The sequence below is a fragment of the Balaenoptera musculus genome, chromosome 5 (genome assembly GCF_009873245.2).
Source record: "Balaenoptera musculus isolate JJ_BM4_2016_0621 chromosome 5, mBalMus1.pri.v3, whole genome shotgun sequence".
Taxonomy (NCBI): domain Eukaryota; kingdom Metazoa; phylum Chordata; class Mammalia; order Artiodactyla; family Balaenopteridae; genus Balaenoptera; species Balaenoptera musculus.
Window position 1 is genome coordinate 50060019 of NC_045789.1, and position 71746 is coordinate 50131764.

Sequence of the window (71746 nt, forward strand, 5' to 3'; positions counted from 1 at the left end):
GGCACAGCCCTGACGCCTGGCTGGAGCACCAAGAGTCTTTCATCCACACGGCTCAGAATATAAGGGAGAAAAAATGGAACGAACGAAAGAAGATAAAATAAAATAAAATAAAATAAAATAAAGTTATTAAAATAAAAAATAATTATTAAGGAAAAATTTTTTTAAAGTAGAAAAAACCCCCAAAAATGGACAGACAGAACCCTAGGACAAATGGTAAAAGAAAAGCTATACAGACAAAGTCACACACAGAAGCATACACATACACACTCACAAAAAGAGAAAAGGGGGAAAAAAGTATATATATCTTTGCTCCCAAAGTCCACCTCCTCAATTTGGGATGATTCGGTGTCTATTCAGGTATTCCGCAGATGCAGGGTACATCAAGTTGACTGTGGAGCTTTAATCCACTGCTTATGAGGCTGCTGGGAGAGATTTCCCTTTCTCTTCTTTGCTTGCACAGCTCCCGGGGTTCAGCTTTGCATTTGGACCCGCCTCTGCATGTAGGTCGCCTGAGGGCATCTGTTCTTCCCCCAGACAGGACGGGGTTAAAGGAGCAGCTGCTTCGGGGGCTCTGGATCACGCAGGCCTGGGGGAGGGAGGGGTACGGATGCAGGGTGAGCATGCGCGGCAGAGGTCGGCGTGACGTTGCACCAGCCTGAGGCGCACCGTGCGTTCTCCCGGGGAAGTTGTCCCTGGATCACGGGACCCTGGCAGTGGCGGGCTGCACAGGCTCCTGGGAGGGGCGGTGTGGAGAGTGACCTGTGCTCGCACACAGGCTTCTTGGTGGCGGCAGCAGCAGCCTTAGCGTCTCCTGCCCGTCTCTGGGTTCCGCGCTGATAGCCGCGGCTCGCGCCCATCTCTGGAGCTCCTTTAAGCTGCGCTCTTAATCCCCTCCCCTCGCGCACCAGGAAACAGAGGAAAGAAAAAGACTCTTGCCTCTTTGGCAGCTCCAGACTTTTTCCTGGACTCCCTCCCGGCTAGCCATGGCGCACTAGCCCCCTTCAGGCTGTGTTCACGCCGCCAACCCCAGTCCTCTCCCTGCGATCCGACCGAAGCCCGAGCCTCAGCTCCCAGCCCCTGCCCTCCCCGGTGGGTGAGCAGACAAGCCTCTCAGGCTGGTGAGTATTGCTCGGTGCCGATCCTCTGTGCGGGAGTCTCTCTGCTTTGTCCTCCGCACCCCTGTTGCTGCGCTCTCCTCCATGGCTCTGAAGCTCCCCCCCTCCGCCACCCGCCGTCTCCGCCCGCGAAGGGGCTTCCTAGTGTGTGGAAACCTTTCCTCCTTCACAGCTCCCTCCCACTGGTGCAGGTCCCGTCCCTATTCTTTTGCCTCTGTTTTTTCTTTTTTCTTTTGCCCTACCCAAGTACGTGGGGAGTTTTGTGCCTTTTGGGAGGTCTGAGGTCTTCTGCCAGTGTTCAGTAGGTGTTCTGTAGGAGTTGTTCCACATGTAGATGTATTTCTGATGTATTTGTGGGGAGGAAGGTGATCTCCGCGTCTTACTCTTCTGCCATCTTGAAGCTCCTCCCGCACATACCCTTTGACTCAGAAATTCCTGTTCTCTGAATTTATCCTATAGATTAACTTGTATAACATGTACACACACATAATACATAAACGTTCACTGCAACATGATTTACCATATTAAAAACACACCTATATATCCATCAGAATGGACGGGTAAACTAACAATGGTACATACCTGTAATAAAACATTCTGTCTCCACTGACTAAATAAGTAAATAGATACACTGAAATGAAACAATGCTTCCAATTTTGTCATCAGATATGCTGGTGCATGCAGAGAACATTTCTGGGAATATATACCCACCAAAATTGCTAAAAACAATACTTCTAGGGATAGAAGCCAGACAACTCAAAAAAATTAATTTTTTCCCTTACAAAAAAACTATTTAACCCTTACACTGCTTGAATTTTTACCATGTACATGTTTTCTTTCAGTAAATGTAACACATGTACCTATTTGCTGATGTGTAAGTTTTGGCCCATGGATAAGGAATAGCAAATTGAATAAAATGATGTTATGGTAGGAGTGTGGATATTTTTTTTTGACCAAATGGCCCCAGGAGTATCATGATTTGAATGACTCCAAGAGAACTGGGTCAGACCTGTGTCCATTTAATGTGTTTTGAGGCAAATATTAAGAATAATAGATAATTTTCATAAAGCACCTGATTAATGGTCTTCCTTAATTACTGATCTGCCTTATAGATTAGGGATCCTTCCCACCTGGTGAGATTTGCATTTTAGAACAATCTCTTTGCACTGAATAAGACTGATAGGGACAGGGACAGCCTGGAGTCATGGAGACCAGTTAGGAGGCTATTTTAGGGATACAGGTGAAAATTTGAGATAGCCAGAACTAAGGCAGTTCCAGAGGAAAGAGAGAGGAGGGCTAAGTGAGTGTTAGAAATGGTGCAGAAATGGCAGTATCTAGAGCCTGGCTAGATGTGAGGCAGAGAAAGAAGGTCAGTATATGATGAACCTCAGTCCCTGGCTTAGGCAGCTGGATGAACTATAGTGTAATAAAATGGAAAAACAGGAAAACAGCAGATTTGGGGATGATAATGAATACATCTTCTTCTCCTTGAGCTTCTTCACCTATGGGGTTGGGCACAGTCATGGGTAAATGTGTTTCAGGGTGCAGGGTGGTGGTGAGAGATGGGGGGACAATTCATTTCAGTAGTAGCAATGATTGAGTCTCAAGGAGAGAGAAAAATCTCTATGTGAATGATGAGTTCTGGAAGGAGACTTGGCTAAATTAAAGTGATAACATATTTTTGTTGGCACCAAGAAGAAAATGCCAAAGACAGGCATTGGTCCAGACCAAGATTATAGTATCTGATGATCCAGTGAAGGGAGGCTGGTAGAGCTGGCAAGGAGTAGCAGTCAGGATGTCTTAGACGGCCTGATGAATTACATGTCATGGGAAAGAAATGCACCTCACCCAGAAATACACAGAGGGTCTCTTTCTGAAGGTTTTTTGTCTCAGCATCCCACAGAATCTGGGTGTAACCAGGGTGGAACCAGCCCTGCTAGGTTAAACGGAAGTAATGGTGGTAATTGGGGATAAAAATCAGGATTCCTGGCTTCATGCCTTAGCTCTGCCACTAGCTGGTTTTTTCATCCTTGGCACGTCATTTAAGTTTGTACTGATTTAAAAGCTTCCTCGGTAAAATGAAGTAAAATGTAAAGTGATTGTAATTTTGACTGCTTATATAGACAAGGAGCACCAGCCTTGAGGAGTATGAGGGGGAATCCTGCAGGAAGTTATATACAAACTACGATCATTCTTCAGATTTTAGTTCCTTTAACGTTAGGTCAGATGAAGGGTAAGGAGGCAGGACAAGGGAAACTGGCCCAAGTAGAGGGAAGAGTATGAATAAAAGCTTTAAGCCAAGAAATGGAATATTACCTTCAGAAAGACTATGAGTAATTTGATATGACTTCTGGAGCATAAATAAGTGAAAGGCATTCACTTCTTTGGTCCTTTTAATCACCCTCTAAAGTAGATATAAATGTTGACATTTTATGGAAGAAGAAACTGAAATTTAGAACAGTTTCTTGCCTAAAATCACATAACTTGTAAATGGTAGAACTAGTAGGGTCTGTCTGCTCCAAATCCTGTTTTAACTATTAATTTTTACCACTTCTCCACATTAACATATTAAGATGGATGGGGTTGGGGGGAGCAGTAATGAAGTCATACTTTTCTCAATAATCCAGCATTACATTTTGAAAGACGCTTTGAACCTAAAGAAAAAAAAAATCATAGTGAAAACAATGTAGAATGTGTGAGTCACGAGGTAGATAGGGTTTGAACCACAAACATTAGGAAGCAAAAAAATTCTATTAATATTTGTCAAATGAATACATGAATCATTAACCCTGTATTCTTCTTAGTAGTTCACCAAACCCTGTAGAAACCATCTCACCTTTAGGCATAATGAACACAAGCCAAATTTGGTGACCTTGATTCTTCACTGCAAATGTGCAGAAAAAAACACAGCAATTTGATACTCTTCTACAATTAATTTATCCAGAACAATTCCATTTTAGAAAATCATGTAGTTCCAGAGACCCACCACAGATTCGACTTTCCTTGAGTCTTCCTTCCAGAGCACTTGAGACATTGTAGGTCATGCTTACTTATTCTAAGGTCTTTTCTTTGTGTTCCAGATCTTGCAGGTTCACTACGAGGTAGTTGGGTGTGAATGTTACTCTTCTATCTTGCTTAGAATCTATTGGGCTCTCTGAATATGGTGGTTTCATCTGTCCTAGAAAATTCTCAGTCATTATCCTTTCAAATATTACTTTTTACCCATTCTCCCTCATCTCACAGTCTGGAATCCCTTTCAGAAATAAGTTAGATATTCTCATACTATGCTTGAAGTCTCTTAACCTCATTTTTGTATATTCTATATTTTTCTCTCTCTGTTGTGTCCTAGATGCATATAAAATAATTGTCTCTCTAGCTGATGCTAATCTACTGTTTAAGCTATCCAATGAGATTTTACTGCATGTAATCATATTTTTATTTCTAGAAGTTCCTTTCTTTTAAATCTGCTATTCCTCTCCCTATTATCTATTTGTCCCTGCCTGCCCTCCCCACCCCCGAATCTGCTTGGTTTCCTAGTATTTTATTATTTTCTTATGTTCCAATGCCTTCTTTGATGTCTAATGATTTGAAACATACTTATTCATTATGGTCTCACTTGTTGATTTTAACACTTTCAATTTTAGGGATGTTCTATATAGTGGGTCTTAACTCGTGTTTAGTGTGGATGGTTCCTCCAGAGTTTTATAAATTTGGACTTTAGACTCACCTGCAGCATGGCTTTACCTTTGAGATTCCTTTGGGGTCCATGTTGAAGATATATCTTACTAGGGCCGTTTGACTTTCATTTCTGCCTGATATTGATCAGGGCCTCCTTCTATGCTACCTGAGTGTTCCCAGCCCATACAAGGTATAGTGCCAGACTCTGGAAAATCTGCATATGGAGGGTATATTCCAGGCTGCCAGTTATCAACCACTTACTATGTACTCTTTATCATTATACCTCTGCCAATTTGGTTAGCTTCTAGGACCTCATTGAAGCCTCATTTATTATCGGGAGAGAGAGGGAGAGCATCAATTAGTTATTTAAATTAATTCTGTAGTTTTCAACTGCATTTCACAGGACAGCAAAGCTCTACCCCTTTGAGGGTCATTGCATTAGGACCAGATCATAATAAAAATTATAATGATAATAACATAATAATAATTCCTTAGTAAATTACCAATACAAGGATAGATATAAAACATCACACATAACAGTGAAAACTTGAAAGTATTCCCAAGACAAGGGTGCCTGCTATCACCACAGCCATCTCAGCAAAACTAGAAAGAGTCATAAGGTCTCCAAAGGAGAAAACTAAACTGCCATTATTCCCAAATGATGTGACTACATGAATAAAGGTTTGATGGTTACAAAATCAATACAAAATTTTATGTCTAAATGCTAATAACAACTGAAATGTGAAATTTTATAAGGCTACCCTTTACAATAGGATCAAAAATAAGTAGCATTACGGATCAGTGAGAAAATGATGATATTTTAATAAGTAGTGCTGACACACTCGATGAACCATATAGAAAAATAAAATAAAATTGGATAATTCCCTCACATCATATGCAAAAATCAATTCCAGGTGGATTAAAGTCTTAAATACAAAGGAAAAATCTGTAAAAAAACTTTAGAAGACAATACAGAAGAATATTTTAGGAACTCTGTGAAGTTTTTTTGAAATAAGACACTAAAAGTGCTAACCAGAAGAGAGAATACTGTTAATCTCAAGTACATTAAAAATATAAATTTATATTAATTGAAAAGACACCACAGAAAGAATGAAAATATGAACCACATATTGGAAAATGAACTTTGCTATCCATAAATATGATGAGGGTTTAATATCCAGAATGTGTAAAGAACACCTGCGAGGCTATAGGGAAAATATAGTATTCACATAGGAAAAGCAAAGAAAATTAATAGAAATTCACAAAAGAGGGAACCAAAATGCTCATAAATATATGAAAAATATTCATCCTCATTAATAATAGAAAAATGGAAATTAAAAGAACAATTAAAAGCACCATTACATACCCTGCAGGTTAACAATACCAGGTGTTGGCCAGTATATGAAGCAACAGATGATTTCATGTAGGAAGGAATGTCAGCTGGCACAATTACTTTGTAATGCAGTGTGGCATTTACCTAGTAAGGTTGAAGATGTGCAAACCCTAAACCAAGCAGGTAATTCCTAGGGAAACTCTCATATACCTGACGCAGGAGACATACAAAAAATGTTGATAATGTAAAAAATCTGTGTACCGATGGTGGATTAGATAAATAAATTGTATTTATTGATTTAGTATTCCTATAATAAAATACAAAGTATCACTTAAATTGAATGAACTACAGCTAAACACATCAAAATTCATGTATTGCAGAATAAAATGTTGAATAATAGAAGAAAGTCACAAAAGAATACATTTAGCAAGATTCCATTGACCTGGAGTTCAAAAGCAGGCTGTCTTAGTCCATTCCTATAGTTGCTATAGCATAAATACCATAGACTGGGTGGCTTAAACAACAAAGACTTACTTTGCACAGTTCTGGAGACTGGGAAATCCAAGATCAGAGTGCTGGCACATTTGGCGTCTGGTGAGGACTCACTTTCTGGTTTATACGGCCATTTTCTTGCTGTGTCCTCACATGGTAGAAGTGTGAGAGAGCTCTCTGGGGTCTCTTTTATAAGAGCACAAATTCCATTGATGAGGGCTCTACTTAATCAGCTCCCAAAGGCCCCAACACAATGGGGATTAGGATTTCAACATATAAATTTAGCGGGGAGGAATACATTTAGTCCGTAACACAGGCAAAATAAGTAATAATTATTTTAAGCTTCATAGGTAATAAAACTTTTTTTAAAAATCAAGAAACAACACAGTTCAAAATAGTACTTACTTCTTGGAGGGGGGTGAACATATGATTTGGGAGGTGTATTAGTTTGTCAGGGTGGCCATAACAATATACCATAGACTGGGTGGCTTAAACAGCAGAAATTTATTGTCTTATGATTATGGAGGCTGGAAGTTCAAGATCAAATGTTGGCAGACCTGGTTTCTTCTGAGGCCTCTTGCCTTGGCTCACAGATGGCCTCCTTCTCACTGTGTCCTCACAGGACATTTTCTCTGTGCGTGCACATTCTTGGTGTCTCTCCCTCTTCTTAGAAGGACACCAGTCATACTGGATTAGGGCCAACATTATGACCTCATTCAACCTTAATTATGTTTTTAAAGGTCTTACCTCAAAACAGTCACATTCTAAGGTATTGAAAGTTAGGACTTCAACATATGAATTTAGGCAGAACAATTCAGCCCATAATAAAAATTTCACATGTGGGAGGCCCTGATATACTGATTATATTCTAGATTTTTGCCTGGGCAGCAAATGAGTGGGTTTTTATTCTATTACTGATCTTTGAACTGTTTGTATATGTATTCATACACTCTTGTATGTGTGCTAGGTGGAATCCTAAGAAGGCTCACCAAGTTTCCCTCCCTAATCCCCAGGAGTGTGAACATGATGAGATATTACACTCATGGTTATGTCACATTACATGGCAAAAGGGATTTTGCAGATGTAATTAAGGTTACTACTCAGTTAACTAAATTAAACCAAAGAGTAGTTATCCAGGTGGGCCTAGAGTAACTGCGTGGTTCCTAAAGGTTCTCTGCGGGCAGCAGAAGGGGAAATCAGAGAGATTTAAAGCATGAGATCCATTCAATGCAAGGAATATACAAAAGCAACCTCTAGGAACTGAGAGTAACCCTGAGCCAACAACGAGTAAGAAAAGGATACCTCAATCCTACAATGGCAAAGAACTGAATTTAGCCAACAACATAAATACTCTTGAGAATGGATTCATCTCCAGAGCTTCCGATGAAACTTCAGCCCAGCTGACACCTGGACTTTTGTCTTTGAAACCCTAAGCAGTTCTCACTATAATAATAATAATAATAATAATAATAATAATAATAATAATAATAGTGATGTGATAGAGGTGTTAACTAATACCATGGTGGTAATCATATTGCAAAATATAAATGTATCAAACAAACATGTTGGGCTTCCCTGGTGGCGCAGTGGTTGAGAATCTGCCTGCCAATGCAGGGGACACGGGTTCGAGCCCTGGTCTGGGAAGATCCCACGTGCCGCGGAGCAACTGGGCCCGTGAGCCACAATTGCTGAGCCTGCGCGTCTGGAGCCTGTGCTCCGCAACAAGAGAGGCCGCGATAGTGAGAAGCCCGCGCACCGTGATGAAGAGTTGCCCCCACTTGTCGCAACTAGAGAAAGCCCTCGCACGGAAACGAAGACCCAACACAGCCATAAATAAATAAATAAATAAAATTTAAAAAAAACAAAAAACAAACAAAAAAAAACCTGTGTGGTTTGATTTCCACATATTAAAAAAACAACAAACAAACATGTTGTACACCTTAAACTTATACAATGTTATATGTATGTCTCAATTAAAAAAAGAAAGCAGATAATCTAGTCAAGCCACCTGGACTGCTGACCTATAGAACTGTGAGATAATAAATAGGTTTATTTTGAGCCACTAAATTGCAGAAATTTGTTACTTAGCAATGAACAGCTAAAACAGTATGTATAATATAGTTCACAACAAGCTGTTTCAATAAAATGCAGAAGGGTTCTCCACAGCCTCTAAGCTCTGTATTTGTAGGCTGTTGCTTCAGAAAGTTGTCAAGTCAGCCTCTAGTGCCACTGGGCCGTATTGAACTTATTTTGTATCCAAGTATGTAACAGAGAGATTTCCAGACAATCAAGGATTATCCATGTTTCCTTACTGAGGACCATATATCTTTGTTTACTGTATGTGTTCATTGAATTCAAGGTTTAATCAGAACAATTCATTTCTTAACCATGTTCCCATTTGAGAACATTTTCTTTTTTGGAAAGAGTAAAGTATGTTTTCAGAAATGAGAGCATAAACGCTGGGCAGCTGTCTTCCCACGCTCTGCGGGGTTAATGCTCAGCAGTTCCTGTATTCTCAGTCTAGCACATTTTGTAAGAAAATGGCAGCATTGAAAAGCTCAGTACTGCAAAAGACCTGAATAGACATTTTTCCAAAGAAAATATATAAATGGTCAACAGATACATGAAAAGATGCTCAACATTACTAGTCATTAGGGAAATGCGAATCAAAACTGCAATGAGATATCACCTCACACCTATTAGAATGGCCATCATCAAAAAGATAAGAGCTAACAAATGCTAGTGAGCATGTGGAGAAAAGGGAACTCTTGTGCACTTCTTGTGGGATTGTAAATTGGTGTGGCCACTATGGAAAACAGTATATGAAGGACCCTCAAAAAATTAAAAATAGAGCCTCCATATGATCCAGCAATTTCTCTTCTGGGAATATATGCAAAGGAAATGAAAACACTAACTCAGAAGGACGCTTCATGTTCACAGAAGCATTATTTACAATAGCCAAGACATGGAAACAACCTAAGTGTCCAGACAGGGATGATATATACACACATATATATACGCAGTGGAATATTATTCAGCCATAAATAATGGAGAAATCCTGCCATTTATGACAACAGGGATGGACCTTAAGGGCATTACACTAAATGAAATAAGTCCGAGAAAGACAAATACTGTATGATTTCACTCATATATAAAATCTAAACAAAACAATAGAAAAAAATCACATTTGTGGTTACCAGAGGCAAGGAATTGGGGAAGGGGGAATTAGACGAAAGTGGTCAAAACACACAAACTTCCAGTTTTAAGGTAAATAAATACTGTGTCTATAATGTACAACATAATGACTAGAGTTAACACTGATTATTTTATATATATTTTATATATATATTTTATATATAAAGTTATTAAGAGAGTAGATCTTAAGAGTGCGCATCACAATGAAAAACATTTTTTTCTTTTTTTAATTGTATCTATGAGATGAGGGATGCTAACTAAACTTATTCAGTAATTATTTCACAAAATATGTAATTCAAACCATTATGCAGTACACCTTAACCTTATACAGTGATGTATGCCAATTATATTTCAATAAAACTGGGGGGAAAGTTAAACAAAAAAAAACAGTCCTAGAGGCTTCCATTCTCCCCCCACATCTTCACTACTTACATGATTTCTTTCCTATTGCACTAAGCACCTTCAGGTATCACCTGGACTTTTGCAATGAACTTGGGAGAAATAAAGTCAGATTGTGTCTGAATACACTGGCATCACAACTCTTGGCTCTCACAGGGATCAGCTGTGTGAGAAAAGAAGAGTGAAACACTAGGAACAAAGACAGCCATGAGGCTTAATTCTTTACTTGAAATATGAAATCAATGCAGCAGGACACTCAATTCACCAAATACTGTCAGAAATATTTAGGGAGACAATCACACAAGTCTAATTGTCTACTATTATTATGATCAATGAACCTTACTGAGCATCTACTATGTTTGATCAACAATTTATTGCTTAAAAGTATGTATGGTCAATAAGATAACTTGTTTAATGGTAAAATCAACTTGATTGCCTTCTATAAAACATTTTAAACATCAAGGTTTTATGTGAATTCTATCAGTTGAAGGTAGCAATTTCTATCTGCCTAAATTTCTAAACTCCCTAAATGTATTTTCACTAATGTTGTTGCTATTATCTCTAATAAGAGATAAGGACCTTATGGTCAGATATTTCTAGGAAGTTCAACAGACTTTTACAATTTAATTCAACAAGAAATTCTTTGATATTCCATAAGCTAAATCTATGTTCTGCTTGGGTTTTAATTTTATCGTTTCTACATTTTGCATTCATACCAGATTCAATCTCATTAGATCTGGAAACTTTTATGAATTTTTCCAGTGCCTAGGAGGAAAAGATAAAAGCCATAGTTGCCTTACCAGAGATGCCCAGGACCAGGACAGCCAGCCAGCATGAGGAGTATTTGTGAGCTCTCAGTAGCCATATCTATGCTTGATCTTGATCCTAGTCTGAACGGTGAAATCAATACTGCAGCCCTCTTTTATGTGCTCTCTGTAACCCTGGGTAACTTTTGTTGTTCTTGCACTCTTTTTCCACTGAAAAATAAAAGGAGCAGCTTACCAAGTGGCATGCTTGTCACTTACAAGCCAATAAGGAAGCTGGGTTTGTTTTTCAAGCTTTGTTTTAATTGGGGGCATTGGGGCATGATGAGATGAATTTGTTGAACAGAGAAATTAACCCATTATTCCCTGAGGGTGAAACTGTATAATTGTGAAGGGTTCAGTGCCAGCTGCAGTTAGTAATTTACAGAATGGAATAAAAAAAAAAATGTCTATACATCTTTTCAAAGGTCATATTTGTACAACGTAGGAAATGAAGATGCTTTTCCTCAGCAAGTATTTGCTTTTGGCTTTTGTGCCTATTTGCATAATACCACTCAAGGTTATAATAGAATCTTCCAAGCTCTAACTACACTTACAATATAGGTAACCTGTAAAGATACGGAATGAATTTCAGATTACAACAACACTTGTCCTGTCAAGAACAGCAAACTACAGCTTACTACTGGTTTGAAGGTAGCAGCTTCAGTTTGCTTGAAGCTGAGTTAACTAAAAGTGGATTATGAGCTTCAGTTTTTTTCCTTAAGCAGTTTTATAAGTGACCTTAATTATCCTATACTGACCACATTTTTTTTTTTTTTTTTTTTTTTTTGGCATTAACAAACCAAACACCAAAGCATTTGTTTCAGTTTCCTGGGGCTGCCATAACAAAATAACACAGACTGGGGGGCTTAAACAACAGAAATTTTTTGTCTCACAGTTCTGGAGTCTAGAAGTCCAAAATCAAGGTGTTGGCCAGGTGGTTCTATTTTAGATCTATGAGGGCAGGAGCTGTTCCAAGTATGTCTTTTCTTGGCTTGTAGATGGTCATCTTCATCTTCACATGCTGTTCTCCCTGTGCACACATCCAACTCCAAATTTCCCCTTTTTGTAAGGACACCAGTCATATTGGATAACCCACCCCAATGACCTGACTTTAGTTTGATTACCTCTGTAAAGACACTATCCCTAAATGAGGTACTGGGGGTTAGAATTTTAACCTATGAATCTGGGGGATGGGAGTGGGGGGGACACAGTCCAACCCATAACAACATTTATCTGAAGAATCAGTGATTACTGAGGGCTGATATAGTCTAAGGTAAACTTATTCTAAATGATGTCTTCTCTTTTGCCAATTCTTACTGAACATCCATTACATGCCAGGGCCTTTGCTGGACACTAAGTATTTAAAGAATAAAAATTGAGTTTCTGCTCTTGAGAAGTTCATAGTCTGTGTGGAGAGGCAGACATGTAAGCAGATTAAACTAGATGGTGATCTGTGTTATAATATATAGGCACCCTGGAGACAGAGGAGGGAGGACCTCCCCTGCAGAGCCAGGAAAGACTTTACAGGGGAGGCAACACTGGAGTTGTTAAAGATGAAAGAAGCTCATATTAACAAAAGGCTGACAAACATTTAAGACAGAGAAATGCACAAAGAGGCATAGCTTCGTGAAGGGCTGCTATGGTCTGAATGTTTGTATCTCCCCCAAAATTCACATGTTGGAATCCTAACCCCTAATGTGATGGTGTTAGGAGGTGGGGGTCTTTGGGAGGTGATTAGGTTATAAGTGTGGGGCCCTCATGAATGGGATTAGTGCCCTCATAAAAGAGACCCCATAGGGCTGTCTCATCCCTTCTGTCATGTGAGGATGCAACCCAGAAGAGGGACTTCACCCAACCATACTGGCTACCTGACCTTGGACTTCCAGGCTCAAGAACTGTGTGAAATAACTATCTTTTGTTCATAAGCCACCCAGTCTGTGATATTTTGTTGGAGCAGCCCAGATGGACTAAGACAACAGTCTTGGCATATTAAGAAAGTGGGAAAAAATTATTTCAATCTTAAAATGAGATAAGTAACAATAACTTGACAGCATTCAATTGACTCATCAGATCTTGGCCTTTATACAAACCAAAATGCTGAAAATAAGTTAGAAACACTATTCAGACACAACCTTAATTTCTCTGAGTCTCATTTTTCTTCCGTACCAAGTAGAGATCACAAAATACTATGTTATCAACATGTTTAGATATTATGATGATAATAAGGAAGGATACAAAGATAAAATAACCAAATATTGAAAGATTCAAAATAATTCAGTTTTCCAAAACTTAAAAAATAGGCTCAGGACATCATGATAGTTATTAACGAGTTTGCTAAAGAAAATAGAGCTCTGGAAATTGACATTGAACTTCTGTTGGGTCTCTTTGATCAACACTAAGTCACATATGGTCAGGGAAAGGATGTCCAGAGATGTTTAGGCTGAGCAATTCTCAGACCTCTTATGAGGTGGGGAGATACTTGAGGTCTGACTTGTTAGAGTGGAGAGGTCTTGTGAGCACTCAGGGCATTCAGTAGAGACAGAGAAGAGGCATGACTTAGCAGTACAGTTAAGTGAACCCTAAAGCAAAGAACTCTCTCTAGACCACCCTGATAAAGCTTAAAAACAAGCCTCAAAAAGATCAAGCTGATACTCCAATAACTTAACTGCTCGCCAGAACAAAGACTAAGACTCCAAAAGAAGAAAACAAAATCTTGATGCTCCACAATAGAATATTCAATTTTCCTGCACCCAATCAAAAATTACTACACAGCCTGAGAAGTAGAAAATCATAACCCATAGCCAGGAGGAAAATTCAGGCAACAGAAATAGACTCAGAAATGGCAGAATTATAGAAATAGACAAGGATTTTAAAACAGCTATTATAAATATGCTAAAGCATTTAAAAGAAAATATGAACATAATGAAGAGAGAAGTGGAAAGTGTATATATGTAGTGTAACTTCTAGAAATGTCCAACTAGAAAATAGAATATACATCCGCTAACTCCTGACCTTCAGTGAGAATTGTCTCATGACAGGCCGTCCCACATGTGAGCTGAGCAAACTCCTCTGCAATTCCTGCCTCTATACCCCCAAATGGAGAAAGCTCGCAGGAAAAGAAGCAGGAGAGAGGAGCCTGACTTGAGAAGCCACTAGCATATATAGATGTTGCCCACTGCAACTTCGGAACTCATCAGTAAGCACAGGGGATATGAGTGGGGCACCAACAGTGAAGACAGGATGAACCCCTCCCCTTGTTATTGGTATGAGTAGACAGAGAAAGGAGAAATAGCAGCATCTGTGATTCTGAATTGCCCCCATTGTGCTATTGCAGGTCTGCCACCTCTGCCATCTCCCAGTGTTTCTCCAGTTACTTCTGGAAATCCCAAGAGGACATCTCAATATGACTCACAAAGAAGGACTCACAATGACAAAATGGGGTAAGTCATATTTTCTCCTCTCCAGCTCTAGCTCATTTAGTAACATTGCTCAGGAAATCTCAGTCACTGTTGCCATTGCTGTTTCCCACTGATGATCTCTCAAAGTTGTGATGTGACACATAATATTCTTTTCCTACTTACTTCATCCTATGACCACTACTTCACATGCCTTTTCATTTCCTGCCATAACATGTCCAACGGGAACTGCCTTGTACAAGGAAAGTCTCAGGGAAATTTGGTGTGAAAACTACACTACATATCCACCTGGTCCAGGACTGAGGCTGAGACAACACCCATGGAGTTGGCCTGAGGACCAATGGCAGATTCCTGGAGCCACTGATAACATTTAAATCCCTGCACAACTTCATAAAGGGTATTCTGCTATTACCTTTACTGTATAGAAGGGAAAACAAAGTTAGGTCAAGGAACTTGCCCAAGATCACTCAGTCCACAACTGATAGAGCTGTAATTTACTCCAAAGTAAATCTGATTCTTTGAAACATTTGCCTTTAATCACCATGTGAATAGAAACATCTTTCTCCTTTTTAAGCTGCATGTTCTGTATTGACAAGAGCTAAGTGGCCAGTATAGCAAACTCCGGGTTTGAGGGTAAGGACTGGTCTTAAGTGTGAGGTCTTAACTGAACCCTTTGGGTCCCACTTGTAAACATTTTCCCACGTCCTCTGACTTGGGGTTAGTGAGTGAATGCTAGCATTTATGGAGCGTCTAGATAGTTTACATTTATTTACTCTGTAATTCACAAAGTTTCTTCCTTCTCATCTCGATCATAATCAATACATTGGAATTATGAAGAGATTATCATTTTTAACTTTTTTAACTGTGAAATAAAGCACACAGAGGTTGTTTTTTGCTACTTAGAGCCCTTATTTACCCAGCTACTTGGAGCAAGCCTGAACTTGATCTCAAGTATTCAGGATGCCAGCCTCACCTTGTTGCCTCTGCTGAAGGCCTTTACCTAGGGCTTAGGATTTCCTGAATGAGTCCTGAATCAGAGATAACACACACCCCACACATCCACAAACATTGTTCCTTTTCAGGTTTGGAGTGTGGTTTCTTTTAAATAAGAATCAGGACTAAATTAACTTGGGTTTTTTCCATAAAATAAATAATAAAATTAATGATATGATGTGCAAGTAGATTCAATCACATCCTTAATTATGTTACATGTAAATATTAACATAGAGTCTTTGAAAACCAAGCAACACATAAAGGGATCTTTCTTCACGTGACGTAACAACTTTGTTTCAGTCTTGGAAACTTGGTGTACTGCAGTTATCCTGGGACAATGTTGAAGATCAAATTCTAGGGGGCTTTCTCAGGCTAAACAATACATCAAGTTCCCTAAAATTGCACCAGGAAGGGTGGGAACTAACACATTCAAATCTTAAAACCATTCTACTGTATTTGATAAACTGGCATAAAGGGTTGGGATAAACTTAAACTCACTTGTAGATACTTATAAATGAAGGTTACAAAATTGAACTGAAATATCAATTAGATCTTTTTATGGATTAACTAATCAGCCACTCACTTTTTCTATTGATGACACAAATTATTTGACTTTTGAAGAAAAAGTCGTCTTTATCACCATTTCACCATCAGTTTCATTAAAATGTTAACAATTCTTTGAAAAATCCTTTAGCAAAAGCAATGAAATGAGAGTTCTTGTTAAGATAGCTACAAGAATGAAAATGTTAATCAGGCTCCCTGACTTCAGACTATACTACAAAGCTACAGTAATCAAGACAGTTTGGTACTGGCACAAAAACAGAAATATAGATCAATGGAACAGGATAGAAAGCCCAGAGATAAACCCACACACATATAGTCACCTTATCTTTGACAAAGGAGGCAAGAATATACAATGGAGAAAAGACAGCCTCTTCAATAAGTGGTGCTGGGAAAACTGGACAGCTACATGTAAAAGAATGAAATTAGAACACTCCCTAACACCATACACAAAAAATAAACTCAAAATGGATTAAAGACCTAAATGGAAGGCCAGACACTATAAAACTCTTAGAGGAAAACATAGGCAGAACACTCTATGACATACATCACAGCAAGATCCTTTTTGACCCACCTCCTAGAGAAATGGAAATAAAAACAAAAATAAACAAATGGGACCTAATGAAACTTAAAAGCTTTTGCACAGCAAAGGAAACCATAAACAAGACAAAAAGACAACCCTCAGAATGGGAGAAAATATTTGCAAATGAAGCAACTGACAGGATTAATCTCCAAAATATACAAGCAGCTCATGAAGCTCAATATCAAAAAAACAAACAACCCAATCCAAAAATGGGCAGAAGACCTAAACAGACATTTCTCCAAAGAAGATATACAGATTGCCAACAAACACATGAAAGGATGCTCAACATCACTAATCATTAGAGAAATGCAAATCAAAACTACAACGAGGTATCACCTCACACCCGTCAGAATGGCCATCATCAAAAAATCTACAAACAATAAATGCTGGAGAGGGTGTGGAGAAAAGGGAACCCTATTGCACTGTTGGTGGGAATGTAAATTGATACAGCCACTATGGAGAACAGTATGGAGGGTCCTCAAAAATCTAAAAATAGAACTACCATAGGACCCAGCAATCCCACTACTGGGCACATACCCTGAGAAAACCATAATTCAAAAAGAGTCATGTACCACAATGTTCATTGCAGCTCTATTTACAATAGCCAGGACATGGAAGCAACCTGAGTGTCCATCGACAGATGAATGGATAAAGAAGATATGGCCCATATATACAATGGAATATTACTCAGCCATAAAATGAAATGAAATTGAGTTATTTGTAGTGAGGTGGATGGACCTAGAGTCTGTCATACAGAGTGAAGTAAGTCAGAGAGAGAAAAACAAATACCGTATGCTAACACATATATATGGAATCTAAAAAAAAAAAAAAACCAAAGGTTCTGAAGAACCTAGGAGCAGGACAGGAATAAAGATGCAGCTGTAGAGAATGGACGGGGAGGGGGAATGGTAAGCTGGGACGAAGTGAGAGAGTGGCATTGACATATATACACTACCAAATGCAAATGTAAAATAGATAGCTAGTGGAAAGCAGCTGCATAACACAGGGAGATCAGCTCGGTGCTCTGTCACCACCTAGAGGGGTGGGATAGGGAAGGTGGGAGGGAGATGCAAGAGGGAGGGGATATGGGGATATATGTATACGTATAGCTGATTCACTTTGTTATATAGCAGAAACTAACACAACAATGTAAAGCAATTATACTCCAATAAAGATGTTAAAAAAAAACTAAAAAGCCAAAAAAAAAATAATGAAAGAATTTTTTAAAGAGGTAGACTTGAGTAACAAGGTAGCAAGGAGCTCCTTATAAAAAACAGCAATATATTACCATAGTGACTCTCACAGGATGGGGAGGGGCCGGTGCACAGTTTGGAAAAGTACATTCTTGAGTAGGTGAGAGCCAAGGGGAGTGACAGCTATCACCAGATGAAATTAAGTATAACTTATAGTTTGATTTATCTGCGTAGCAAATGAATGCCCAGGAGGAGAAAAAGAAGTTGAGAAACACTGATGTAAATCATCAGATTATCTAGTAAAGACAGACCTTTTTTCCTCAAAAAAATGAAACAAAACTTGTTTAGTTTGAAATACTTTATTTTCGTGTTCTTTGTAAATCAATAAATATTTAAACTTCTCTTTTGTAAGATATAGAAAAGCACTGCATAATTAACACTAACAAGGCATTATGCCTTACAAGAAAGACATAAAATGTCCAAAGGATATTTAGAACATTGTAGTTCTTAAAGCGGCAACATGAGAAATGCTGACCACATATTTTGAAATCATTTCAATAAATAATAACGAACATTCTTTTAAACATTTACAAAACTAGATGTACACATACATCCCCCCCCATGCTGACAATGACCTCACTATTTGTTTGGATGCCCCAGTTTCTGTCACAGGGGCTAGCATGCTGTGGGCTCCTCAGAAATATTAGTTTAATGACTGGAGAATATTTGCAACCCTTCTACTTCAAACTAGGTAAGAATCAGGACTAAATTAACTTGGGTTTTTTTCATAAAATAAATAATAAAATTAATGACACAGTGTGCGAGTAGAGTCAATCACATCCTTAATTATGTTACATGTAAATATTAACAGAGTCTTTGAAAACCAAGCAACACATAAATAAATAAAAAGTAAATAAATAAGTGGGAGAACCCTCCTAAGAGATGTTGAAACATATTAAGCCCGATCCAGGTGGCCGCAGGAGCTGGCGATTCCTCTTTTTCCTCTTTGATCCCTGTAAGGGCAGGGCCTACTTCAGGAACAGCCATCCAGGAGCTTCCTCCTTCCCCCTGGTCAGCTGGAGCTGTCCCTGTAAGGAGAAAAGGTCTTCCTTACTAGCTGCTCCAGAAAGCCGACTGCACAGCACTCTTCTCCTGTCCTGCTCCTTGGTTTCCAGAGATTTCTGAGTCCAGTCTTTCCAGCCTGGCACCAAGTGACTACTGCCTGTAACCCACTATGCTGTGTGGCAGAGGCCTCTAGGCTCTTGGAGACTCTTATTTAGGAATGAGGGTGGGGCCTGTGCTCTCCTCCGTATTATTGGCTATACGGGCGACAAACGGCCAGGATTACTCTCTCTACCTGTCCCACTCGGCCTAACTTAAGCCACAGAGCAAACCGATTTGGTAGCTACTATTGTTTTCCCTGTTTTACTAAGTCTTAGATAAACCAAATAATTGTCCTTGAGTCACATGGCTAATAGGTGCTGGAACCCAGATTTGTACCCAGTACTGTGTCACTGCAAAGTCCCAGCTCTTCGCCACTAAGCTTTAGTGCCTATGTTGCAGAAAACCAGGGTTCTGCTTTTCAGGTGTGAGGTCCAGAAAGAACTGGGAGAAAAAAATGCCTGTGTTTTTTAAACAGGTGGAAAGCTTTTTAGCATAACTGTCCATGTTAATGAAAGCAGCTTAACCCACATTCATTTGAATGGGGAGTCAGGGGCCAGGATGGAAGGCACTGAAAATATCCTTCTGGCAACAGAGCAGATTAATGATCTTAATGGCAAATTTAATTGTGGAATAATGGTTTTTCAGTCCCTCAGCTAAATCCTGGGTTTCTCTGATATAATTTTCAGGAGGCAAATGCCTGACTCTAGTCACACGTGTGAATAAAAACCATAACTCACTTGTTTAGCATCTTATTGATGATTTTTTTAACCATGGGAGCTTCAGGGTTGAGACAAACTTCCTGAACAGTCTTGAGAGTGGCTCTGCAGAGAGAAGGGAGAATCCACGTGAGGTCGGGCGGGGGGTCGGGGTGGGAGCGTCGGGACGGCGGGGGTGACAAGCACAGCAACAGCGGCGGCACTTACACGACTTCCGTTTGGCCGCAGTGGGGTCCCGGGGGCGTCACCTTCACGCTCTGGATGTTCTTGAAGTGAATCCCCTGCAAGGTCTGCAGGCACCGGCAGCGCAGTTCGGTGACCACAGGCGCCCCTGCGGGGAGGGAGAGACTCGGTTAGGGGGCTGTCCCGGGATGGGCACCCACCCGCCCCCGTCCCGCCCTGGGGATGCCGGGCGCCGGGTCGCACCTGCTGCGCGCCGGCCGGTGGCCACCAGGAGCAGGAACAGCAGCGCGGCGCGGAGGAGCCGGGCAGTGGCGGGGGTCGCGGCGCGGGCCATGGCGTTCAGCTTGGAGGGTCGCTGCGTGCGGCGGGAAGGCAGGCTGGAGGGCTGGCGGAGCGGACTCTGTGGCTCCCCGAGCCGGGCGAAGCCCTTTTATCCCGATCGGACAGGAGCCGGCAGCCCAGGACCAGGGAAATTCCCCGACGCACGCGTCGTTCCCGGTCCGGAAGGAAGGCGCGGCCCCGCGTGCCTCCCGCGTAATCCGCGCCTTCGGGGAGGGGGTGGGGTGTCGTCTCTGCGCCGAAATCCCCGCAAGGGGAGTGAGTCGCTGCCACGCCGGGGCTACCGCCTGCGAGGGCGGCCGTGGGCGCCTCGCCATCCCCTGGTCTCCGGGCGGAGAGCGGGGAAAGCGCTGGGGGCGGATTCGGGAGACCCTCACAGGGGTGGAGAGACAGTTTTAGGGAGACTTCTGTTTCTTTAGTTATCAGACCTGGGAGAATTAAAGAGGAGTAAGCGGGTAGATTTTGCTTAGCTGTCTATCCTCTAATTCTATATATTCTGTCTCTCTAAATTTCGATTTTGCTTATTTCGTACCTGTGGACTGATTGCTCTCTATCAAAAATACAGCCGACATCTCGGAATCCAGAGAAGAATGTTCAGTTTATTCCTCATGTTATATATTCTCAAATCACACTTAGAATATCTTGGTTATGGTTTCCATTTGGTGGGAACTGGGATCAGTGTCAAAAGTTGAATCCGGGGTTAATTTCAGTGAAAGCTGAGGGCTGTAACACGACCTAGTTTTTTGTGTCCTGCTCAAATTCCTTCTCTCAGCAATGTTGGAATTCCAAAATTCCCTGCAGATCTCCTTTTCCACGTATGGAGGATTGAGTTGATCTAAGAATATGGAACTGGTGGTCACGCTGAAGCTGCGGGCGGGCTAGTCGGGGTCACCTCTTCTGGTTCTGTCCTTGGACAAAATAGCACATGGACACCAGGGAGTGGGTACCTGCCGCATAGCACGCTTACTCTGGATGTGCGCGGATGAAACATGAAACGTCGAATCACACATAAAACACCGTTCCATTCACTGAAGGAGGACCTTCAGTGTTGGTCTTCCTTTTTCTTGACACAGTGACATGCCTCTCTTTTCTGACCAGGAATTTCAGTCTCTTCACCTATGTCTTTACTATTTTTTCATCAGAAGTTTTAGAGCTCTTGCATTGACTCAACATTAAATCTAGAGGATTGGATTCAGACTTCTTGGAGACGTGGAGTATGATGAGAGTGGGAAGAGGAGAAAGAAATGGCCTCTGGCCCGGGGATGGGTGTCTAGGGCCCGGGCTCTGGGCAGCTCAGCTCAGTGAGTGAGAACTTGGATCCCGAAGCCAGACACCCGGCCTGCAGCGAAGCCGCTTGCATTTAGTTGCCACCTATTACCTGCACATTGTTAAATGTTTCTTTGCCTACCCCAGGGTGGTTATGAGAAATGAGTCAACGTGTGTGAGAGCCGGCAAGGATTAAATGCCTTATAAATGTTTATTAAATGAATAAAATAGAAATAGCTTTTTCCAACAGGGCTTAAGCAGAAACTCTACCTGTTGTGAATCCTTCTATATCCAAAAAAAAAAAAAAAAAAAAAAAAAGTTAATGGAAATGTTCACTCCCCAATTTTTCTCTTTATATTTAAAAAATTTCTGCATCAGGCTTTCTGAAAGGAAGGCACAGCTACACTCTACTAGGAGATGCACTTACGTTGGGTTTTGGGTTTTTTGTTGTTGTTGTTTTTACTTTTGAGACCTATCATTGATTTATTTTGTAGTCTTACTTGCAATCACCTCAGCTGTTAGAAAAGAGTTTGAGTTAAAGACTCCCCACCTTATTTATTGGAAAAGGTTTTTAAAATGAACAACTGTCTTTAAAAATACTCTAGTGTTTTTCAGGATGATCCTGTGAGAAACACCGGGGAAATTAAAGGGATATTAACATTTGTATTAAGCAGTAGGAAATGAAAAATAATCTAAAGGCTATAAAATATGGTGACAAGCTCAGGAATAATTGACAGTTTGTGTGATCTCTCCCCTTGTTATAAATTGTTTTTTTGGATTTCATGGGAAACTGGCCCAGATATACAAAAGTTAGTCTTTAAAAGTTCTAAGATACGTTGTTTTGTTTTCTAATCATAAATAATGCAGATTCAGTTTCTAAAGTTTATAAAAGTTAGAAAGGCATGAAGAGATTATTTTTTCCTCTAATCTCTCTTAACTTTTGTCTATGGAACAAACTTTAACAAGTCACTGAAAATTTGCTTTTTTCTTCAACAAACATGGTAGCTGACCAATTAGAAGAGCACACAGGGCTCTGAGTAAATACGAAAGAGGCTGCTTCCTTTATTTAGTTGCCACATACCACTGGCAAGTTACTAAACCTCTGTACCCACTCCGGGATGCAGCACAATCATTTTGTGCTAAATTCCCGGCTCTCTTCTAAGAGTTATACAATGAGTTATATTGACTCGTTCAATCTTCCAAACATCTCTGTGATAGTATTTATTATTATCTTTGTGGTACTTTAAGGTTACAAATAAGGAAACTGAGGTGCAGAGAGGTTAAGGAACTTCCCTAAGGTATTGAACCTTGGGACTCTAACCCAGATAGAATGGCTTTTAACCATTGTGCTATGATAAAAATGCTCTATGATATACGGTTAAAAATTTCCAGAGAGGAGTGATTTTTAAAAATCTGTTTATAATTCCACTAGCTGAATGTTTCAAATTTTTTTTATTTTAAAATGCAAACACAGACAATGGTCATATACCTCCATAGTTTGGTTTCACTAACAGCATAACTCTCTCCTGTGGCATTGATATAGCCTGTTACATTTTCTTAAAGTGTCCAATTCTGAATAAATAGTAACTTTACCATAGAGAAATCTGGCAAACATTCCCTTATCCAAATGATGATGATGAAGGTTAATATCATCAATGTGATGTCAGGTTGATATCATGTACCCTTGATATGATGTGATGAGAAGGTCACTTCACCTCTTAGGTATTCTTTCCAAAAGTTCATAACCCCAGTTCAACTAGAAGAAAAACATTTTTCAAACCTAAATTGGGGACTATTAAATAGCTGACCAGCATTCTCTGAAAACGTCAACATCATGAAACCGGGGAAAGACTAAGAAACTGTCACAGTCCAGAGGAAAGTACAGAGACAAGACAACTAAGTGCAGTGTGGTACCTGGGTTGAATCCTGGAACAGAAAGAGGATAGTAAGTGGGAAAACTGGTGAAATTCAAATAAAGTCTGGAGTTTCATTAGTAGTAATGTGCCGATATTGGTTTCTTAGCTTTGGCCAATGTACCATGTAATGTAAAATAGTACAATAGGGGAAACTGAGTGAAGGGTACACAGAAGTTTTTAAAAAACTTCTCTTTCTAAATCAAGTAGAATACCACTACAGTGAAATCAGTGGACATGCCTGCTTTACCTGGTAGCTTCCTAGAAAGGGAATTAAGTTTTTGTTGAGTTCATATTTGTTTAAATATGAAAATCCAAAATATCTGCTGCCCCATTTTGGACACATCATCATGTTTCATAGGCTTAAATAGTTTGTCTTCAGCGTTAATCATGCTGAGCAAATCTCTCATCTATTTCCTGTAACTGATGAAAAACAGAAAGTGTTTGCTGTAATCGTCTCCAGACGCAACCCCAAACTGACATAAATGAAAGTATTCACCAGTTTATCTACTGGAGCTACCAAGAAAAAAAAAAAAAATGAAGCATGTCAAGGGGTAGCCAACATCTGTAGATCATGTAGAATTTGACTTCTGAAGATGACAATCAAAATCATTTGTTTTTGGAAATGAAGTCAAAAAGGAAAGATTTCTTTTTTCATTGTTATTTTTTCTCCTTCATATGCCATTTGAATTCATGAGATCCTCATCAACCACAGTGCAGAAATATTTATACACAAAGGAATGCTTAGTCTAGTACAAATAACAAATTCATGTTCCTGTTTGAACAAGTGCTTCTTTAAGCCAATTACTTTTGCAAAAGTTGAAGACCAGCTTTTTGTGCACAATCTTGAAACTCACACAAGCAATGACGTTTAAGGAAATGGAATAAGCTTTCAAATGGACGCTTTGGTCGTGAAACTCCATTTTCCCTGCAATCGGTATGAATCTTTTGGAATTGACAATTAGTAAAATCCAGGATGCTCACATCTTGTAGGCCCGCTGTCGTTGCTGCAGCCATCAGCCAAGCACATGTGAACTTACACCGCCTCAACTCAGCTCTGCTTTCTGCACCAAAGTCTCCTTGTCACTGCAGTGTAAAGTCGCTTGCCAAATAGGGAACAGCAGGCAATAAGTATTCCCCCCTGTTTCATGTTTTAGGCAGATATTCTACATGACTTCTCAAAGGATACCTAACAGGATTGAACCCCTGCCACACCCTCTTTTCCTATTTTACTCTTCCCAGTTACCCAGTCCCATACATAGGGATAATTTCCTCCAAATAAATCTTTTTCTTTAAATTTAAATTAGATTTATTTCTCTTGCCAGTGAAATAGTCTGGCTTAATACCATCCATCTTTCACATCTTTCACACATCTTTCACAAAGTTACCTGCTACAGATAACTTTCCAACACAAGTAACTCTATTTATTCTATTTAATCTGTGTATTCATTTATCTCTTCAACATTTATCTATCACTCATAAGCTAGGAACTAAATTAGGTTCTAAATTAGTTTACAAAGAGGAAAAAAAAAAACCAGACCCTGCCACTACCAAACACAGCCTATGGAAGTATAATGGAAAGATATGAAGTTGTCTGGAGGTCCATGATACTCAGCAATGTACCGAGCTTTATAGGCACTCAGAGGAGGTTGGGCATCTGACTCCCTTTCCTGGAAGGGTGGGAGCTGTCAGAGAAAACTTGCTAGAGGAGGGTACTACCTAAGGAGAGTGGGTAGGGTACCTATTCCCGACAAAGAGGACCAAGTGAGCAAAGGCATGGATGCTGAAAGCAGTGCAGTATGACCTGAGAACAAAAATAAGCAGTTCATTTTTTTTTTTTTAACCTGGGGTTTAACAACAAGGCACGGATGTATAGAGAGCAGGAGGATAGGCATGGCTCAGACTCCAGAGGTTCCCTTGTCACTCAGGAGCCATTTCAAATGTCACCTCCATTAGAAATCTCATAACTCATCTAAGTGTTTACCCTGGCCCTTGGATACAGATCACATTGTGGTTTACGTGCTCCCATGCTGGATTATGTACTCTGCAAAGAAGCTATCATATCTTATTTCTCTTTCCATCCCCATCTTCAATGTGAGTCGGGTTCATACTCATACTAAGGATTCAACAAATGTTTGTTGAAATAATACGTGAATAAATGATTTCAGGCCACTATTGGTTTTTAAGGAATTTGTTTTGGAGATGAAAACATCATTATGACATTATGGTATTATGGAAACAAAATTTAGGAAGTCGAGAGATGAATGTATAAACCGCAAAAGAAAATAGCATGCATAGCAAAAAGATACAGATTTCAACTAGGAAAATTATGAATCATCATGAAAACTTGATATGGAGCATAATGTCCACAGTATTTTCCAATGTTCATTATTTCCCAATTTTTTAGTCAGAAATATTTTTGTTTTTATTTTTACCTCCTGGGCTCTGTCCATACACTCAGATAATCTTGGAGGCAGAGGATTCTGAATGATACTTATTTCAAAGGAGGGGCTCTGCTAGTGTATGACTGAGCTAGTTCATTGACTGACATTTTCGAAGTGGTTGACAACATTAAAGAAATTCCCACCAATTAGGTATGGTGGAAATTATGGTGGAGGTAGAGAAAGTATGGCTTTGTTGTGTGTATTTTACATATGTGTATATTATGCACTGAATGTTAATATCTACAATCAAATGTTTAATGAGCACATATTATAGCATCTGTGTGTGATTGAAGGGTGTAGATGGACAGATGAGGGTAACTCTAAACAGATTCCCTAACAGTTACAAATGTGACTCTAACAACAACAAAAAATCATATAAATCATTTATTGGGCAAATGCATGAGTGTGTTACAATGTCTGTGGATAGTTTGGTGAAATCTCTGAGCTTAACAAAGTTGGGAAAAGACTCTTTAATGTTCAACCAATTTTCTGTTTGCAAGGTGCCTTATCCAGCACCCAGCTGCAGTATTACATCTTAATACTAGCTGCGTTATTGTTTCATGTAGTTAATATCTGACAAACATTTATTTAACACCTACTCCGTCAGGCATTTTTATGGAAGCAGGAATGAAGAGAAGTTAATAAGCATGACCTTTATTCCCTGATCTAAAGAAGGAAAACAGATAAACAAATAATCAGAGTGCAGTCTAATTGTTATTCTAATGGAGGTGTGTATAAGTTGCTTTACTCCTTTTTTTCCAGGAGATCCTATCATCATTCCTAGAATTACCACAAAAAGAAGACTCTTTCTCCAACACAGCTCATAAATAAGAGCTGATTGTTCCAACACTGCTCACTGACTGCCCTGCTTTCAAGTTTTACTAACCCACACCACAACACAGGCTACTAATAGCATAATCCCCATGTTGTGTTTGCCTAAGCAAAGAAATAAATATTTGACAAGGTTATACCCAAAGTTTATTTCTTTTCCTTGTTTTAGATACACAGTTAAGCCAGGCTTCCAATCACCATATGTCCTGTGGATTTTATCATCTTATAGATATGCTGGTTGATAAACATTGTGGTTTTGTTATTTGATTTTCTTTTAGTTGTTAACCATGAAGGGAAAATACAGCTTGTGTCTATCACGTTAAACTTTTTTTCTTAACTAGTTATCTGCGCTCACATGTTGAGTTGTGGTTCTGTTCGGGGGAAGTTATAGATTGTTGGCCACGTTCTTAATGGGTTGCTTGTTAGCTCAAGGATTGTGGCCACTGCTGTTTGGAAGTGATATGTGCTCTGGGGGTAAAACTGCAAAGAAAAGTAACTTTTCCTTACTAGGTTCGAAGTTTGAGTCAGGCCCATGCTGGGTCCTATCATAAGTGAGATTTACTCCTTTCCAGAGTCCTGTGGGGTGAGCATTACTGCCCTTGTTTGGCAGATGAGAAAACTGATGAAACTCGGGGTCACACAGAGTCAAAAGATGTAACCCAGACTGTCTTATTCAGAAGCTTGTTGGGCTAAAGCCAGCAACTACAGGGATAAGGAAGAACCATAGAGGAAGAAGAAATAATTATAAAACCACTATTAAATTCATCGAATGTCTTTGCTTCTTTCCCAAGGTGTCCTAGAAATCAATGTACTTTTGGCCCCCAGTCCAGTTTGCATTAGACCCCAAATTAAGGTGCACATAGCTGAAGCAGAATGGGCAGTGAATTTAAGTAGGGGCACCCAGCTGTAAAGGACATAGAATTTCAACAATACAGATAATGTTCTACTTGGTGTTACATCTTCCCCTCAAAAGCTGCTCCTTATGGCATTCCCAAAGACTCCATCCCTGAGTCAGGCCTGGAGACTGAGGTAAGGAGATTTAACTGTCCTGCTGTTCCTGAGCTTTCTGCCCCTACTAACTAGCCAAGCATCTTGAGAAGCACTAATTAGAGTGTGGACTCCAACATGAAATGTTAAAACTTGACTCTTTAATCAAAGAACTAGACAATGTTTTTAAACTACAAGTTATGATCCATCACTGGGTTATGAAATCACTTTATTACAGGCTTGTGGCCAACATTTATTTTTAAGTGGATAAATAGGATAGGCTAGTATGAAACAGAGCAGCACCCTGTGGGGGGGGGGTCCCAGGTACAAATCCTTTCCATGCCTTCGATTCTTTTTTTTTTTTAATATTTATTTATTTTTTATCTTTTGGCTGAATCGGGTCTTAGTTGTGGCATGCGGGATCTTTTGTTGCGGTGCGCGGGCTTCTCTCTAGTTGTGGCGTGTGGGTTTCCTCTCTCTAGTTGTGGCACGCGGGTTCCAGGGTGCATGAGCTTTATGGTTTGCGGCACTCAGGCTCTCTCGTTGAGCGGTGCAGGTCAGTAGTGGTGGCACGTGGGCTTAGTTGCCCTGCAGCATGTGGGATCTTAGTTCCCTGACTAGGAATCAAACCCACATCCCCTGCATTGGAAGGTGGATTCTTTACCACTAGACCACCAGGGAAGTCCCATCCATGCCCTCGATTCTTGTTGGTAGGAAATAGGCTTCATTCAGCCTCCTAGACCTTTCCTGAGCTCCAAAGGACAGATTCAAAGAGCTGTTTATCAGGAAAGGGAGGGAATGCAGAAACAAAGGAGGAGCAGTCAAGAAACAATAGTCCAGGGCTTCCCTGGTGGTGCAGTGGTTGGGAGTCTGCCTGCCAGTGCAGGGGACACGGGTTCGAGCCCTGGTCTGGGAGGATCCCGCGTGCTGCGGAGCGACTGGGCCCGTGAGCCACGGCTGCTGAGCCTGGGCGTCTGGAGCCTCTGCTCCGCAACAGGAGAGGCCGCGATAGTGACAGGCCCGCGCACCGCGATGAAGAGTGGCCCCCACTCGCCGCAACTGGAGAAAGCCCTCGCACAGAAACGAAGACCCAACACAGCCAAAAATAAACATAATAAATAAATAATAAATAAAAATTAAAAAAAAAAAAAGAAACAATAGTCCAGTCATGGGTCAGGCCTCTGGTTCCTCCTCAAGGAATATACGTAACAAAATTCCTTTGAGTTCTTCTGCAGGAACTAAGGCCCTCACCTAGGTGGAGGATGGTAACTTCAGACTGAGCACAAGATTCCTGGAGCACCGCCCTGCTACCTCACCACCAACCAATCAAAAGAAAGTCTGCACACAGTGAAAGATAATGAAGACTTTGACCCCCTTCACCAAATGATTCTTTCTCCCTTTAAAACCTTTCATGGTCAAGCAGAATCTTCAGAGTTGGTTTTGGGACATGAGGTCCACCTTCTCACCAGGTTGCAACCCTCCTGAATAAAGCAACCTTTCCTTTTCCAACCAACACTTGCCTCTCAAATATTGGCTTTTGAGCAGCAAGAAGCCGAACCTAAGTTCTGTAACAAGTATAGAAAGTAAAATATCAAAACACAACACTTTACAAAGCAAGTGTAAGTGTTGTATTTTAAACTTGTTTTAGGCCTGTGTGTCTATACATGCATACATACACACACAGTGAATACATACATACACAGTACCTATAAATCTATAAATAGATGCCAGGTCACATGGGTTTGATATTATTTCTCTGGCCAAGTAAAAACTTATTTTATTAACCAAAATTGGAACAAGAATACTCCCTAACTAGTTTCAAGGCAATGAAGTAATTACTGTGTTTCTTTTATGATTGTGTACAATGGTATTTTATTGAAAATCAGCAGTTCATCTCATAACTACATCAAATGACTAATATTTTAAAAAATGAAAAGAACATTTTGAGTAGTGAAATTACAGTTTTTTTTTAAGTTTCCTCCCTATTTCCTTTGTATTTCTAAGTTATCTGTAGTGAGCATGTATTCATTGTTTTTATAATGAGAAAAAAATATGAATATATCTTTATAAACAACTAAGACCTCAATACTCTATGCATTGAAGAGGAAACTGTTTTTACCACAAAGACCTTAAAAGGGGGGGGGGGGGGGGGGAAAGCAAAAATTAGAAAAATGCTGAAGAATGTCCCAGAGCAAAAAACCCTTTGGTGGTTTTGTTTGTTGATAGGGCCTGTGACTGTGCAGTAAGCATTTGGTTGGGGACATTTTCTGCTGACTACTTTCAGCCAAGAAAAAAAAAAAAAAGAAAAAGAAAAAGAAAGAAAAAATAGTTCAAGTTCAAGTGCATTCAATCTTTATCACTCCATGAATGTTTGAACAGCAGGCAGCTACAGTAAATTGTTCTCTAATTTAGACTTTTCCTGGTAGGAGAGTCCTCTCCCAGTGCCATTGCTGATAAAAGCGACCACTTGAAAGCATTCTCCAGCTGGTTAGCCAAGGTAATTCTGAAGGGAGAATTTACAAGGCACCAGCATTGGTTGACTTTGCACAATTTGTTTGGTCCTTTGGCCCTTTGAGTCATACCTAGGAGTTATTGAATCCAACTAAGTGTGTTGTTTGATGCAGGCAGTAAAAGGAAAATAGGCAAAAAAGTATTGTGCCATTCACAGCCAATTTCAATGTATTCTTTCCCAAAGTTCATTTGGTTTGAGAAACTTTTATTGCTATTGCAACTTTTTTTTTTTTTTTTTTTTTTTGCCACTTATCACCAAGAATCACTGTGTTAAATGCCTTACTCAACACTCCAAACTGACTGGAATTGTGTGTTAAGAACAATATTGAAAGAAAAAAAAAAAAAAAGAAAAGAAAAGAAAGCAATAGTAACAATTAATCATTGCTAATTTTTAAGCACAGACTTTGTTTGAGGAACTATGCCAAGTGTTTCACATACATCATCTACTTAGTCTACACAATAATCTATGAAGTAGACACTCATCCACATTTCACGGATGAAGAAACTAAGGCACAAAGGGGAAGCGAGTATAGCACATCCTTGTGTGCCATGCTAAGATCTTTGGACCTTGAAGATAATTTGGGTGAAGGTGCGCAAGGTGGATCGAAAGTGAAAAACACCAAATGGGTGAAAACTAGTTGGGAGATCCATCCCCACAGACATTCTAGTTCTGCAGAATGATAAATATCCTGAGGACTTAATGATCTTGTGTCTTTCTACTTTGTCATCTTGGGGCAGTTTCATTCTTCCCTTTGCCCCTGGCAAATTCATACACCACCTCTAAGAACTGATTTTTTGGTCAGTTCCTCTCTGAAAAACTAGCTAACATGCCACTAGCTTGTGTGAAAGGCAGCACAGCATGAAAGCAAGAGCGGGGAGTTGAAAGTCAGACTGATCTGCTCAGCCTCTAGCAAACTGGTCTTGGGAGATGCTTTAACCTTTCTGAGACTGTTACCGCAACTCTACAATGGGAATAATATTACTTGACGTTCAAAGTGGTTGTGAAAATTTAGATGATACTCTGGCACTTCATAAGCCTCTATAAATAGCGTCTATTTAAGTAGTTTGTTATCTCAAAGCTTCCTCCCTTTCTCCCACCCCAAGGAGGCTGAAATGGACATTCTCCATTTTCTCTTAGCAGTCTAATCCTCCCTGTACACAAACATTGCCACCTTAGGTTGAAATGACTTTGACTCATGGGTAAAGGTCTGTAGCTTTCTCCTGCCTCAACTAGATTCTGCCTTCTTGCCCACTATGGTAGGCTGAATAAAGATTTCCATACCCGAACCTCTAGAACCTTGTGAAAATGTTACCTTATATGGCAAAAAAGATTTCACAGATGTGAAAGGATCTTGAGACGGGAAGATTATTTTAGATTATCCGAGTGGGTATAGTGGGATTATCCAAGTGGGCACAGCATAATCACAGGTCCCTTTTAAGAGGCAGGCAGGGTATAAGAAGAAGGGTCAGAGGTGACAACAAAAGTAAAGGTTGGAGTGATGTAGTTTGAAGATAGAGGAAGGGACCAGGAGCTGAAGAATGCAGGTGGCCTCTAGAAGCTGAGAAAGACAGGACATAGATTCTCCCCTAGAACCTCCAGAAGGAATGCAGCTCTGAGGACACCTTGACATTAGCCTGTAAGCCCCATTTTGGACTTGTGATGTCTAGAACTGTGAGATAATAAATTTGTGTTGTTAAAGCCATTGAGTTTGTGGTACTTTGTTACAGAAGCAAAGTAACTAACACACCCAATTTTCAATACCATCCTTTCTTCCCAAAGTATAGTAGTGTCTTCTTAAAGCATAAATGAAAATACAACCTGTATCTCTCCTAATTTCCACAGCTGTTTAACACACAATCTCAATATCTCCAATGTTAAGAGATTCATGGAACAGTGGTAAACTGCAAATAAGGTTTTACTGAACCTGAGAATACTGAGGAAAAAGTCTATTAAACACATTTTCATGCTTAGAGCAAAACTCATGGTATATATATGGAATGTAATAAGAACCAATTCTGTAAGTTTGCCAAATGTGGGATTTATTACAGGCAGTAACATGAGTACAGGAACTGTTTTTACCATTTCATTTTTGTTAAATGTCAGCATTATCAAAGGATCAATAAAGAGTACAATATTTTAATGTAATGCTCTGGAAAGTATCAGTATATTTCCACTAAGTAGTAGAGAATTCTAGTTTCATTTTTATTAATTTTCTATACTGGGATAAAGTATAAATCTTAAGGGGATAAAAGCAGAGTCTGCTTTATTAATTTTTTTTTAAAAAGCAGCCCAGAAAACTTAAGTGCAATTAATATTTATTGGCAAAGCTAATCATGACATTATTATGTAAATAAGTCGTCATTAAGTAATATAATCATGGAAATATGCAAATATATATCAGCCAACATACAACACCAAGTAAAACCAGTCTTTATTGAACCAAACCTTCTTTCAAAATATATTTTTGCGTAAAATTCTGGAGATTTTTCTTTATATGAAATTGTGATATGTCAACATTATTTCTTTCCTCTATTAATAAATATTGACTATACCACAACTTGATTTATTTTGTTTATGTAGAATTTCAAGGATAATAAAATCATCAGATGATTTTTCCACAGTTACATTGAAAACGAAAAAAAAAAAGAAGAAGAAACACTTTATATAGCAAAAGTACAGATTTAGGCAGCCGACTCTTCAAAAGTACAGATTTAAGAGCTAAGTCTTCAAAAGTTTCCTGATTATTTTCTTATACAGAGGATTCTGCGGGTCCAGGCAAATTTTCCTCCCGTCCTTCAGCGTAGCTCTGCCAGGGAAAGAAGAGGCGCGCCTTTCAGTCCTTGGGTTTGAATTTGGGATTAGGCTGGCGGGAGGCGGGTGGAGAGGGGCGGTAGGGAAGGGGAGAGGAGAAGAGGGTGGGCACGAAAGAAGCGGGTGCAAGGACTCACATCAGTTGGGGGCTGGGGCAGTGGAGTCCAGCCCCGATCACCTCCAGGCTGGAGATGCGCCGGGGAAGGACCGCAGAGGTGGTCTTCACACACACGCAGCCCAGGTCTCCAGCTCCACCTTCAGAGTCTACTGCGGGTGGGGCGGCGACAGTGGGGAGTGACGACTCTGTGAATAGCCAGAGGTACCTTAGGGATCTTCTCGTGGCGTGGCGTCTGACCTTCACTTCCTCATCCACAAACCAGACATCCCTCAGAAAGCGTATCATTGTCCAGGTGGTAGAGCGCACCGGGCAGCACCTGGCACAGCGCCTGCACTCTTAGCCGCGCTCGGTCAGTCACAGCTGGGAACCGAGACGGGCACAGACTCGGCCCCAGCCCCGGGGGCTCCCGCGCTCTCTCCCCGCCGCCCCCCGACCTCCCCCAGGCCCTGCTTCATTCAGCTCTCACCTTGGGCGAGAGCGACGGCTAGCAGTAGCAGCAGCAGCAGTCCGGGGCTGGGCCGCGGGCCGGGGGCGCGGGCACCCGCTGTCAGGCTCATGTCGCAGAGATGCCAGCAGGAGCCGCGAGCGCAGGGGCAGCCCGGGTCGGCGCTCCGCAGACCGGTGGTTCCCGAGACTCTCAGGCCGTTTTATAACCGCGGTGGGTCAACTTCGTCGGAAGCCTGGGGTTGAGGATGGAGAACTGCGGTGCGGAAGCTGAGACACTTCTGCAGAGTTGGGCACTGGGCAGCCAAGATTAGGGCAAAAGGAAAAAAAGCCACGCATCAGCAGTCTTGCTGGGAGCTGGTAGCAGGATCCAACCGCCCCCCTGGATTCATATAATACACGCACATTTGTGCAGTTAGAAACGGGGCTTGAGCCTTATAAAAGTGTATGTTTTCTTGGTTATGTGTAACAGTAGAGTTCTCTGTAGTCGCCGTGTTGCAGTTGGTACAGCAGGAAAGTGTGTTTCCTTCTCAACTCTCAACTGGCTCATCAAGAACTGCTCCTTCACTTCTGCCTTTCTTTTTTTTTTTTTTTTTTAAACATCTTTATCGGAGTATAATTGCTTTACAATGGTGTGTTAGTTTCTGCTTTATAACAAAGTGAATCAGTTATACATATACATATGTTCCCATATCTCTTCCCTCTTGCATCTCCCTCCCTCCCATCCTCCCTATCCCACCCCTCTAGGTGGTCACAAAGCACTGAGCTGATCTCCCTGTGCTATGCGGCTGCTTCCCACTAGCTATCTGTTTTACATTTGGTAGTGTATGTATGTCCATGACACTCTCTCACCCTGTCACATCTTACCCCTCCCCCTCCCCATATCCTCAAATCCATTCTCTAGTAGGTCTGTGTCTTTATTCCCGTCTTGCCACTAGGTTCTTCATGACCTTTGTTTTCCCTTAGATTCCATATATATGTGTTAGCATACTGTATTTGCTTTTCTCTTTCTGACTTACTTCACTCTGTATGACAGACTCTAACTCCATCCACCTCACTACAAATATCTCCATTTCATTTCTTTTTATGGCTGAGTAATATTCCATTGTATATATGTGCCACCTCTTCTTTATCCATTCATCCAATGATGGACACTTAGGTTGCTTCCATGTCCTGGCTATTGTAAATAGAGCTGCAATGAACATTTCGGTACATGACTCTTTTTGAATTATGGTTTTCTCAGGGTATATGCCCAGTAGTGGGATTGCCGGGTCGTATGGTAGTTCTATTTTTAGTTTTTTAAGGAAGCTCCATACTGTTCTCCATAGTGGCTGTATCAATTTACATTCCCACCAACAGTGCAAGAGGGTTCCCTTTTCTCCACACCCTCTCCAGCATTTATTGTTTCTAGATTTTTTGGTGATGGCCATTCTGACCGGTGTGACATGATATCTCATTGTAGTTTTGATTTGCATTTCTCTAATGATTAATGATGTTGAGCATTCTTTCATGTGTCTGTTGGCAATCTGTATATCTTCTTTGGAGAAATGTCTATTTAGGTCTTCTGCCCATTTTTGGATTGGGCTGTTTGTTTTTTTGTTATTGAGCTGCATGAGCTGCTTGTAAATCTTGGAGATTAATCCTTTGTCAGTTGCTCTATTTGCAAATATTTTCTCCCATTCTGAGGGTTGTCTTTTGATCTTGTTTATGGTTTCCTTTGTTGTGCAAAAGTTTTTAAGTTTCATTAGGTCCCATTTGTTTATTTGTGTTTTTATTTCCATTTCTCTAGGAATTGGGTCAAAAAGGATCTTGCTGTGATTTATGTCATAGAGTGTTCTGCCTATGTTTTCCTCTAAGAGTTTGATAGTGTCTGGCCTTACACTTAGGTCTTTAATCCATTTTGAGTTTATTTTTGTGTATGGTGTCAGGGAGTGTTCTAATTTCATACTTTTACATGTGTCTGTCCAATTTTCCCAGCACCACTTATTGAAGAGGCTGTCTTTTCTCCACTGTATATGCTTGCCTCCTTTATCAAAGATAAGGTGACCATATGTGCGTGGGTTTATCTCTGGGCTTTCTATCCTGTTCCATTGATCTATATTTCTGTTTTTGTGCCACTACCAAACTGTCTTGATTACTGTAGCTTTGTAATATAGTCTGAAGTCAGGGAGCCTGATTCCTGCAGCTCCATTTTTCATTCTCAATATTGCTTTGGCTATTCGAGGTCTTTTGTGTTTCCATACAAATTGTGAAATTTTTTGTTCTAGTTCTGTGAAAAATGCCAATGGTAGTTTGATAGGGATTGCATTGAATCTGTAGACTGCTTTGGGTAGTAGAGTCATTTTCACAATGTTAATTCTTCCAATCCAAGAACATGGTATATCTCTCCATCTATTTGTATCATCTTTAATTTCTTTCATCAGTGTCTTATAATTTTCTGCATACAGGTCTTTTGTCTCCTTAGGTAGGTTTATTCCTAGATATTTTATTCTTTTTGTTGCAATGGTAAATGGGAGTGTTTTCTTAATTTCACTTTCAGATTTTTCGTCATTAGTGTTTAGAAATGCAAGGGATTTCTGTGCATTAATTTTGTATCCTGCTACTTTACCAAATTCATTGATTAGCTCTAGGAGTTTTCTGGTAGCATCTTTAGGATTCTCTATGTATAGTATCATGTCATCTGCAAACAGTGACAGCTTTATTTCTTCTTTTCCGATTTGGATACCTTTTATTTCTTTTTCTTCTCTGATTGCTGTGGCTAACACTTCCAAAACTATGTTGAATAATAGTGGTGAGAGTGGGCAACCTTGTCTTGACCTGATCTTAGTGGAAATGGTTTCAGTTTTTCACCATTGAGGACAATGTTGGCTGTGGGTTTGTCATATATGGCCTTTATTATGTTGAGGAAAGTTCCCTCTATGCCTACTTTCTGCAGGGCTTTTATCATAAATGGGTGTTGAATTTTGTCAAAAGCTTTCTCTGCATCTATTGAGATGATCATATGGTTTTTCTCCTTCAATTTGTTAATATGATGTATCACGTTGATTGATTTGTGTATATTGAAGAATCCTTGCATTCCCTGGAATAAACCCCACTTGATCGTGGTGTATGATCCTTTTAATGTGCTGTTGGATTCTGTTTGCTAGTATTTTGTTGAGGATTTTTGCATCTATGTTCATCAGTGATATTGGCCTGTAGTTTTCTTTCTTTGTGACATCTTTGCCTGGTTTTGGTATCAGGGTGATGGTGGCCTCGTAGAATGAGTTTGGGAGTGTTCCTCCCTCTGAAATATTTTGGAAGAGTTTGAGAAGGATAGGTGTTAGTTCTACTCTAAGTGTTTGATAGAATTCGCCTGTGAAGCCATCTGGTCCTGGGCTTTTGTTTGTTGGAAGATTTTTAATCACAGTTTCAATTTCAGTGCTTGTGATTGGTCTGTTCATATTTTCTATTTCTTCCTGGTTCAGTCTCGGCAGGTTGTGCATTTCTAAGAATCTGTCCATTTCTTCCATGTTGTCCATTTTATTGGCATAGAGTTGCTTGTAGTAGTCTCTCATGATCGTTTGTATTTCTGCAGTGTCAGTGGTTACTTCTCCTTTTTCATTTCTAATTCTATTGATTTGAGTCTTCTCCCTTTTTCTCTTGATGAGTCTGGCTAATGGTTTATCAATTTTGTTTATCTTCTCAAAGAACCAGCTTTTAGTTTTATTGATCTTCGCTATTGTCTCCTTCATTTCTTTTTCATTTATTTCTGATCTGATCTTTATGATTTCTTTCCTTCTGCTGGCTTTGGGGTTTTTTTGTTCTTCTTTCTCTAATTGCTTTAGGCGCAAGGTTAGGTTGTTTATTCGAGATGTTTCCTGTCTCTTGAGGTAGGCTTGTATTGCTATAAACTTCCCTCTTAGCACTGCTTTTGCTGCATCCCATAGGTTTTGGGTCATCGTGTCTCCATTGTCATTTGTTTCTAGGTATTTTTTGATTTCCCCTTTGATTTCTTCAGTGATCACTTCGTTATTAAGTAGTGTATTGTGTAGCCTCCATGTGTTTGTATTTTTTTACAGATCTTTTCCTGTAATTGATATCTAGTCTCATAGCGTTGTGGTCGGAAAAGATACTTGATACGATTTCAATTTTCTTAAATTTACCAAGACTTGATTTGTGACCCAAAATATGATCTATCCTGGAGAATGTTCCATGAGCACTTGAGAAAAATGTGTATTCTGTTGTTTTTGGGTGGAATGTCCTATAAATATCAATTAAGCCCATCTTGTTTAATGTATCATTTAAAGCTTGTGTTTCCTTATTTATTTTCATTTTGGATGATCTGTCCATTGGTGAAAGTGGGTTGTTAAAGTCCCCTACTATGATTGTGTTGCTGTCGATTCCCCCTTTTATGGCTGTTAGTATTTGTCTTATGTATTGTGGTGCTCCTATGTTGGGTGCATAAATATTTACAATTGTTATACCTTCCTCTTGGATCGATCCCTTGATCATTATGTAGTGTCCTTCTTTGTCTCTTGTAATAGTCTTTATTTTAAAGTCTATTTTGTCTGATATGAGAATTGCTACTCCAGCTTTCTTTTGATTTCCATTTGCATGGAATATCTTTTTCCATCCCCTCACTTTCAGTCTGTATGTGTCTCGAGGTCTGAAGTGGGTCTCTTGTAGACAGCATATATATGGGTCTTGTTTTTGTATCCATTCAGCCAGTCTGTGTCTTTTGGTGGGAGCATTTAATCCATTTACATTTAAGGTAGTTATCAATATGTATGTTCCTATTCCCATTTTCTTAAATGTTTTGGGTTTGTTATTATAGGTGTTTTCCTTCTCTTGTGTTTCTTGCCTAGAGAAGTTCCTTTAGCATTTGTTGTAAAGCTGGTTTGGTGGTGCTGAACTCTCTCAGCTTTTGCTTGTCTGTAAAGGTTTTAATTTCCTCATCAAATCTGAATGAGATCCTTGCTGGGTAGAGTAATCTTGGTTGTAGGTTTTTCTCCTTCATCACTTTAAGTATATCCTGCCACTCCCTTCTGGCTTGCAGAGTTTCTGCTGAAAGATCAGCTGTTAACCTTATGGGGATTCCCTTGTGTGTTATTTTTTGTTTTTCCCTTGCTGCTTTTAATATGTTTTCTTTATATTTAATTTTTGATAGTTTGATTAATATGTGTCTTGGCGTGTTTCTCCTTGGATTTATCCTGTATGGAACTCTCTGTGCTTCCAGGACTTGATTAACTATTTCCTTTCCCATATTAGGGAAGTTTTCACCTATAATCTCTTCAAATATTTTCTCAGTCCCTTTCTTTTTCTTTTCTTCTTCTGGGACCCCTATAATTCGAATGTTTGTGCATTTAATGTTGTCCTAGAGGTCTCTGAGACTGTCCTCAGTTCTTTTCATTCTTATTTCTTTATTCTGCTCTGCAGTAGTTATTTCCACCATTTTATCTTCCAGGTCACTTATCCGTTCTTCTGCCTCAGTTATTCTGCTATTGATCCCATCTAGAGTATTTTTAATTTCATTTATTGTGTTTTTCATCGTTGCTTGGTTCCTCTTTAGTTCTTCTATGTCCTTGTTAAATGTTTCTTGCATTTTGTCTATTCTATTCCCAAGATTTTGGATCATCCTTACTATCATTTTTCTGAATTCTTTTTCAGGTAGACTACCTATTTCCTTTTCATTTGTTAGGTCTGGTGTGTTTTGACCCTGCTCCTTCATCTGCTGTGTGTTTTTCTGTCGTCTCATTTTGCTTATCTTACTGTGTTTGGGGTCTCCTTTTCACAGGATGCAGGTTCGTAGTTCCCGTTGTTTTTGGTATCTGTCCCCAGTGGCTAAGGTTGGTTCAGTGGGTTGTGTAGGCTTCCTGGTGGAGGGAACTAGTGCCTGTGTTCTGGTGGATGAGGCTAGATCTTGTCTTTCTGGTGGGCACGTCCACGTTTGGTGGTGTGTTTTGGGGTGTCTGTGGCCTTATTATGATTTTAGGCAGCCTCTCTGCTAATGGATGGGGCTGTATTCCTGTCTTGCTAGTTGTTTGGCATAGGGTGTCCAGCACTGTAGCTTGCTGGTCGTTGAGTGAAGTTGGGTCTTGATGTTGAGATGGAGATCTCTGAGAGATTTTCGCCATTTGTTATTACGTGGAGCTGGGAGGTCTCTTGTGGACCAGTGTCCTGAAGTTGGCTCTCCCACCTCAGAGGCACAGCCCTGATGCCTGGGTGGAGCACCAAGAGCCTTTCATCCACACGGCCAAGTACGTGGGGAGTTTCTTGCCTTTTGGGTGGTCTGACGTCTTCTGCCAGCGTTCAGTGGGTGTTCTGTAAGAGCAGTTCTCCGTGTAGATGTATTTCTAATATATCTGTGGGAAGGAAGGTGATCTCCGCATCTTACTCTTCCGCCATCTTCTCACAGCTCCACTTCTGCCTTTCTTGTTGATTACCATTGAGTTGAGTTTGGCAGGTGCGTTTCTTCCAGATGTGCCGTTGGTCATTGTTTTCTGCTATAAAGAGTTGAATTTGATCTCCAGGTGACGACTTGGTTCCAAATTTCACGTGAATGTGGAAAGTTTCCTCCGTCTCTTGAGTGGGATCCACCTGGCTCGACCAACCATCATCCAATATACTCTAGGAAGCAAGCTCAGTTAGCCTCATCTATCCTCTTATTCTGAGAAAAATTATAATGGTAATATCTGGATGCACACTTTCTATAAAAATTGCTACCGGGATGTTTCTCCATTCTGCTCAGGAAGAAGAGAGGTCAAGGAGAGTTTTCAGGCCGTATCTCCCAGTGCCTGCTGCCACCTGGCCAGTACAAGTGACAGGGTGAGATGGGCTGCACCGCTGGCGGGAGCAGTGAGGCTCTCAGGAGGACACAGAGCGTCTGGGAGTTGAGTGTGGAAAAGATGCAACAGAATTCTGCACAGAAAAGGTCCGGAGATCAATATAGACCATCTTCCCTTCCCTGAAAAAGAATGACTTTGGCTCTTGATCAGGGCAAAGCACACCCTCGTCTCAAAGCCAGAGGCTCCCTCTCACACTAACAGTGGTGAAGGGCCTCAGGAACCCACTGCATGGAACTAGCAGACCTCTTAATGCTCAGCAGGGCCAGATTTCTGCAGGGATATGGAATTTAGTTCCTGGGCCTGGAATGTGCTTTCTCTTACTCTCCCACCACCTGTCTATTCAGCTGGCTAATTCTATTCGTATTTCTGGTGTCAGCTTAAATATCACCTCCCCACAGAGGCCTTCCCCGACAGCTAAAGCTACTTGTGTTCCCTGTTGTTGTCTTGTAACACCCACTGCTTCTCCTGTTTCTCACAGCTCATACAAACACAAATATATGACATACACACACACATGCATATATATTTAAATGTGTTTAAAATGGTTTCTCTTCCTAAACGGAAAGCTCCGTGTGGTGAGAGATAGTACTGTCTATCACTATTCTAGCTCCCTGGAAGGAACTCAGTAGAAAGTACTACACTAGTGAAGATGATAAATGTTGAAAATGATGACTATGAGGCTTTGACGTGTTCATGTGTCTGTTTCTTTGTGTAGTTGGAGCATACCTCTCTATGAACTTGTGGTTGTGATTATTTGTCAGTCTGTTTGCCTCTCGCACCAGACAGTACTCTCTTCAATGGCAAGTCTCTGTGACTTATAGTCTTTGAAGATCCAGCATCCGTGCAATGGCTGGTACAGCATGTATAGGTCATACATGTTTATGGAACCGAAACTTGAGATCCCAAATTGGGTTAGCACAGAGGGAATGGATAGGAGGGGTGGTTTGGCATATGGATGGGCAACATACTGGATTTGTACAACCTTACCCCGCAGATTTCAATATTTGCAGTATAAAGGAACCCAGGGAGTAGTGACAATTCATTCATTCTTTCTCTGCAGAGAATTATTCAATATGTGCTCACAAAAGTAAGAGACATATGCATTATGCAGGAGGTATTAGCATAGTGTAAAAACTGTGTCATGTCTCAAGAGGTGGCCCTGTTGGGTTTCAGTAGGAAACCAGTAGAGAAATGAATGAGATGCTGAGGTATTTTAAATTATTGGAGAAAAATTGATCACCATGACTGCCGTCACCATTTACTGCTTTATTTATTACATGTTTATTCATGTATGTTATTTGTTAACTATTACTTAATAAAAGTGTTTATTTTGTAGACAAAGCATCTAAGGCATTAAACCTATAATAGTGAGGAGGTAATAAAAGGAAACCTAATAATGCAGAGATTGTGAACTATGTGCTTGATACATGAGTGCTCCCCAAGGTCCATGTGCAGTTTGGGATAGATGAACTGATATCTTCTCCTATAACCATCATAGTATGTGCAGTATGCTATTTATGTATCAAGTCCTATTTTCCGTGTCAATAACATTATGTGCTATATAATGTAATCTCTTAATTAGAGAAAGAAAAATCAAGCAAAGTGATATGGTATGTGGTTAAGAGCACAGTTTCAAATTGCCACTCTGTCACCTACTTTCTGTCATCTGATTCTGAGTCAAATTTCCTAATCTCTTTGAACTTCGTTTTTCTTCCCTGTAACACTGGGAATGCTAATGGTAATAATAATAAATACTAACTAACATTGACATATGGGTTATTGTGTGACATTCATTATCTTCAGCACTTTGAATTTATTAACTGTTAATTTCACATCAACTCTATGAGATAAGCAATATTATTATGCCATTTTAGAGATGAAGAAACTTAGACACAGAAAGGTTATGCAACCTGCCCAAATTTACACAGCTGGCAAGTGGTGGACTAAGTTACCCTCTCTTTAGAGGACGTGCTCTTAACCAGATCATAGCTATCTTGTAAGAATGATTTAATTCTTTACAATTATTTAATTGTAATGCATGCAGAACAATTGTTTTGTCTGGAATATTAATCTTATTATTAATATAACTCATAATATTAATAATTATTAATAAAGTTTAGCTATTACTATAGTACATTAAAAATAGTACGTATCATCAGCTAGTGACTTTTTTGGCCATATTGTTAAATACCAAAGTTTAAAAAAATAAAATGATAAGTAAGGCTTTTTTCCCTAATAATTCTGTTAAAAGTAATAATATATGACAACAAAGCAATAATAAATTTGATTTTATATTAATATTTCTTTAAGAATAGTATGGGTGTAAATTTAAGGGATTAGACATGAAAGAAAGTTCTGTTGATTGTAAAATAACAATTAGTAGCCTGGTAAAGCTTAAGTTCTCTATTGTGTTTATTTGCAAGGCTGATTCTCATACTGAAATGGTTACCATCTAGATATTTAGTAAATGCAAATGTGTACAAACATATTAAGGTAAAACACTCAACACCAAGTAGAATCTGTGTTGTTATTATTATTATTGAAAATACTATCATATGTTATTGAAAATATATATGATATCATATATCATCATATATTTTTTGCTCTACTGGTATTAAATATATCCACTTTAAAATAAATAACCACTGCTTACAAGACTCACATTCTACAGCTTTATTATTTTTAGGATTCGCAGGCTAAAATAAACATTAGAAAAATCTTTCAGAGAATGTTTTGAAACAAGACATCCTAGGACTAAGACAATGAAAAACATTATTTAAAGTGCCTAAATATATTAATAAACATTTATTGAGCAAGTGTTCCATGCTGGGCCCTGTGTGGTTCCTAACATCACTGACCATTATGGAATCATCATGGGCACATATGGTCTAACAGTACAGTGAAGCAAGATAAGTTAACACGGTTGTATTTGGAAAGAAATTTTTAAAGAAGGAAATGCAAAACACAGCACCACATTTAGCCAAGAGTTAGGGAGTAAACCATGTATTTTGAAACTAGCCTTGCTTACTTTCTTTTTTTATTAATTTTAAAATTTTTATACAATTTTTAAAGTTACTTTCCATTTACAGTTATTACAAAATATTGGCTCTATTCCCCCTGTTGTACAATACATCCTTGAGCCTATCTTACACTCTGGCCATGCTTACTTTCATCTTCTCTCTGTCATCTATTAATCAGCCATCTCAGAACAAAATGTGACTTTTTGAGACAGAACGGAAAACATATCCAAAGCTTCATACAGTATTACTCGGTATCCTGGATAAATAAGAACTCTAGAAAGCCAAGACCTCAAACTTTTATCCTTCTTGGGAGATAAAATGGTTTGAAGGAAAGCGAAAAGATTAAGCAGCTGACCCACCATCTTCCAATATTTTCTGGACTATTTTCTTGATTCTGGGAGCTTCTGGGTCCAGGCAGATTTTCTTCCCATTCTTCAACATTGCTCTGCAAGAGAGAACAGAATTATCCGAGAGCATCCTGGCACACTATCAGAAGGGATCCAACAGTGTCGGTAGGGATGGAGGTGAAGGGCTTCCCTAGTGAGGCAATACTGCAGAAGCAGAGACTTACATTACTTCGACGTTGGAGCAGTGGGGTCCTGCCCTGGTCACTTCCAAACTCTGGATGTTACTGGGATGAATGCCAGAGGTGGTCTTCACACATGAGCAGCGAAGTTCAACGTACAGCATTCTATCCATACTTTTAGCTAGGGTGGAAGGTGTGATTCTATGAGTGGTCATGATTGTCTCAAGGATCTTCCCTATTGATGGGTACCTCTCTCTCACAAGGCCATTGCAAGTCTGATAGGTAAACCTTTAGTAAAGTACCCTAGCAGAATTCCTGGCACACGAGTGCAGCGCCTCCATTTAGAGTTATTCATATAATGCCCTTCTCCGGTCCCAGGAGCATCGGGACAGTCCATCCCCCAGACACAGCTGCAGCAGAAGCAGCCTCAGGTGCAGGGAAACAGAGACTCCACCTTCCGCTTTCCCTAAGTTTCTCTTACGTTCTCCAGTGGTGGAGGGAACCAGCGTGGTCAACAGCAGTGACATCGGCAGCAACACCTGCAGGACAGGAAGTGGGATGGCCCTGGTACAGGAGGGGGTGGTGCTGCCTCTGGGTCTCATGGCGGAAAAGACTGAGTCAGAGTCGTTCCCAGAGCCTGGGAGTCTGCAGCTAAGTCGCTTTTCACGGTCTCCTGCTGTCTTTTATACACACTCCCTCAAGGCCAGTAAGGAGAAAAAGGATAGGGATGGGGGAAGTGAGGGTGTGTGGTAATATATGTGTAAGAGTGGTCAAGTTGTGCCCAACCCAGATAAATGCCAGGCAAGTCAAATTCCTGCTAAATTTCATTTTAAGCATCCCTGCACACTCTCACTCCCCCCTTCTCAATACCCATCTCCCTTACACATGTTTAATACTCTCCTTAGGCAAGAGCCAGACTGAAATATTACATATATTTTCTTTGTATAATTATGTAATATGCCCTGCCTTTCCTATAATGCAATTTAGAGGCCTTATAGACACTTTATGTGTATCTGAAAGCGTAAGTATGTGGCCCTTGGAAAAGAGAGTTATCTTCCCTTTCCGGTTGCCAAGGAAAGCAGATGTTCCTATCTTGGTTGTTGATAAGTATTGGGATTCGTTTGGAGTATGTGGATAAAATAGGAGCCAATTACCATCAAAGTCTCACTTTGCATATTAGTTTATGGGCTTCTTTCTGTCTTCCAAATATATTATCTTTTGTAATTTTATCCAGAAACTAGAAGCAAACTCATCCTCCTTTCTGTTATAAAATAAACTACTTTTTTCTATCATCTGAGTATACCCTAGAAAACAAGACCCAGCAGCTTTATTTTTCATTATTAATCTAGCTGAGAAATGTATAATACAATTCACTATAAAAGATTCATAACCTGCAGATGTATGTGGGATAAAGAATGCAAGTTCCTCTTCATCATTACTACACATTCCCGGTCTCCGATGGTAACCACTGGTAACAATTTGGCACTAGTTTTCTGTTCTCTCTACATTTATATATACACATATACATATACATAGAGCCACACACATAATATTGGGTAACTTTTTGGCCAACCCAGTACATAGAGATAAACATATAGAGAGGTAGACATAGATTTTTTTTATATAAATGGGATTATTATATAGCTTTTGTCCTTCAAAAATATGTCTTCAGCATCCTTGCATGTTACCTCAGTGTCACTTTTCCCCATTCTTTTCAATGTCTGCGTAACGTTCTATAGTATGGGCTCTTGTTGTTCAACTTCTGTCCCATTGGTGACCTTGAAGGTGTTTCCATTTTTGAACTTTTATATGAATTGCAGCAACGTCTTTATTCCTCAAGTCTCAGACACCAATTAAGGGTCTTGATCTGAAACCCCACATGACAAAGCCCTGCAGCTATGCAGAGATAGACCTGCACATCACATACTGGCTTGCATATGCTATTGTCTGGATCTCTGCCCCATCTATGAGACTTGCTTCCTCAACAGGACTGTACACTTTTTTTTAAGGTTTTTAAAATCACGTTTATTTCTTAAAAGTTAACATGTGCATAATAGGAAACCGAAAAACACAAGAAGCAAAAAACAGTCTTCCATAATCACAAGCAGTTTACCGTTTGATGCGTCCTTCTAAGTCTCATTTGTGTATCTACACAATTAAGCATCCATTTTTATGTAATTCAGATTTTACAGTTATGTATCATGCTTTTTCACACATCATGAATATTTACCATTTCAAAGTCCCACAGCTATATGAGTAGTTTTATAACCAAGAATACACTACACCAACTCAATCTGGAAGGAAAAAAATATAATCCTGCCTTTCTTGGCAATACAAATTTCATAAAAGACAAAAATGGCAACAGGCCTCTAGACAGATATTGGCAGACTTATGATTAAAATACTACATTCCCTTAATGTTCAATTAAAAATGAGACATAACACAACAGAGTACACAAAGCATAATGCTTCTAAGAGGATTCATTATCTGATCTAAACAATTAAAGTATTAGCAAGAAGGTACGTTTCCATTGACTTATTTAACAATATGTTCCTATAGCACAGCCAAGAGATGCACACACATCAATGTTTATCATCAAAATATAAATATGAACACACCCACATACATCCCTCCCTTTATACTTCCTTCTGTCCCTCTTCTGCCAACCTAATGAAAGAGTCTTGATGTATATTTCTGAGATGGTTTAACCATTCCATGTCCAAGGTGCTGCTTTTTTTTTTTTTAATCAATTATAAAAAAAGATATTTACAAATTGGTTAATTCACTAGCTCTACTTTTTATCCTACATCAACACCTCATGTCATCTAAAAAGCTTAGATGTTGCAAAGTAAAGAATGAACCTTGTCCACAATAAACATAGGTACTTTACAAAAATGCACATATATACCTATGGTTATAACCTAAAACTGTCTTCTAGACATGGAGATATTAGCCAAGAGCCCTTCCTTTCACCCTTCCTCTTACCCTTCCACCAGTATTTCAACGACTAAGTACAGGACTACATCTAGCTCTAAGAAGTGGATTAACATAGACACTCCCAGAAGACACAGCCCTTCCTAAAAAACAACAAAAGAGCATTTATAAAGGGATTATTTTACTACCTCTACTTTTAATATGTTTTGGACATTAGGACTTGCTTATTCTTTAATGCACAGCAATATTAACTGAAATGCACAAGTAGAACAATGGTTAGACGATCTGAACGTCTAGACTCATGGGCACAGAAACCCCCCTGTACACTTTTGAATACAGAGGCATGTCCAAGGTTTCTTTGAAGGCCTCGTGTATCTTATAATGTGTAAGGTAACGCAATATACAGGAGGTCTTAGCTAAACAGTGTTAGTGAATAAATCAATGAATATGTATCACTAAAGGAAAGTTTCATTTTCATTTCTAATCAGTCACAATTCTCAAATTAGACTTCACATGGCCCAAAGTACCTGTGGTATAAAAAGGTGATTTGGAAGGCTGGGCAAAAAGGATGAGGCCCCAGACGCAGGTTGTCTTCCTCTTACAACTGTGTCCAAATCTTACACAATATTCAAACTTCCCGTTTTCTTTTTTGCTTATTTACTTATACCTTTAAAATTTTAGAAGAAACTCTTAAAATATTGAATGTATAAGATTACTTTTTATCAAAAGAATGACTACAGTAAATGATTTCCAACTTTTAAAAAATTTTAAGCCAATTTTTCCTGTTGTTGAGCAGTTACTGACTATGCCTACTTAAGTTCTTATTTCCTGTTTTACAATGTATTCCTTGTTTTTCTCCACCCCATTTGTTTTCTTCTTATAACTTACAGTCTAGCAGTAGAACATATTAAATTAACCTGATTTTTCACCTCTCCCAACCCCAAAATTCATAGTCTAGCAGGTAAGCTTAAGGAAAATCTTAAGCTGAAAAAAATTAGTATCCTTCTAAGAGTGACCATGTGAAGTGAATTATAGAAAGAATTTCAACAGGAAACAGAATCAGGAGAGCAAACTTCCTTCTGGTTCTTCCTGAGTGATGACGGTATAGCCTTTCCCCATTATTGTGATTAAACTATTGCTAATTCACAAATCAGATATGTTTGTATTCAACCATAAGCTCAAAACCATTTCCACAGCAAGATATAAAGTTTTTTGGCATTATTCATCATATCGTTCTTTTTCTGTTCATCCCACCTCTCCCCTCTGCAACACGTACTGTTTACTATATCTGTGAGTTTCACTGTACGCTTCCCCCTCCCCGACCCCCATACAAACACTATCCACATTTCCTGCCTGGTTCGCTTAGTAAGATTAGTCAAAAGTTCCTAATCCTTTTGGGGAAACGATATGGAAAGTCTTCTGAGCTAATGATGCTACTTGACTTAGTTGATACCAGGAAAGAGGTAGGCATGTAGCACACGATCACCAACTCATTGTCTTAATCAACAAGTGTATTTTGTCAGGAAAGACACATCGACAGCAAGGTTTGTGAGGAAGTATTAACACATTTCTTGAGTCACTAAAATTTCACAAGCCTATTAGTCAGCGTTTGAGGTAAATAACGTTTTGCTAGTTTTCATTTCAATATATATTAAATATCTACTATGCGCCAGTCATTACAAAGTCTCTTTGCTGTGTGGCTTAGTCATTTAACTACTTCTTTTTTAAAAGTGAGATCTCAAATATTTGTGCAAAGCAATGGGATATAAATACTAATTTGCTATTACTACTACTACTATTGCTAACTGCTATTCCTGTCACATGCATAATTTTCTTGGATTTCCATGAAGAGAAACATAATACCGACACGAATAACCTGACTATACAGAAATGGGTAAAAAATATTTTAAAATCAGTTATTCAAACAAAAGAAGTTACTTTATGCAAAGTTATAACTTAAGAGAATGCTAGAAAATTAGTGTCAGAAGTTCTTGGGTTTAAAAATAACTTGACAGCTTTTTATGACTCTTACTTTGTCACTCGGTTTTTTTTTTTTTTTTTTTGTGGTAAGTTACTTTATCTCTTTTTCCTTTCAGTCATTGTCTTATAAATAGCAGTGTCATTCAGGAAACTAGCAAGTTTTCTAAGACTCAGAACAGAACTTATCTGTTAGCTATTTTAAAAGAAAATGTCTAGAGACACTGGAGGAACATTAGCCTTTAAAATTAAAACATATATTAATTCTGCATTAATTAGAATGTTTTGAACTGACATCTAAATATGAAGGGGATAAGCCACTGCCTACAAATTAGTAATAAAACAATGGGTACACTAGGGGCGGGGCAGGAATAAAGAAGCAGATGTAGAGAATGGACTTGAGGGCACGGGAAGGGGGAAGGGTAAGCTGGGATGAAGTGAGAGAGTGGCATGGACATATATACACTACCAAATGTAAAATAGATAGCTAGTGGGAAGCAGCCTCGTAGCACAGGTAGATCAGCTCGGTGCTTTGTGACCACCTAGAAGGGTGGGATAGGGAGGGTGGGAGGGAGATGCGAGAGGGAGGAGATATGGGGATATGTGTATACGTATAGCTGATTCACTTTGTTATAAAGCAGAAACTAACACAACACTGTAAAGACATTATACTCCAATAAAGATGTTAAAAAAAACAAGCAAGAAAAAACAATGGGTACAGAAGATCCTAGAGATGATAAAATGGAGGGTCAGTTTGTTAAAGCACTTTAATCAATAAATTGAAATACTAGCCAACAAAAGCTTTCCTATAAGTGCTGAAATCTAATATGCCTTCTGTATAACTCTGAGTGGCCAAGAATTATCCAGACCTCAAATACTCTGGCACTAATTTAATTGAGGCTGTATCTTATCCAGGGGTGAGGCATGGTGTGGGGAGTGGAGGGAGAGGGGGGAAGGTGAAAGAGCTGATGGGGAAATATCTTCCTGGGTGCTGTTATACGGGAACAATGCAAAGTTTTGCAAGCCTGTGGATTTTTATTTTCATTATATTGATTGTTACCATTTGTTGAACATCAGATGCCTGACCATCCTTTTTTGATCCTCTTTTACTGCATAACAAGTCAACTCCAAACTTGGTGGCTTACGGCAACGGTTTGTAATTTCTGATAACTCTGTGTGTTAATGAGGGGTTCTTCTGTTTTCATCTTGCCTGAGCTCACTTGAGTTGGTGTGGTCAGAGGGCAACTGGAATGGCTGAAAAGTCCAAACTGGCTTCTTTCCCGTGGGAGGCGGTTCGTGCTGGCTGCTGGCTGAGATGTTTGCTGGGGCACTTTGGTCCTCCTGCTCTTCCTCCTCTTTTAAATAGTATCGTTATATTTCTCATGAATAAATGAAGAAGGAGGAAGGAAGGGAGCAGGAGAGAGAGAAAGAGAGAGAGAGGGAAGAGGAGAGTAGGAAAGGGTAAGGAAAGAGAGAAAAAGACAATAAAAGACAAGAGCCTTCCACCCTCCTCCCTTCCCATCCCGTTTCCTTTCTTCTCCTCCTCCTGCTCCTTCCCTCTCCTACCCTCCTCGCCCCTCCCCAGCCCCAGAAACCATGATGCACCTCCAGGATGCCCTTTCAGGATCCTCTGGAGGGGGCACCACAGCTTTCTTCCTTTGCTGGGAATGATGGCAGCAGATAACGCAGAACAAACGTTCCCCCCTGGGCATAGCTCACCGCCCGAGGGCGCTGTCTCACCCAAAGCTATGCCCACTCCCCAGGGGTAGCCCACATCTAATGGCTGGCCAATGGGCGGATTCAGAGGTCTGCCTCCCTGCCAAAATGCAGAATAACTCTGCAAAGCCATGCCAGCTCCAGAGTTTCTCACAGGGCCACCCGAATCTTCTGTCACACAGCAGTTCTTTGCCCACTGCTGCTTTCTTACTTCCTGACAGATGTTAATTTTTAGAGCATTCCTCAAATTTCCTGCATGCAAATCTCCTCTCAGAGTTTGATTCTAGGCAATGCCACCTAAGACATTATTTCTCTCTCTCTCTCTCCAAAACTATTTAGTTCCTTTTCATTCAGCTTTCAAGAAAAGCTTTGTCAGAGAAAACTTTGAGTGTATTTGTTGCCAAAAGACCTTACCTTAGGTTGAAAGGTTCTCATCTTCGCAATCGCCATATCATAAGGATCCTGCACAAGGTCCAGTATGAAACAAGATTACCAATAAATGTCAATAACGATATTTGATGGATTAATGTTTATAAGAAGGGAAATACATCATACATCTTTATAATGTTGGCACATAATTGGCAGAAAATATATAGAGAATATGAATGCATTGTTTCCAGAAGCTTCCTGAAAAAGACTGGTGGAAAAAAAAAGATTTCTTAAACACACTAAAAATTAATTGTTCACACATAGGTATAAAGAATGGTAATAAATATGAGAAAAATTAAGGGTGCTTAAATGATTGAACCCTCAGTTTTCTCATTTAAAGAGGAGCTTGAATTAGGAGGCTTGAGAAATGAACTAACATTTGTCAAGAAACTACTTTGTTCCAGGTTAGTCTTTATTGCCTGAGAGATAGATATTATTGTACTGCTTTTACAGATGAGAAAACTGAGGGATGGAGAGGTTAAATAAATTGCCGGGTGGAGAGGTTAAATAAATTGCCAAAGTCACGTAGCTAAAAATACTCAAAACTAGACTTGAAATGCAACTGCTTTGACTTGCACTTCACCACAAACTACAAAGAAATATCACTGGCCTCTCTTGCTGGAAGTGAATCAAATCAACTATTTTTCTCTTTGTTCAACCCAAGAGGTGAGTCAGAAATAATCATCACATATTTATGTGGTAGCAGAAACACATCCATTAAGAACACGGATTTTTCAGAGGGCAGGGGATGTTCTTGCAATTTCTCAATATTTAAGAAACTGGACTCTAGACTTTGTAGAAACAAAGTTTTACACCTAAACTCTATGTCTTTCTATGTCATTATTTCACTTTACATATTTGAAGTATGAACAATCCTTGTCAGGAATATATTAATTTTGCTGACTAAAAGCCACTGAGGACCATCAGCCAAAATCAGAATCATGTGCACTCTCCTTGTCTTCCGTGATTTAGTCAGGGAGGCAAATTGAAATCCCCAGGTGCTTCTTCTGTCTGGTAAATTTCTCAATTTGTAACATCCAGGAAGGACTTTTGAAGTTATGAACAACCTGAGAATTACCCACAGCAACTCTTTTCCTCATGCAAGAATTAAAACTATGATAGAAAAACAAAGCCACGAGTCATATTTTATCAGAGATCCTGTCATATCTTCAGGAACTGAAGGATTATGTGAATGTGTCACACCCAGAGGCAAACAAGAAAGTCTGGTAGAATGAAGGGCATTGATTTCACATTGAAAATTGTTTGGATTGGGGGAGTAACATAGAGTAAATTTTAGCTGAGCCTTTGTTCAATTCCCGGTGATTTCATATATGAGAATGAATTTCAGAGGGATAACAGAGTGAATATAGTATTTAGGAATTTAGAGGAGGAAAATAGAAGGTATATCCTTAGAAGATGTACATTGGATTAATTTCCCCTGGATATGTTAGTCTTTGAGTTTGCTAGTGGCAGATCAATAGTAACAGCGGGATTGGTGAGTAGTAGCTGTCACTGAGGTTCTTGCATAGGTTATACTTTGGTAATACACTGTGATCTATTTTATTTGTAGGACAGCCAATTATGGCATGAGGATGACAAATACGATTTCAAGAATATTACAATAAGGTCTTATTCTCTGATCTATAAACAAACTAAACTTATAAATCTTGCTTCTGGGAAAAACAAACATCTTGTATTATGATAAAGAAGTAATCAGTAATGTTTATTTCTTCACATAATTTATGTTTTGTCCATCCCAAAGGCATTTAATATGCTTTCATTTGTTATTATCAGGCACTTAATGAGTATTTTGGGGCTGATACAATAAATCAGGGATTGTTTAAAACACTGAAATTTATAATTCAAACATTTATAGTAACTGGTTTGTTTTTTTAGGATTAGTGTATAACTTATGGGTTCAAAGGGAAAAAATGCTATTTGAGAGAGCAATAAAATACCATAGATGTTTAACAATTTTTTTAAAAAATTTGAGGTATTTTGTGATTTTTTATATTGTTGAAAAAATTGTCAGCAAACTCATCTCTTTGAATCTACTCTAGGTTTTTTCATATCTTTGTATCTCTCTGTTTCTCTCACACATACATTCTCTCTCTATTACATAGATATATTAATATGTAATAATACAATATTTATTAATCTAATTGATATTTGATATATATGGAAAGAGGTGAAAAGATGTAGAATAACTTAGGTTAGATATAGATATGTTAATAATATATTAGCATATATTAATAAATACAAATACATGTTAATATAAGCATATATCACATATTAATCCAATTGGGGGATGCATGTATGTATACTAATTGGATTAGTCTCTTTCCTTTTGTTTTCTTGCTCTTCCTCAGAAAGAGCTATCCGCATGAAATTGCTATTTTAATACCAGAGAGACAGTGGGACTTGTTTAGATCACTTATCTTTTAAAGCACCTACTATGTGCTAGGCACTGTCCTAGGAACTGGGGTGAACATCATAAACATAGCCCTGCCCTCATGGAGCTTACAGTGAAGGTGGAACAGACACTAAATAAATGACCACATGTACATAGTCTCTATGGGCTCTACAGTCATGTTGGCGACAAAATGCTATGAAGGGAAAGAACAAGGTTCTATGACAGGATATAAAAGGGACTTTCATCTAGTGGGGGGAAGGGTCAGAGAGGCCATGAGTGCCATGTAAACTGGCCTTGAAGGAAGGACGGGAGTTAGTCAGGTGAAAGTGAGGGGTCAGTGTTATAGGCTGAAGGGACTGCACATACCAAAGCTCTTGTTGGATTACTTGTAGGCAAGAAAGAGAAAAGAGGGTAAGGAATTAAAATTTATTCAGCGCCTACCATGAGCCAGGTGACTGATTTTAGGACACTATCTGACAACCTGAGTTTCAGTATAATTTATTAATTCATTAAAGTCAATCTGTATCAGGTATTGGGGATGCAGAGATGAACAAAATATGGCAGATGCTCTGGGAGAACTCTAAGTAGAGTAGGGTAAAAACCCTTATAAGCAAGTAAAAGCAATGCGATGTTGGCTAGTCACATAAATTCAAATATTTAGAAGATACTATGGGAACATCAAAATGGAAACCACGAGTTCTGCTGGGATTGCCAAGGAAAACTTCATGGGGGAGGTGTTGTTTGAACTGAGCTCTGAAGGATGAATACGCTTCCTCCAATAGACAGAAAATGGGAAGGGCCTTCCTGGTAGAGGCCCTACCAAATGCAAAGGCCTGGACCTGGAAAGAACACGCCCTGTAAGGGAACTGAATTCTTGACTGCAAAGATGCTAGGGGAAAATGAAGTTGAAGTAATAATCAGGAGTCATGAAACAGAACCTAATTTGTCATACTTTGCAACTTGTATTTCATGTCTAGGAAACAGGCAGCAGTAAAGGATTTAAGGTAAGGAAGGCTTATCTATTTGTGTTTTCTAAAGAACCCAGAGATCGTTGGTGCTGTGAAGGAGGAACTGGAAAGGGATTGAGCTTGGAAATAGGTTGAACTAATGCAAGGACACTGGGAAATGAGGGTCCTCTCTGCTAACCAAAGAGGAGAGTGGTTAATTTTTACAATAATTTAGAATTAAAGAGGAATGACATTTTTGTAACAGTACAATAAAGAAGAAAGAACTTGAGTAAATTTTAAAAATCTTTTATTGTTTTTCCCAGAGAACAAAGGAAGTACCATAAACCATTGAGACCACATTTAACAAGTGCAATTTTAACATAGTAAATGTGATGCATATGTAATTCTTTGTAACAAAATGGTCAAAACCTTTAAAAGATACAGTATAAGCATCTGCAAATCTTAGCAGGGCAGTGCATTTTTTTTTTTTTAAACTGCATGATGAGTTTATATTCAAAGAGCTCAAATATGTTTTCAGAACTTTCAAAGTATAAATCATTGTTAAGTTTGCCTTTACTCTTTTTTTTTTTTAACATCTTTATTGGAGTATAATTGCTTTACAATGTGCCTTTACTTTTAAGAAACTAAAAGGATGTATTTTTATAAAAACTAGAAATAAGGAATTTACCTAGTTCCTAGCTTCTTCATCAATCCAAAACATATACTTAGAAATAAAATACTAAAGGTATAATACTCCTAATAAACTAGATAATAAATACCATAAAAATCAAAAGTTTAATGAGTAAGTCGTGACATTATGCCATACTAGGAAGATATCAAATATCTAAATGTATAGGAAAAGAATATATTAGTCCTTATAGAACTCATACATTTAGAAATTCTAAATAAGGAAATAGATTCTACACAGATGACTGTATAATACATCCAGATTTCTAATGCAGTATAACATAAATAGCTAAGCAGGGTCAAGAGTAAGAAAATTCTCTAACATATTCCTCAAGAAACAATACTAAAGTAGTTCCTATTTCATGAAAGAGTGAGAATGACAGTTTATTTCCATATACAGCATTCTAATGAAATATCATTCACACATTAAAGACACAGCTTTTTCCATAGCACTATAAGAACTATATTCTAGGAATACAATAGTCACCTTGAAAGATTAACAACCAGTGATTCTTGATTCACAATTTAGTTAATTGCCAAAGATTTCAGTAGCATAGCAGATAAAATGACAGCAAATAAGGAGCAGGAAATACTACACTAAACACACCATAAACTCAGCAGAAAGCTGCAGGGACAAACATAGTTTCCCTCCTCTCATCTCTCTCTCACAGTGGGGAATTCATACAGAAACCCAACTCCTTGGAGAAAATCAGCCCTTGCTTCTTGTCTTCACTGGGTCCAGAGATCCCCAGAAAACTCTTCTGCTGAAGAACTGGGCAATTTTTCCAATGCACGGTCCTTTCTCTTAATTTTTCTTGTTTCCACTGTTGGGAAAAGAATTTAAACATCAGTTTAACCAAATTTCCACACACCTGTCTACCCCAACTTGTTTTCAAAACAGAGTTGAGGATCAATAAAAAGCAAAGGGTGGACTCAAGTCTCTAGTAACAACAACAAATACATCTCAGTGATGAGTTCTGTGTAACCTCCTAGGCAATTACACATGACATTTGTGATAAGGGTTTTCCCAGGACATTCTAAAACAACTTTCGCCCCTTCTCCCCAACATCCTTTTTTTTTCTAAGCGTGGTCTGGAATGTGGTGGTCAAATCCCACGCGGAGAATAAGGACTTTGAGAAGTCCGCACTCCAAGAGACATTCAGAAACCAAAAAGATCAAGGTGACAGGTACCTGTCCAACATTTTCTGGATGACCTTCTTGATCAGAGGAGCTTCTGGGTCCAGACAGACTTCCTTTCTGTTCTTCAAGGTGGCTCTGCAGAGAGAAAAGGAGGATGCGTCCCTGAGCTGCGGGGGCTGAAGTCAGGGCTGGGGAGACATCCCTCTTGCCAAGGTCACAGTGGACAGCGCCGCGCAGGAGGACTTACACTACTTCCACCTTGGAGCACTGCGGTCCTGGGGCGATCACCTGAAGATTACTGACCATCTTGGGATGAATCCCCGGTGTGGTGGTTAAGCACATGCAACGCAGCTCTCTCACTATGGCCGCGATAGGACCAGCTGGGGTAGAAAGAGAGACACGGTTATGGGCAGGTTGCTGGGAGATCTCTTCCCCAGCCAGTCCGCCCTGGACATTTCCCCACGCCCGGGACGCCGCGGCCGCCTGGCAGGCGGGGCCGCTCCGCCCGCCCGGTGCGTCCGGCTGGCTGTGAGCTCTCACCGCTGGCGAGGGGCCCTGGCGGCGTCAGCAGCAGCAGCGCGAGCAGCAAGCGCAGAGAGCCCGAAGGGCCGGGGATGCGGGCGGCGCGGCTGGGTAGGAGTCTCATAGTGGCGAAGAGACTCAGCGAGAGGGCTTCAGAAGGAGGGAGAAGGGGTGGGATTTGAAGCTCTAGAGCACCGTGACTTCTTCGGGTCCTCCGCATCCCTTTTATCTGCACTCGCCCCTTCCCCCCCGGCAGGAAATTCAATCTTTGGGATGCTTGGGAAATTCCCTGGACTGAGGGGGGCGGGGGAAAGGGGGCTGAGTGGAGCGGGGTTGGGCAGTGGGGTTTGGGGAGGGCGGCTGGGAGCAGCTGACTGCACCCGTTCCGCAATGGACGAGTCAGCTCTCCCCGCGGCGGACGGAGTGCTGCGCTGCTCCCGCTGGAAGTGAGAAGCGGTCCTGCGGAGATTTCATCCTCGGGGCCAGCCTGGGCTAGCGAGAGCCAGCTTCTCCTGAGGGACAGAGTCTTCTCAGAGATGCCCGTCGTCTCCATCTAAACAGGAAGACTGGGAACAAAGTAGCCCGGGGGTTTGACTTTAGAAAGATTTCTGAAATTCCTTTTAATTATTATTACTATGATTATTCAGGAAATGTAAGCCGTGATTAAAACTGCACCAAACTGCAAGACCTTGCACTCCTGCTTGCAGGCAGACCATTCTAGGTTCTTCAGATCAGGTTATAATTCTCTGGTCTTCAGCCAGCGTTAGAAACCAAGATAATACGATGAAAGTATCTCTACTCCCACTTGAAGTCAGTGGGAGGAACAGGCTCCAAAATCAAGTCTACTTACTGGAAATTCTATACTTAGTTTTGCAAACGTGAGTGTCAAGGTGGTTTAACAAAAATCTTCAAAAATCACCCAGCAAATTGCCCTGGGAAATGATGCCTTGCTTTCCGCAGATCAGTACACTATGGAAGTGGAAGATGTATGGTCTTGTTTGGGGGTGGGATGGGGAGGGGTGAGTGCAGACTAAAGCAATGCCACAGAGCCCAGCCTCTTAGCTATGGCTCCAGACCCTCCTAACTCCATGTATAATTGACCCAATTTGGAGAAACTCTGGAGTCTGATGAGTTTAAGGGGCTCATCTGGAAGTTTGGTTCTAGGGATTTGAATCAATTTGGCAGCAAGACAGCACCCACTCTGGTTTCATGCAAACAACTTCATGGGAGGGAAGGGTGACTTACACACACACGGGCTTCTGGAACCATCCAGCTTCTTGATCAGTGGTGTGACCAAGCCTGTTTCCACAGTACTGTTCTAGTCAGAGTGAGCCCACAGCTGCTCCCTGAACCTGAGGTGTGAGATAGATAGCTTCCAGCCTCCTCTCTTTCTCTTCTCTGTGGAAGCAGTTAGCACTCTGAAGTTTTAACGGCTGGGCCTTTCACATGTCTAGCTCCATGGCAGGCATGGCAATGATGTTGGAATGGCATGTAGGCTTTTTTTCTTGGAAATCTAACTAGATCCTCTTCTGGATTGTTCTCAAGACTGTTGTCCTCACAGTTGGCCAGTCAAGGCAATCGGTAAACATGATGGCAATTAGAAACCAGTCATGGAACAAAATTCTTTTCCTTGTCTCTCGTGACCCTGAAACCTTTTCTTAACTCCTTCACACATCTTCCTTGGCAGGGCATCACCTCCACTGGTGAGCAAGAAGGAGATGTCATAGACCTTTAGAACTTTTAGTCCAGAAGAAAACTTTAGAAATCCCCTAGTTGAAGAGGGCTGAGAGGTTTGGCCTCACTTTGTGGGAAGGTAAATGGGAAGTTCTCTATCCTGCACAGCTTCCTAATTCCATCAGCATCATATCTGACTCAACTAATACAATCCTTCATCCTTCTGGGAAGTGGTGATCTGGGAAAATAACCTTCAGATTATTATTATGTATTGCCTTTTTAGACATCAGACTGTATCTAAAAACAAAAGCCTCACTGATGTGGATAAGATAAAATTTCAAAAATGTAACTAAACATCTTGGACAATTAAATTCAATTTAACCACAGGGAATAAGCCATAGTATAAGATTTTGTGGGAGGAAAAGTGTTGAATGACTCAAGTAGGTTATTGACTTTTTATAAGTATATATGTGTATGTATGTGTGTGATTGTGTGTATGTGTATGTGTGTTTAGGTTCCAAATAAGCTGTTTTAAATATAAAGGAACTTACGAATTAGTTTTGGCACCCAATGGTAAGATCATAGAAGGGTCATGAGATGTGATTTCCAGTTCTTCTGGACACTCTTACAGATGTGCATGCTTCACCTGGTTTGTACCCTGAATCAACTTACCATAGGTTGTTTACAGAATATAAGGCAAAAATAAATATTTCTACAGCTGGCAAGCAAGTAATAGGAAGTCTCCACTAGAAATTAGCTGTTGGGCTGCCCAACCTAAACAGGAGGCAGCAGGTAACTTAACCTGAGTTCTGATTGAAATCATTCGGGTGCATTGCTCATGTCTGGTTCCTGTCTAGGCATCCCTGATGTAGACCTTGTGCAAAGACAGATAGGAATGTGGATGGTCCAAAGACTCCCTGCAGTTGACAATGACACCAACTAGGAGGCAGAGCTCTTCAAAAGTAATTGCTTCTTTATTGCAAGTCTAAAGGGAAGCCATTTGCCCTGCCTGCACTGTGTACAGGTAGTATAGAAAGGCACTGTGTTATTTTTGTCCCAAGGTATAACAAAACAATCCACAAAATGACATCCTGATAGCCTGAAAAGTTGACTGTCAAAAGCAATTCAATTTTAGTCATAATACCACAGAGTAATGTAAGAAGAATTAAAACATTCTTGATGGTTTGCAGCTCTCAAAACACTTTCATGTTCATGACCTTTTGAGACTCATATTGATTCTTTGAGGCAGGTAAGAAACATTTTCCTATCCTCACTTTTCAGCTTGGGAAAGAAAGGCCAGAGAAAGAGTTAAGAAGCAGAAAATCCAGGATTGGAAGTCAAGCACTAGAGAATCCACCCCAAGAAATTTTTAATGGTTTCCAGATTACAAAGCGCTTTCTTCACAGTACTGGCAAATACCCCGTGGCTCTCCACATTTGGCTAACTTAACCACTTTACTTTATTGCCCAATAATCATATGTTAAGGTGTTGAAATCCACAGTCTATCTACTCCTGGCCTTTGAGGTCACAATGATGTCAAACATCCAAGAGGCTTTCAGGTTAACCAGCCTAATACTGTCACCTGCTTTCTAAGTCCTTCTCTTTCTTCAAAACCAAAGTCTTGTCTTCTCTGAGAAGGTTTATTCTGACAAAGCCAACTGAAATGAATTCCTTCCACTTTTAGTCCTTGAACAATCAATGTACTTGTAAAAACTCTCTCCTGAGACAGAGTTGATTATTAATTACTCCATAATTTTTGTTTTGTTTCTCCCAAGTTAACCATTAACTTTAAAATCAGCACTGGGGACTTCCCTGGTTGTGCTGTGGTTAAGAATCCTCCTGCCAATGCAGGGGCACGGGTTCGAGCCCTGGTCGGGGAAGATCCCACATGCTGCGGAGCAACTAAGCCCGTGAGCCACAACTACTGAAGCCCGTGCCCATAGAGCCCATGCTCCACAACAAGAGAAGCCACTGCAATGAGAAGCCTGTGCATCGCTATGAAGAGTAGCCCCTGCTCGCCACAACTAGAGGAAGCCCGTGCACAGCAATGAAGACCCAACTCAGCCAAAAATAAATAAATTAAATAAATAAATTTATAGATAAATAAAAAAATAAACAAAATCATCACTGATGTCTTATATTTCTCACATGACCTCCCATAAGTTCCAAGTTCAGTAGCTAGCAGTCTATGAACATTTGATGACAAATAATGTTAACTTTTAAATTTTGTAGTGTTCTTTAAATTGCAAGTGGATCTTAAAGTTAAGGAGGAAAGAATAGGGTGGTTTACTGTCATTAATCATTTGAACTTATCTATTTTGAATTGGCTTTCCCAATGTTGGAAATATTTTCTTGACTATTCTTAGGAACTGTTCAGATGATATTTTCAGTCTTTGGAATCTGAACCATTCAAAAGAGTGTTCAGAAACCAGCAAGATATTTGATATTAAAAGAAAAAATATATACGACTAAAGTGTCAATGAAAATACATGTTTTATGTGACTTAGAGATTGTTGGAGATAAGTGATAAGGGAAAATTCTGATTCGGTTATACTGTGTTGAATGGTAACAGTGTGGGAATGTTATTCTAAATTGATCTCTTCCAACAACTCAGAGAGGCCTTTAGTGATGTGATTTAGTATATGACTTAGGCCTTTTCAAATAGTTTTCTAAGTTTCTATTTTCTCTTATATCCACTACTCTTTATATTACCTTTAGGAAATGCTGTATATTGCAGTAAGAAAAGATGTGGACATATCATTATCAGGTTAAGCACATCAAAGATATCAGTATAAGAGTTTATCAATCAATAAGAGTTTAAGTGGAAAATAGAGTTACTTGCTTGCATGCAAAAGAAAAGGAGAAGGCCAGTTACTTTTGGGTTAACTTTGCAATATCAATGCAGTCTGTCTCCTTCCATATTGGGTTTGGCAGCCCAATGAAGAAGGGGCATCATTTAGGGAAGAACTTTGCTTCAAAGTTGCACCAGATTTACTGTGATATGTCAGGAATGTTTTCTCCCTTTTGTTCATTTTCTAATTTTCCTGCTAGGCATTTCAGATTAAATCTGCTTGAGAAGAAGTAAATGAATGAACTTTGAGTCTAAACTGAACTAGGCTCCTAGTAACCATAGGTAGGCTTTTCCTTGCCACCTCCTGGGTGTACAGGGTAGTTAGTTATTTTTGTTCAGCTGTGCAGGCCTGGTCTGCAAAAAGTTTTCGTTGACAAGAGATGATAGATAGAAAAAAAAAAAAAAAAACGGGGGATGAGCATTAAAGTTTTAAATGTTGCCAAAAGCCTTGGGCTTCTCAGAAATGGGAAGTATTCATTACTCTCTTCGGAAATTTAGTCTGGGCTCAGCAAGAAAAGAAAATCTTTCAAGGGATTAGCTATTTTAAATAACTTTTTCTGAGAAGTCATTTGTCTGATACTACGGAGGTCCTCTGTGGAAGTTAGACTTCTAATACTGTGCTTAATAATGGTCATTTACTGTACTGTTTTTGAATACCATTATCTTCATAACTTTTTTTAGGAGAATATCCACTTCTACATGAACTTACAGTGTCTTTCATTCTCATTTAATATATATTAGAACATAATTGATTGCTGTTTTAATAAGAATAATTGTGATGTATTTATATGTGTGTGATTTATGCACTTCCTAGAGAATCAAAACTCTCTTTGGCCCCCCCTTGTCACTACTTGAACAAATAGCAAAGACTCAGCATTTGACAAGTATCTAAGACAATGTTCATGAACTTAAAAATCAAACACACACACACACACCACCAACAACAACAATGCTATGGTCTGAATGTTTGTGTCTCCCCCAAAATTCATACATTGAAATCCTAACCCCCAATATGATGGTATTAGGAGGCCAGGCCTTTGGGAGGTGATTAGGACATGAAGGAAGATATCTCATGAATGGGATTAAGGTCCTTATAAAAGAGGCCCCACAGAGCCCCCTTACTTCTTTCGATCATGTGAGGACACAGCAAGAAGGCACCATCTATGAACCAGGAAACAAGGTCTCACCAGACACTGAATCTGCCAGCATCTTTTTTTTTTTTTTTTTAATAATGCAGTTGCCAAGAAAATTAGTTATTTCTGAGATACACATTTTAAAGTAATAACTAGGATTATTACTTATAACATTATACCAGAACATATAAGATTTTTAGAAATTTCATGTAATGTCTGAAACATTTACATTAACATATTTCCATACAAATACAAATATAAGATTTTTAGAAATTTCATATAATGTCTGAAACATTTATATTAACATATTTCCATACATATTTCCATACAAATACAAATATAAGATTTTTAGAAATTTCATGTAATGTCTGAAACATTTATATTAACATATTTCCATACAAATAACCCAATGAAAGTTTAGTATTAGTTGTTTTGTTTGTTTTTTTATACTGCAGGTTCTTATTAGGCATCAATTTTATACACATCAGTGTATACATGTCAATCCCAATCGCCCAATTCAGCACACCACCATCCCCACCCCACAGCAGTTTTCCCCCCTTGGTGTCCATATGTCCATTCTCTACATCTGTGTCTCAACTTCTGCCCTGCAAACCGGCTCATCTGTACCATTTGCACATTGTACCTTCTGCCAGCATCTTGATTCTGAACTTCCCAGTGTCCAGAACTGTAAGCAATAAATTTCTGTTATAAATTTAGGCCAAATGGACTAAAACAAACAATAACAACATCAACAAAACAAAGTTCCAAAGAGAAAAATAGGAATAGAACACATCTTATAGTGAATTTTTTGCCACAAAATTTTTTCCATAAATCTAATTATGAATCCCTAATGAATAACCGCTTTTATGTATTTTTGAAATGTTATTTTCATAACAACTAGGAATTAGGAAATTGATCCCAGTGACATAAGAGGTGTTGCAATGCCAAACCAAAAGTCACAAAATCCTAGAAATTCTGGCTACTGATGGACTCTGGTAGCTTACTAACCCATTGGGATTTTAAAGCATGGCTTCTCCTGGAGAGTAAATTGACCAGGCCATTAAGAAAATGTTTTGCTTTGAATCATTTTGGTTTAAAAAAAAATTCAATTTTAAAAAATCAGACTGGAAGTAATCTTCTTTGGAACAGAGTGTTCCTTGGGAACAACTTTTATTTTTCCCTAATTTAAATTTGAGAACTAGACTGGTGAATGCTGTGACCAAGGACTATGTCACAGAAAGAGAAAAATAATAGTGGCTAATGTATTAGAAATAGACCAAAGCTGGTTTTGCTCACAGTGTGATTATGCGCAAGTAGTTCTTTAAAATAATAAATGAAAGTTGTGAAGGTTTTATATGAAGCATATCCAATTAGCTTTCCATGATGGCTTGAAAATAAAATCATAACTTAGACTGAGGGAGTAAAATCCATGAAGGAAAGAATTGACAAGCTGGACTTCCTTAAAATTAAAACTTTGTGTTCTGCAAAAGACACTACCAAGGGAATGAAAAGTGAAGCCACAGACTAGGAGAAAATATTTGCAAAAGATATATCTGATAAACGACTATTGTCCAAAATACCCAAAGAACTCTTAAAACTCAACAATAAGAACACAAATAACATGATTAAATAATAGGAAAAAGATTTTAGCAAACACCTTACCAAAGAAGATACACAGATGGCAAATAATATGAAATACTGAATATTATGAAAAGATGCTCTACATTATATGTCATCAGGGCAATTCAAATTAAAAAAAAAAAAAAAAAAAACACAGTGAGATACCACTACACACTTATTAGAATGACCAAAATCCAGAACACTGACACCACCAAATGCTGGTGAGGATGTTAAATAATGGGAACTCTCATTCATTGCTCTTAGGGATACAAAATGGTACAGCCACTTTGGAATACAGTTTGGCAGTTTCTTATAAAACTAAACATATTCTCAGCATACATTCTGTCAATTGTGCTCCTTGGGATTTACCCAAAGGAGTTGAAAACTGTGTCCGCACAAAAAACCTGCACACAGGTGTTTGTAGCAGCTTTATACATAATTGCCAAAACTTGGAAGCAACCAAGATGCCTTTCAGTAGGCGAATGGATAAATAAAGTATGATATATCCAGACAATGGAAAATTATTCAGTGCTTAGAGGAAATGAGCTATCAATCTATGAAAATATATAGAGGAAACTTAAATGCATATTATTTAGTGAAAGAAGGCAGTTTGAAAAAACCATACGTACTGTATGATTCCAACTATATAACATTCTGGAAAAGGCAAAACCATGAAGACAGTAAAAAGATCACTGGTTGCCAGGGGCTTAGGGGCTAGGGAGAGATAAATAGGTATAGCACAGAGGATTTTCAGGGCAGTGAAAATACTTTATGATATTAAAATGATAGATACCTGTCATTATACACTAGTCCATACCATAGAATGTACAACACCAGAGTGAACAGTAATGTAAACCAAGGACTCTGAATGACAATGATGGGTCAATGTAGGTTCATCAGTTGTAACATATGTACCACTCTGGTGCGAGAATGTGATAATGCGGGAGGATATGCATGTGTGGAAGCAGGGCATATACAGGAAATCTCTATACTTTCAGTTTTGCTGTGAACCTAAAACTGCTCTAAAAAATAAAGCCTATTTTTAAAATTTAAAAAAAAATTGAAAAGGAAAAAGATTTTTTTCAGCCATGAATTGCTGGCTTATCTAGATTCCATTTGTTCCAATGCCACTAACCTTCTGTGAAATCTTAACTTATCACTTCTTTGAAAGAAAGTACCAATATCATTTTCTTCTCTATATGACAACTGAGAGGAACAAACAGGATAGCTATGAAAACTTTTTATTTTTTATGTTTCAAATTGAGATAAAATTTACACAGTGAAATGCATGCATCTTAAGTGTACAGTTCAATAAGTTTTGAAATATGTAAACAATTAATCAAGAGATAGAACATTTCTTCTTCTCAGAAAATCTGTGCTCTTTTCCATTTAATCTCTTTCCTCCTGCAGAAACCACTATTCTTATTTTTAGTTTTCCTATACCTGAATTTCACATAAATGGAATCATTCAATATGTACTCTTTTGTGCCTGGTTTCTTTGGCTCAACTTAATGTCTATGAGATCCATCCAGTAGCATATTTCTTTTTATTCAATTGAATATTCCTTAAATAATTCAAATGGGATTCAGTTGTACAAATATACCAAAATTTGTTCATCTATTCATATGCAGACATTTGGATCATTTTCAGTTTGGGGTTCACAATTTGACTATTAATAAAGTGGCCATAAACATTATATAAATATTTTTGTGTGTTTTCAGAATAAAGATGGCCATAAATTATTGCCATTCTTCACATTGAAATGTTGCATCTATTTTTCATACCCTTGTATCTGAACTGTTTCTGAGATGGGTTTTTAATTTTTTAATTTTTTTATTTAACTGCACATCATGTAGGATCTTAGTTCCCCGACCAGGGATCGAACCTGTGCCCCCTGCAGGGGAAGCACGGAGTCTTAACCACTGGGCGGCCAGGCAAGTCCCTCTGTGGTTGCTTTTCTTTTTTGAGAAGCCTGCGCACCACAACGAAGAGTATCCCCCGCTCGCCGCAACTAGAAAAAACCTGCGCGCAGCAACGAAGACCCAAAACAGCCAAAAACAAATAAATTATTTATTTTTAAAAAAGCACAGGTATTTGGGTCCGGATCTCCTCTTTAAGGTCTTTTTTTTTTTTTTTTTTTTTTTACACACACACACTGTATTTTATTTTTACAAGAGGTAAGTAAACTGACACCAAGCATTGTAAATGGATGACCACAACAAAAGCAACAATGATTGCAATTACCAAACACGAAACACACTCATACTATGTCATAATATTGACATTCAGTCCAGTAATCCTCCACTGTAACAGCTCCTTTACTTTGCAGTGAAAATTGATTTGTATATTTTTTGCCTCTGAGTCCTTGTGGGATTTTTTTTTTTTATTCAAACAGAAAGTCACAAAAATTATAATCATCCTCATCAGTTCACTCAGTCCCATGTAATTAATTTTTTTTTCATCTTGATCTTTTGTTAGCACTTTTATGAATTCATCAGTTTTCCATTAGAGTTCTGAAAATGCTTATTCATTCAGTTCAGCAGTATAGGCAGTTACCAGAAACCTGTATTTGTCAGAGTCTTTTCCATGAATTCCTTGAAGGTGAAACCCTTCCATAGGAACATTTTTGTGAAAGCATCAGAGTACACCCAGAACTGTCTGTAAATGACAAAAGACTTAAAAATGACCACGGTTAAAGATTTGATGAAAGTTCATAATAATGCAATTGACAAGGAAATTTAGTTATTTCTGAGATACACATTTTAAAGTAATAACTAGAATTATGACTTATAACATTATACCAGAACATAGAAGATTTTTAGAAATTTCATGTAATGTCTGAAACATTTATATTAACATATTTCCATACAAATAACCCAAAGAAAGTTTAGTATTAGTTGTTTTTTTGTTTGTTTTTTTATACTGCAGGTTCTTATTAGTCATCAATTTTACACACATCAGTGTATATATGTCAATCCCAATAGCCCAATTCAGCACACCACCATCCCCACCCCACAGCAGTTTTCCCCACTTGGTGTCCATACGTTTGTTCTCTACATCTGTGTCTCAACTTCTGCCCTGCAAACCAGTTCATCTGTACCATTTTTCTAGGTTCCACATACACGTGTTAATATATGATATTTGTTTTTCTCTTTCTGACTTACTTCACTCTGTATGACAGTCTCTAGATCCATCCACGTCTCAACAAATGAATCAATTTCGTTCTTTTTTATGGCTGAGTAATATTCCATTGTATATATGTACCACAACTTCTTTATCCATTCGTCTGTTGATGGGCATTTAGGTTGCTTCCATGACCTGGCTATTGTAAATAGTGCTGCAGTGAACATTGGGGTGCATGTGTCTTTTTGAATTATGATTTTCTCTGGGTATATAACCAGTAGTGGGATTGCTGGAACATAGGGTAATTCTATTTTTAGTTTTTTCAGGAACCTTCATACTGTTCTCCATAATGGCTGTATCAATTTACATTCCCACCAACAGTGCAAGAGGGTTCCCTTTTCTCCACACCCTCTCCAGCATTTGTTGTTTGTAGATTTTCTGATCTGTGATTGCTTTTGATCAATATAATTTGACAGAAGTGATGCTGTGTAACTTATGAGTGTATATCTGCTGCGTCCACCTTTGTCTTCTGGAATGTTCCCTCTTGGAACCCAACCACTATGCTATGAGAGGCTCAAACTATGTACAGAGACCACATGGAAGAGAACCCAGGCACCCCAGCTGATATCCCCAGTTGAGCTCCCAGCTAAAAGCAAGTACCAGTGTACATAAATGTAAGTGCTTATCTTGTGCATTCCAGCTCAGTCAAGTTTCAAAAGATTGTAATTCCAGCTATATGGAGCAAAAGAATGACCCAGATGAGTTCAGTCAATTCAGATAATCCTGAGACAAAAAAGAGTTGTTTGAAGCTGCCAGATTTTGAGATGTTTTTTACACAGGAATAGATGAATAAAATAAATATTTTTATCTTTTGGATAAGTATGTAGGAGTGGAATTGCTAAGTCATAGGATATGTATATATCTGACTTCATAAAAATCTTCTAAATTGTTGTCATATTCCCACCAGCAAAGTAAGAGTGTTCCAGTTTTTCCACATCTTTTTTTTTTTTTTAATTTTAGCTTCTGGGGGAGACATTCAGTGATAAATCATTGTACTTTTAATTACTATTTCATGATTATTAGTGATGTCAAACACCTTCCCATGTGCTTTGCTATTTGTAAATTTTCATTTGTGAAGTATATTTTCAAATATTTTGCCTATTTTGTTTCAAATTGGTTTGTGTGTCTTTTTATCATTGATTTGTAGGAGTTAATTATATATTCTAGTACAAGTCCTTTGACTGATAGATAAATGTATTGTGACAATTTTGCCCAGTCTATAGCTTAAATTTTAATTTTCTTAAAGAGTGTCTTTGAGGAGCAGAAGTTTTAAATTCTGATGGAATTCAGTTTACCACATTTTTCTTTAATGATTACTAATTCTTTGTATGTCCACTCTGAGAAATCATTGTCTACTCCAAGGTTGAAATATATTCTCCTGTGTTTTCTTCTAGAAGCTTTACCCTTTTAGTTTTTATTTTTAATTGGAGTATAGTTGATTTACAATGTTGTGTTGTAACCTTGGTAACCATAAGTTTGTTTTCTACATCTGTGACTCTATTTCTGTTTCATAAATATGTTCATTTGTACCAATTTTTAGATTCCACATATAAGTGATATATGATATTTGCCTTTCTCTGATTTATTTCACTCAGTGTGAAAACCTCCAGGTCCCTCCATGTCACTGCAAAAGACATTATTTCTTTTTTTCATGGTTGAGTAATATTCCATTGTATACATGTACCACATCTTCTTTATCCATTCTTCTATTTATGTACATTTAGGTTGCTTCTATGTCCTGGCTATTGTAAATAGTGCTGCAATGAACACTGGGGTACATGTATCTTTTTGAATTATGGTTTTCTCTGGATATATGCCCAGGATTGGGATTGCTGGATCATATGGTAGCCCAAATTGCAGAATCATGAGCAAATAAATAAGTGATTACTATTAACTACTGAGTTTTAGGGTGGCTTGATTTGTAGTAATAAATTACAAAAATAGAAATGATCAAGATCTTTCTCCTTAGCACTATTTATATGATCAATTTTATTGTTTCCTGTCTAATTCTACTGTATTGTACTTCCCTTGTATTCTTAGGATAAGCTGCAATTAATCATGATTATTATTTTTAAAATTAATTTTTATTGTAGTATAGTTGATTTGCAATGTTGTGTTAGTTTCTGCTGTACAGCAAAGTGAATCAGTTATACATATACATATATCCACTCTTTTTAGATTCTATTCCCATATAGGTTATTACAGAGTATTGAGTAGAGTTCCCTGTGCTATACAGTAGGTCCTTATTAGTTATCTATTTTATGTATAGTAGTGTATATATGTCAACCCCAGTCTCCCAATTTTTCCTCCACCCTTCCCCCCTGGTAACCATAAGATTGTAATAGTCATTCAGAGTACAGCACCTCACATTCTCCAAGTTCTTTCTGCTGACTCAGTGCCGTGTAAAGGCTTTTATTTTTTCTTGGTCAGGTCTTTCTCCTGTTCCCTTCAGCAATAGTTTGAACTTTCCCTGGCTTGGTCTCTTCAACTGCTCAATCTCTCTCTGTCTCTGGTAGAAATTTTCTCAATTCATGTCTTCCTGTCCTCAGACATTTATATTTGTACCTGGCTTTGTCTACTTCCAATTCATTCATTCATATACTCAATTTCTATTTGTTGAAAATCTTCACTGTGCTAGGAGCTCAATATACAGTGATGAACAGGGCTGTCAGCTTATAATCTAGTGGGAGAGGTCAAAATAAAACAGGCAAAAGAACAAGATAGAGGTAGTGATAGATGCTGTGAAGAAGGCAGAGTATTTTCATAACTTGATAAAAAGAACATAGGCTGGGAATGCTTACATTATAGAGTACTGGGCATTGAGGCAATAACATTTAAGCTGACAGCAGAAGCATAAAAATGACACAGCCCTGCAAAGATCCTAGAGAAGAGGGCTCTAAGCACAAAGAGCAATAAGGGCAGAGTTAGGAAAGAGCTTGCTGTGTTTTAAAAAGAAGTTGGGGGCTTCCCTGGTGGCGCAGTGGTTGAGAGTCTGCCTGCCAATGCAGGGGACACGGGTTCGAGCCCTGGTCTGGGAGGATCCCACATGCTGCGGAGCGACTAAGCCCGTGAGCCACAATTGCTGAGCCTGCGCGTCTGGAGCCTGTGCTCCGCAACAAGAGAGGCCACGATAGTGAGAGGCCCGCGCACCGCGATGGAGAGTGGCCCCCGCTTGCCGCAACTAGAGAAAGCCCTCACACAGAAACGAAGACCCAACACAGCCATAAATAATAATAAAAAAAAAAAAGAAGTTGGTGATGGCTGGAACTTATTTATAAAGAGGGAGAGTGCCATGAGTGAGGTCAGATAGAGAAACAAGAGCCAGATCATACAGCTGGCCAAGGTACAGAGCTTATGTCTTATTTTACTGGCAATGAAAAGCCTTTCAAGGATTTTATGTTGCAAGAAGTTATGATCTGTTTTGTTTTTAAAAACCTCTGACTTCTGCCTGGAACTGTAGTAGTGTAAAATTTGGACACAGAAACACAATTTAGAAGGCAATTCTAACAGTTTAGGTGAAAGGTAGGCAAACTGTCATCCATGGGCCTGTCACCTGTCTTTGTAAATAAAGGTTTATTGAAACACAGTCAACAGTGATTTGTATGCATATTGCCTATGGCTGTTTTCAAGCTACAATGGCAGTATTTGAATAATTGTGACAGGGACCATTTGACCTGCAAAGCAAAAATATTTACTATCTGGTCCTTTATAGAAAAAACTTTGTCAACCCCTGGTCTATGTGAGAAATTATGATGGGTGGAGTACGATGATATCAGTGGAAATGTAGAGATGTCAGAAGATGATGAATATACTTTGTAGATATAATCTTCAGAACATGATGATAATTGGATATAGGCAATAGAAAATTAAGAATATTCCTAGTTGTTTAATGAAAACAACTAAGTGTATGGTGATGCCATTTATTGAGATGTAAAAGACTGGGGAAGGAACATGATTAGATGGTAGTGAAATGAAGAATTCTCTCTTAAACATAAACGATTTGAAATGTCTGTGAAATATCCAAGTGGAATTGTCAAGGAGGAAATTGTATATGAGTGTGGAACTCAAGGAAGTGGTCTGTGCTGTAGCTATTGTGAGAAACATCAACATAGAGAATTACTTATGGAATCTACCTAGTGAGAGATTTAGAAAGAAATCGTGCTCTAAGACAGTGCCTTAAGGACTCCAATATACAGTGGTCTCTGGTCTCAGAGTATTTATCCTCATGTTTAAGTCATTTCCTTCTCTCTGCATTACCCAACCTTTCTCATCTTCTCTAAGATCTGGCACATTACTTCATATAAATTTTCTATAATTTTTATAATAGCCCTGCAAAACAAATGCTATTATTCTTTGTATACATATAAGGCAAAAAGAAAAGAAAAGAAAAGAAAACGTCCCAGAGAGGTTAACCAACTTGTTACAGCTCTTATAAATGATAGTTTCTGATTCCTCTCTGCCACATTGCTTCCCAAAGAAAGTCTTTAGGCTGATATTTGGTGGGATGCAGCTAGCGGGTGATGTCAGGTACCACTTCTGGTGGCTGTTCACACCCTCCTGGGGTGCAATCTGTCCCACGTTGTATATAAAAGCCTCACAAAACTGGCCTTTTCCAGAGATATTTTCAAAGAGACCTCAAGTAGACTCTCATGGGATCC

General features: G+C 39.1%; 4 protein-coding genes across 4 annotated transcripts; all 4 read right to left on the minus strand.

Moving 5' to 3' along the window:
- Positions 1-18113: 18113 nt before the first annotated feature.
- LOC118895677 (growth-regulated protein homolog alpha-like) lies at positions 18114-20365 on the minus strand. Its single transcript, XM_036853087.1, has 4 exons — positions 20071-20365; positions 19852-19975; positions 19666-19749; positions 18114-18852 (listed from the first exon to the last, which is right to left on the minus strand). The coding sequence occupies exons 1-4, from the start codon at positions 20159-20161 to the stop codon at positions 18837-18839; spliced, it is 315 nt and encodes a 104-aa protein (XP_036708982.1). The 5' UTR covers positions 20162-20365; the 3' UTR covers positions 18114-18836.
- An 11803-nt stretch (positions 20366-32168) lies between these two features.
- LOC118895710 (platelet factor 4-like) lies at positions 32169-34003 on the minus strand. The gene is made up of 4 exons (XM_036853168.1): positions 33898-34003; positions 33515-33788; positions 33068-33233; positions 32169-32925 (listed from the first exon to the last, which is right to left on the minus strand). The coding sequence occupies exons 2-4, from the start codon at positions 33603-33605 to the stop codon at positions 32838-32840; spliced, it is 345 nt and encodes a 114-aa protein (XP_036709063.1). The 5' UTR covers positions 33606-33788; positions 33898-34003; the 3' UTR covers positions 32169-32837.
- Positions 34004-43624: 9621 nt separating this feature from the next.
- On the minus strand, positions 43625-44464 carry LOC118895291 (pro-platelet basic protein). Its single transcript, XM_036852234.1, has 3 exons — positions 44344-44464; positions 43908-44043; positions 43625-43781 (listed from the first exon to the last, which is right to left on the minus strand). The coding sequence occupies exons 1-3, from the start codon at positions 44462-44464 to the stop codon at positions 43679-43681; spliced, it is 360 nt and encodes a 119-aa protein (XP_036708129.1). The 3' UTR covers positions 43625-43678.
- A 10380-nt stretch (positions 44465-54844) lies between these two features.
- LOC118895221 (C-X-C motif chemokine 6-like) lies at positions 54845-56850 on the minus strand. Its single transcript, XM_036852073.1, has 4 exons — positions 56646-56850; positions 56353-56485; positions 56157-56240; positions 54845-55789 (listed from the first exon to the last, which is right to left on the minus strand). Exons 1-4 carry the CDS (start codon positions 56845-56847, stop codon positions 55771-55773), a joined length of 438 nt encoding a protein of 145 aa, XP_036707968.1. The 5' UTR covers positions 56848-56850; the 3' UTR covers positions 54845-55770.
- Positions 56851-71746: the final 14896 nt, after the last annotated feature.

Bases quoted from the DNA above. Each gene is read 5' to 3' on its own strand.
- LOC118895677 (XM_036853087.1), bottom strand. From the start codon at position 20,161: ATGGCCCGCGCCGCGACCCCCGCCACTGCCCGGCTCCTCCGCGCCGCG. The intron at 19,976-20,070 runs GTGCGACCCGGC...CCCTCCCCGCAG, and splicing joins CACCGGCCGGCGCGCAGCAG to GGGCGCCTGTGGTCACCGAA. The intron at 19,750-19,851 runs GTAAGTGCCGCC...TTCTCTCTGCAG, and splicing joins TGCGGCCAAACGGAAGTCGT to AGCCACTCTCAAGACTGTTC.
- LOC118895710 (XM_036853168.1), bottom strand. From the start codon at position 33,605: ATGAGCCTGACAGCGGGTGCCCGCGCCCCCGGCCCGCGGCCCAGCCCC. The intron at 33,234-33,514 runs GTGAGAGCTGAA...GGCTATTCACAG, and splicing joins AGCCGTCGCTCTCGCCCAAG to AGTCGTCACTCCCCACTGTC. The intron at 32,926-33,067 runs GTGAGTCCTTGC...TTTCCCTGGCAG, and splicing joins TGCCCCAGCCCCCAACTGAT to AGCTACGCTGAAGGACGGGA.
- LOC118895291 (XM_036852234.1), bottom strand. From the start codon at position 44,464: ATGAGACCCAGAGGCAGCACCACCCCCTCCTGTACCAGGGCCATCCCA. The intron at 44,044-44,343 runs GTAAGAGAAACT...CTTCCACCCTAG, and splicing joins TCCCTCCACCACTGGAGAAC to CTAAAAGTATGGATAGAATG. The intron at 43,782-43,907 runs GTAAGTCTCTGC...TCTCTCTTGCAG, and splicing joins TGCTCCAACGTCGAAGTAAT to AGCAATGTTGAAGAATGGGA.
- LOC118895221 (XM_036852073.1), bottom strand. From the start codon at position 56,847: ATGCGGAGGACCCGAAGAAGTCACGGTGCTCTAGAGCTTCAAATCCCA. The intron at 56,486-56,645 runs GTGAGAGCTCAC...TTTCTACCCCAG, and splicing joins GCCAGGGCCCCTCGCCAGCG to CTGGTCCTATCGCGGCCATA. The intron at 56,241-56,352 runs GTAAGTCCTCCT...TTCTCTCTGCAG, and splicing joins TGCTCCAAGGTGGAAGTAGT to AGCCACCTTGAAGAACAGAA.